Here is a 60,948-nt window from a genome sequence, read left to right as displayed (position 1 = left end):
GCGCGACTATGCGCTAGGAGCAGAGGAGAGAAGCGTAGGGGAGGAGGAGGCCGACCCCCTGGGCCACGCCGCCCGCGCCGCGTCCCATATGCCGTCGCCTTTGCCTCGCCTCGCCATTCCTCCTTCCCTCCCGTGGGAGCCGGGGCCGGAGCGGGGCGTTAGGGTTTGGCGGTGCCAATCGGAGGGGTGGAAGGAGGAGAGAGAGGCGCGGGTGGGGAGGAGGCCGGGTGGCGGCGGGGAAGGAGGAGAGGGAGGCACGGGTGGGGAGGAGGCTGGGCGGCGACGGGTGGGAAGGAGGCCGGGCAGTGGCGGGGAAGGAGGAGAGGGATGCGCAGGTGGGAAGGAGGAGGCGGAGCGAGCGGGAGAAGAGCCGGCCAGGGTTGTCTCCATGGGAGCAACCCTTTTATCCTCCTGTGAGTGAAATGACGAAATTGCCCTCGGCGGGGCACTGGAATCACACACGGTGGCACAAGATTTCGACACTGTTTCGATCTACAGTTTCACGGTTTGATCCGACGTCCCAGATCCCTCCATCTCATGATCACACGGACGAGAATGCATCAAGGACCAGATCCGACGGCCAGGAAGCGCTAAACTATGAGGAGGCTGGGTTCCTCCCGGTATGTATCTTACGCGATTCCCCTCGCTTCCATGCACGCGTTGCGACCGCCTTGTCGTTTCTGGAGTTCTCCCTCGGCGGCAAAATTGTAGGAGGCGTCGCATGGCTCGCCGCTGCTACCTGTGGAGGCCATGCATGTCATGTTTCCACATGGGGTGCAATGGATCGCAGCTACCTGGATGCATGGATCTCTGCGTTCTTATGCATGATACAGTCAGCCAGGTAGAGCAGCGCTGTTCTTAGGCCGGTCTATTGCTGGATGCAATGGCTAGCCAACTAACAAACAACTAGAAAATAGGCTTGTTTGTAGTGCTAACTGCTAGTCAGCTAATTTTTAGTTTTTGTACCAAACAGGTCCTCTGTATCACGAATACTTCAAAATACTCTGTTATTTCAAAACTATGGTATTGCGGAGGCATGTGCCCTGATGCATGCAATTAAGCTGGCTGAAGTGAATGGTATGGGACGTGTTGTTTTCGAGACAGACTGCATTGGGATCCAGCAAGCTGCAACGACGACTTCTCTTGACTGGTCCACCCTGGGCGCCCTGTTCCGTGAGATCAAATACCTCCTCCATCTTGGTTTTATTGAGTGGAATGTTTCCTTCTGTCCTCGCGTATGTAATGTTCCTGCCCATGAACTTGCGGCTATTGGTAGGCGGAACGTCAATGCTGGCTACCAAGTGTGGTTGGTAAACCTTCCTAGAGTTGTATCTGATGCGGTGACCGCTGATTTGGCTGGTCCACGATGATTTTTGGAATGCAAGGTGTTCCAATTAAAAAAAACTAAATTACTGTAGTTTTCAATACTTTGGTTTTTCTAATACTTTGCTATCAAATAGGGCCTTAATGTTTTAACACCATACATTACAATAATCATCTCAATTACAGCAAATGTTTGAATCCGATTAATTAGAACAATACGGATGGTTCATGTATTCGTATCGTTTCCATTAAGGATAAAAAGATGGGATTTATTCATATTAATTGAGTTTGGTTTGTCTACATCATGTTAACTTGCTTAAGTTGTTACTTCATTTTTTATGAACTTAATACTCTAGATGCATGCTGGGTAGAGGTCGATGTGTGGAGTAATAGTAGTAGATGCAGGCAGGAGTCAGTCTTCTAATGACGTTATGCCTATGTAATGATCATTGTCTGGCCGACGTGAGGTTTACTGCTGGTAGGGCCACACATTGTTGCAGGGCGACAACCGATATCAGCTGTCACAAACGCGTTGTCATGGCCGCCGCCACGGCCTCCGGTCGCTGGATGGATCCCCGTCCTTGTTCTCGGGCTGGGTGGTTGGCGGTGCATAGGACGCTCTCGGTACCTGCCAGCCTTTCTGTTGGGGAACGTAGTAATTTCAAAAAATTTCCTACGCACACGCAAGATCATGGTGATGCATAGCAACAAGAGGGGAGAGTATGATCTACGTACCCTTGTATATCAACAACGGAAGCGTTTGGTTGATGTAGTCGTACGTCTCCACGGCCCGACCGATCAAGCACCGAAACTACGACACCTCCGAGTTCTAGCACACGTTCAGCTCGATGACGATCCCCGGACTCCGATCCAGCAAAGTGTCGGGGAAGAGTTCCGTCAGCACGACGGCGTGGTGACGATCTTGATGTACTACCGTCGCAGGGCTTCGCCTAAGCACCCTACAATATTATCGAGGACTATGGTGGAAGGGGGCACCGCACACGGCTAAGAATATGATCACATGGATCAACTTGTGTCTCTATGGGGTGCCCCTGCCTCCGTATATAAAGGTTCAAGAGGGGGAGGCCGGCCGGCCATCATAGGGCGCGCCAGGAGGAGTCCTACTCCCTCCGGGAGTAGGACTCCCCCCTTTTCCTAGTTGGAATAGGATTCGTGAGGTGGGAAAAGAGAGAGAGAGAAGGAGGGGGGCGCCGGCCCCCTCTCTCCTTATCCTATTTGGACTAGGGGTGGAGGGGCGCGCGGCCCAGCCCTGGCTGCCTCTACTCTTCTTCCACTAAGGCCCACTAAGGCCCATATACCTCCCGGGGGGTTCCGGTAACCTCCCGGTACTCCGGTAAAATCCCGATTTCACCCGGAACACTTCCGATATCCAAATATAGGCTTCCAATATATCAATCTTTATGTCTCGACCATTTCGAGACTCCTCGTCATGTCCGTGATCACATCCGGGACTCCGAACAAACTTCGGTACATCAAAATGCATAAACTCATAATATAACTATCATCGTAACCTTAAGCGTGCGGACCCTACGGGTTCGATAACAATGTAGACATGACCGAGACACGTCTCCAGTCAATAACCAATAGCGGAACCTGGATGTTCATATTGGCTCCTACATATTCTACGAAGATCTTTTATCGGTCAGACCGCATAACAACATACGTTGTTCCCTTTGTCATCGGTATGTTACTTGCCCAAGATTCGATCGTCGGTATCCTATACCTAGTTCAATCTCGTTACCGGCAAGTCTCTTTACTTGTTCCGTAATCCATCATCCCGCAACTAACTCATTAGTCACAATGCTTGCAAGGCTTATGTGATGTGCATTACCAAGAGGGCCCAGAGATACCTCTCCGACAATCGGAGTGACAAATCCTAATCTCGAAATACGCCAACCCAACATGTACCTTTGGAGACACCTGTAGAGCTCCTTTATAATCACCCAGTTACGTTGTGACGTTTGGTAGCACACAAAGTGTTCCTCCGGCAAACGGGAGTTGCATAATCTCATAGTCATAGGAACATGTATAAGTCATGAAGAAAGCAATAGCAACATACTAAACGATCGGGTGCTAAGCTAATGGAATGGGTCATGTCAATCAGATCATTCAACTAATGATGTGATCCTATTAATCAAATGACAACTCTTTGTCCATGGTTAGGAAACATAACCATCTTTGATTAACAAGCTAGTCTAGTAGAGGCATACTAGTGACACTCTGTTTGTCTATGTATTCACACATGTATTATGTTTCCGGTTAATACAATTCTAGCATGAATAATAAACTTTTATCATGATATATATATAAGGAAATAAATAATAACTTTATTATTGCCTCTAGGGCATATTTCCTTCAGTCTCCCACTTGCACTAGAGTCAATAATCTAGATTACACAGTAATGATTCTAACACCCATGGAGCCTTGGTGCTGATCATGTTTTGCTCGTGGAAGAGGCTTAGTCAACGGGTCTGCTACATTCAGATCCGTATGTATCTTGCACATCTCTATGTCTCCCACCTGGACTAGATCCCGGATGGAATTGAAGCGTCTCTTGATGTGCTTGGTTCTCTTATGAAATCTGGATTCCTTTGCCAAGGCAATTGCACCAGTATTGTCACAAAAGATTTTCATTGGTCCCGATGCACTAGGTATGACACCTAGATCGGATATGAACTCCTTCATCCAGACTCCTTCATTCGCTGCTTCCGAAGCAGCTATGTATTCCGCTTCACACGTAGATCCCGCCACGACACTCTGTTTAGAACTGCACCAACTGACAGCTCCACCATTTAATGTAAACACGTATCCGGTTTGCGATTTAGAATCGTCCGGATCAGTGTCAAAGCTTGCATCAACGTAACCATTTACGATGAGCCCCTTGTCACCAACACAGACCCAAAAGGGGGCCCAGCACGACCCATCTTCACAAACACAGACCCAAGACCCTCGCGAGGGGCCAAGCCTCGCGGGGCGGACGACGTGGAGCTTCCTCAGGCACGGCCTCATCAGGCTAGCTCGCGAGGAGGCGAAGAGATCAAGGTGGGGTACCTCACAAGGTGCCCGTGACGCAAGCCATGACGACCAAAGGCGCCAGGCGGGTGCCAGCCCGCGCAGCGTCCTCCTTTCCTCTTTGGTGCAAAGGGAGCAAGCGCAGCCGCGGAGTACCGAGGCATCAGGCAAAGGTTGCCATTTCGGTGCAACAAGACCAAGACCAGGAGGACTGCAAGACGGAGGTCATCATGGAGCCCAAGATGGCGTCACCACCAGAGCTTTGTGCAGGCGAAGACTACTTTTGTCAGGATAGCTGGCACTAGCTGTCCCCCCCTCAAATTAGCCCGCCATTGTTGGCTCCCTTCCCGCTCGATATTTGGGAAGAGGATCAGGGCCTCTATAAATAGGACCAGCCACCCACAGAACAAAGAAAGGAGGGGGAAAGGAAGGAGAGAGAGAGAGAGGGGTGACTGAACTCCTTCCGGCAGTTCATCGCCCCAGCCAAGAGCAGACCCTCGCGAGGCTGTTCTTCCTTGTATTGTTCATCATCATCAGCCCAAGAGGCAATCCACACACCACACACTGGAGTAGGGTATTACACCACAACGGTGGCCAGAACCAGTATAAACCCTGCATCATTCGTGTTGCTCTTTCCATAGCTTAGATCTTAGCGAGGCGGAGGAGTGCAAGTAAGGTAGGAGGCGAAATCTCCGCGCGCACCCCAATGTTCGAACCTCAAGGGTTTGCCGGAATCCGAAATCCGACATTTGGCGCGCCAGGTAGGGGTGCGCCGGAATCCACCTTCTACCACTTTGTGCCCCGTCGCGTCGTCATCACCATGTCCGGCGACCAGGCGGGCAACCCAGATCCATGGGCAGCGTGGCCCGCCCGCGCAGAGCTGCTCGCCTTGGGCGACCCCGTGCCCCAGGCAGCTCGCGGTCCGCAGGGCGCTGCGGGCCGCGGGCGACGTGGACAGGCTTCAATAGCTCTCACACTGCGGCAGGCGCGGTCGACAGCAAGGGCCTCCAATCACGCCGCGACCACGGCACCGTACACCCGCCGGGAGCAGGCGAACTCGAGGGCCGCGCTCACGGTGGCCCGAGAGCTGCTGTAGTGCAGGCTGCTGGAGGGCGGCTGCGACGTGCTGCTGGAGCGGGTGGCAAAGCTCCTGGGCTTCGCCGCCTCGAGGGCTCACCCCTTCTGCACCCAGCTCCCATCTCAGGCCCAGGGCGGCCCGCGCGGGGGCTCCGCGCGCGCCCGCGGGCTCCAAGACTACTCCAACGCCAGCGAAGCTATCAGCACTGGACCGGCGGCCGCGCTGTCCCCGCTCCCGGTCCGTGAAGAAGAAGGAGTCGACGTGACCCGCGGCCCCAGTGGACAGCCGCGCTGCCGCCCCACGGTGGGCACGTCAGGCAGGACCGTGTGGCACGCGGAGCACTACGGCGTGGCCTTCGGGATGACAGCGCCAGAGGAATACATGCCCCTCATGATGGACCAAGGACACCCTCACGAGAGCGAACAAGGCTCGCTCCTTAGCCCAAGCTGGGGGGACGAGGCACTAGAAGCTGAGCCTTTCCAGGAGCCCCGGGACGGTCCCACGGGCCACGCTGGAGGCAATGATTATCGGGTACCGCTAATTCTTCAGGAGCAGGCATACGCTAACCATGGATCACAGGAGGTGCAGGTCACCACACCGAGCAGCTGCCCCGCTCCCACAGTCTCCTACCCCTCAGGAGGAGGGCACAGGGGGCTGCAGGAGAGGGGACGAGATCCGACATCACCACCGCGGCGTTCGGAGCAAGGTGTTCTCAGGAGGTAGGCCCTCTGCTGGGGAGGTGCCTTCGGGCCTGCCCCTGGCGGAGGACCCGTGGTCGTCGGGGGAACCGCTGTCGATCGCTCTACCCCATCGGCGGCGTCCTGGTTTCCGGTCATCGTTGATGGCACTAGAGTGTGGCGCAAGGTGGGGCCCTCATCTGGCAATATGAAGCAAGGCCAGTACCTGTGAAGAAGGCCCAGTGCCTGTGAAGCTCGCCGCCCCGTGACACTCATGCAATAATGAGTGGGGCTGTACACGCCCCGGAGTCTCAGGGGTGCCGGCCTCAGGCCCCGGGGCTCCCTCCCACGCCCAGTGGCAGCACTTAGCTCCGCGCTGATGAGAAGACGTCCAAGACTAGATTAGATGCCGGACGCAGCCTTTTGTCTACTTTCGTTGCTTTTCCCTTTGGTTGTCGCTTTCCCCCGCTGGATTCAAGTTGGATTCGAATTTGAGATTTGCGTGTGTTCGGGGAAGGGGTGCTTAGTCTTGTTCGAGCAATTTCTCGCGTTTTGGTTACCACTTCGCCTCAGCTGCCTCCCCTCGTGAACCCCTCGCGAGCCGGGTCAGGCCTAGCTTGCGCGCAGCCCAGACTGCCGCCGCCGCGCCCTCTCAGGAGGGTGTTTTGCTGCAGGTCCTACGGATCCAATCAGGGAACACTCGGGACACCACAACCTCCCACAGGATACCTCAAGGCTAGCACGAGACCAAGGGCAAGGAAGTAGGAACGATGCACAATCAGTCGGATAAATCCCCCAATGCGTCCTCAAGAGCACCACCCGAGCCGCTGCTGGCGCCGCTGAACTCGCCATCGCTGTCCGCGTCGCCGTCAGCGGCGTCAGGGCCGTGCGCCGCACCACCCTCGTCGGCAGCCTCGACCACGCTGTCATTGTCTGAAGCGAAGGCCCTGATAAGAGCATCCACATTGTCTTCCACCCAGTGCGCCAGGTCGCCTCGGACGGCCTGGGGGACTGGGGCGATGGCAGCGTCGAAATTGAAGTGGGGATCCATGTTCTGGAGATGGCTGAAGACGCGAGAAAAGGCACGCCCAAGCAGGGCGCGGCTCCTCTCCTCCACCAATCTGTCAGCCCTGACCGACCGCGCCTCCAGCTGCGTCACGACGTCAGTGAAGAATTGAAGATTGCCGGCGTAGTTGACTGCATGCGGCTCACCAATAGCCGCCTCGCAGATGTTGCCCAAGGCTGTGTTGGCTCTCTCCCGGAGCATGGTGAGCATGGGGCCGTGCTCATGCTCCAGGATCCGCCGCTGACGTATCTCATCCGCATTCTGGCGCGCGACGGCCTCAGCCTCCTCCACCCGCTGGCAAAGAAGGAGCACCTCGGCCTGGGAGGTGGTTAACTCACCTTGCGCCACCTCAAGGGCGGCCCGGAAAGCATCGGCCCGCCGTGTCGCCCCCTCCAGCTTGGCTCTCAAGGCAGCAGTCCTGCCTTCAGCCTCGGCCCGGATCAACCCCAGCTTCTCCTCGAACTCGTGCTCGAGGTTCAAATGCGCCATCGCCACTCGACATCCGACCTCCTCCAGGACACGGGCTTCCTGTTCAGCGACATCATCCTCCACCTGCGTCACCAAGCGCGCCCTCGTCTCCAGATGCTCGTACTCGCGGGTACGTTCGGCGGCTTCCAGCGTCAGCGCCTCCTCACGCTTCTGGAGCTCTGCTGAGTCGCCAGAGGCCACCTTCATCGACGCGAGGGCTACCTCGCCCAGCTCCACCTGCTCCTCCAGTGAGTGGCACCAGGCCAGGAGCTCCCGAGCCCGCTCCTCTGCCGCCGTTCGCCGCCGGTTAGCTTCCCGGGCCTCCTCAGCGGCCCAAGATCGAGCCTCCCGAGATGCCACCAACGACGCCTTGGCCTCTGCATCATTAAGATCGCGCTGACGGCACGCAAAGGCGATGGCGCCCTCCAGCTCGCGCCTCTCTGCAGCCAGGCACAGGCCCTCGGCCTCAAGGCGCGTGTCTTCATCAGCAAGCTCCTCACCAAGCAGGCTTACCGCGTCAGTCGCCCTTCGAAGGAATCCTTGGCGGAGAGCACGACGCTCCCAAGCGCGCTCGAGCACGTCTTCCACGCCATCATCTGCCCCAAGCAAGCGCCGAGGACCACGAATCAGCCCCCCCTCCGGGCTAGGGGCTGGGGGCTGGCACCCTCGCGACGGTCACGCCGCGCCAGAAGCCCGGCCTGGGGCCACCCGTCCCCAGGTGAAGAGCGCAGGGAGCGCCTCAGCCAATCGTAGTCCACGACCAGGCGGGAAGCCCACGGCAGGCTGGCTATGCCACGAGAAGGTCTGCGGAAGAGGATCGCGAGGTGCGCAGGGCCACGATGCGCCTCGGGACGGTCCGCCCCTTCGATCGCCCTCACCACAAGGGCTCTGCTGCTCGGGGCACTTGAGGGCGATGGAGGGGGTGAAGCCAAGGGGGACGACACCTCAGCCATCTCCGCAAGCTCGGCTGGAAGGGGCCTGCGGAGCAAGGGTCAGTAAAAGCAACAGAAGGATCCGGAGCTGGGAAAGGAGAAGGCTTACTCATCAGTGGCGAAGTACTTCCTACGCTTTAGCAGGCGACAAGGGTAATCGTCGCACAGGGCATCCCTTCTCTTCCGGAGGGCCTCAAAGTCCACGCGGAAGCGGCCCAAGAGTTGGGCGCAGGGATCAACCTGTGACGAAGACGGGGCATCAAGGCGATCTGCGTTAGGGGCGCCTGCCTGATGCGCGCTGCCAATCGCCTCGCCAAGGGAAGCAGTCGGAGCCTCAGGGGCCTCAGTCGCAAGCGCTGAGGGTAGCTGCTCTTCACCCTCAGCCTCAGCGACACGGGCCATGAGAGCCGCTCCCTCATGAGCATCGCCCGGCGCCGTCACCCCGCCGGGAGCCCCCTCGGCCTCTAGCGCCTCATGCCTCCCTGCTCCGCCGCTCGAGGAAGAGACGCCTTGGCCGACTGGAAGGGCGGTCACCACCACTGGGTTCTCGCGAGGCCCCTGGAGGCCGGCGGGGCGTGGCCCCCACTCATCAAAGATAGGCATCTGCTTCACAAAATCGCCCCTGCTCTGGCAGAGGTACAGCAAGGCCCCTCCCTGCTAGATGCTGCCAGGGTTGGGGTCCCCAGTCAGGGTAAAGAGCACTGTCCATAGCACCTCAGGAGTCAAGTCCTCTTCCTGGAGCCTCATACGATCATCGCGCCCGCTGAAGGCCCACATCCGGCAGGAGTGGCGTTGGAGAGGAGCAATGCGGCGTAGCAGGAACTCCTTCACCACCTTGGGCGATGTCACGCCGAGTGACCTCAAGAACGTGAAGCGGTGCCAGACGAAGATGAGCCGGGGGCTCTCAAGCGTCTCCTGGCCCCAACCCGAATTGGGGACAGCAGGCGAAGTTGGCTTCGATAGCAGGGGGCTGGGCACCCCTGCGTCCACATACAGCCACCGCTCGCGAAACCCAGCCGCGGGCGGGAGGAGCTTGAAGTCTATCCTCGAGGTCACAGTCTCAGACGCGGCAATGAAGCTCACACACGCCTAGCATTGGGTAAGGTCGACAAGGCGCAGCGAGAAGAAGTGGCGCAGCAAGGCAACCGAAGGAAGGATGCCCATCATAGCCTCGCAAACAAAGGCGAAGACCGAAAGGAGGGTGATGGATTCAGGACCCAGATGCATCATGTGGATCTGATAGTGGGAAAGCACGTCATTGAAGAAATCAGAAAAGGGAGGAACCAGACCCGCCCACAGGGCATCGGCCAAATACGGGACCTCGGTGACTATCCTGTCGATGGAGGAGTGGGATGTGGGACATGCAATCGTCCTCCCGCATTCGTTGAAGATAGTGGCCAGGGCCGAGCTGACCTTGCCTAAGCCCTCGGCGGGGGCCACCAACGGCGCCGGACCAGGCGGAGACACGGGTTTCTTCCCTCTTCCCTTCTTCGTCGGAGCCATGGCGATGGAAAGGGGGGGGGGAGTTCGAGATTGGGTCGAAAACAGAAGCTGGAGTTCAAGCGGAGGAAGGACAAAGGGCGCTCGAGCGACAGAAAGGGGAGCGGCTGTGTACAACTACGAGTCCGCCTAGCATGGCGCAAAATCAGGGGGGGCGTGGGGGAGCAGTACCACCCACGTCCTATCAACCGCCATGTGGCGCCCAAGGCCGCAGGTTGTTAGGGCCCGCGGCGCTTCGCCCTCGCCCTTCCGCCTCCCTGCACGGCCAAGTCTGGGCGCGCCTTGGGCCCGGGGGCTACTGTCGGCATTCTGGGAATGGGGGTCCCCAGACTTGCCTGCCTGCGACCTGCGGCATGGCTCAAAAGGGGGCCCAGCACGACCCATCTTCACCAACACAGACCCAATACCCTCGCGAGGGGCCAAGCCTCGCGGGGCGGACAACGCGGAGCTTCCTCAGGCACGGCCTCATCAGGCTGGCTCGCGAGGAGGCGGAGAGATCAAGGCGGGGTACCTCACGAGGTGCCCGTGACGCAAGCCATGACGACCAAAGGCGTCAGGCGGGTGCCAGCCCGCGCAGCGTCCTCCTTTCCTCTTTGGTGCAAAGGGAGCAAGCGCAGCCGCGGAGTACCGAGGCATCAGGCAAAGGTTGCCATTTCAGTGCAACAAGACCAAGACCAGGAGGACTACAAGACGGAGGTCATCGTGGAGCCCAAGACGGCGCCTCCACTCCATAGTCTGCACGAGATCACCATGAGGTCTTTTGCGAGGTCCCGAGAAGGTGAGGTCAGATGGTAGGTTGGTGTCAACCCGGCCCGCCTCATCCGCGACGAACATGAGGGAGATAAAAGTTAAGCTCTCTCCCGGTGGTAGGCCACAGGAAGCAGAGGAATATCCGATCCATGATCGGTCTCCACCCGGTGCCGACCGTGCTTGGCGAGCCAATTGACGAAGCATATTTCCATCAGGTCCCACGGTAGAGGTCCAAGCGCAGCTGGAAGTCATGGATCGAAGGTCACACAAGGGGTTTATTTAGGTTCGGGCCTCCGGATATCAGTACCCTATGTCATGCTGGTTTCGGTTATTTATAGGATATCTCATGCGAGGGGTTACAATGGTGTACGATGTTGCTACCAAGAGTTCTCCTATCTGAGGATATATGGAACAAGGGGAACCCTAGACCTCCCTTTATATAGACATGAGAGGCCTAGGGTTTACATGCTAGATGCGGTCTGGGGGTGCCGCTGTCCTATGGTCTTGGGCGTCAAGAAGGTCGTCTGGCCTCTTAGGGTTAGCGCCATGTCATGCGCCCATTGGGCCCCCTTGTAGTTGATGAGGCAGGGTTCCTTGGTGTTAGCCACCCCTGGTACATGATCCTGTCATATCCCAATTACTGTCACCTTGGGGTCTACAGTTCAAAACAATAACATGTGCATATATATATATATATATATATATATATATATATATATATATATATATATATATATCTTGCAGATAGGATCAAGAACTCAAATATATTCATGAAAACATAATAGGTCTAGATCTGAAATCAAGGCACTCAGGCCCTAGTGACAAGCATTAAGCATATTAACATCAATCTCAGTACATAGTTGATACTAGGGATCAAGCACTAACAAATTGACTCGATTACATGACGTATCTCATCCATCTCCATCTACCTCCAGTATGCCTATGATGAAATTACTCACTCCCTGTGTGAGCATCATGAGCTTGTTAATGAAGAAGGGTTGATGATGACAGCACTGACGAATTGCCCTCTCCGGAGCCCCGAACGGACTCCAGATTAGGCCCCCATTGAAGAACAGGAGGTGGCAGCGGCACCGTATCGTAAGATGCAATGAAACTTTCTCTCTATTTTTTCTCAGGAAGACGGTACTTATGGAGTTGGAATTAGGTCAGACAGAGGTCGGCGGGCCCCACAAGGCAATTCGGCGCACCCCCTGCCTTGTGGGCAGGTGGTGGCCCCCCTGCAGCAGATATTTGACAAGCATTTTTTGTATATTGAATAAAAAATCTCCGCCAACTTTCAGCCAATTCTGAGAAATTTTATTTCCGCACAAAAAACAACACCAAAGTACTTCTGCTAAGAATGTTAATTCGGGTTAGTTCCATTTGCAAATTAGAGTGTTAATTCAGGTTAGTTCCATTTGCAAATTAGAGTTCAAAACAAGAGCAAAGTGTTTGGAAAAGTAGATACGTTGGAGACGTATCAATCATCTCTACTTTGTACCCCGTCCACATCAATATAAGCAAAGCAAGACGTTGTGTTTTACCTCTTTGAGAGGGCCCAAACCTGGGTGAATACATGTGTCCCCGTGTCTTTGTTACCATCGTGGCAAGGCTACCAGATCGCGACCCCCTACCCGAGACCTGCCGGATTTAACTTCGACAATGTTGCCCTTCTGCTAATTCCATCTCTTTATCCCTTTTGTAGGTGAGGTTTTCTGCGTCTGTTTCATGGTTTGGGGTCTCTCTATTCATCACATCTGAGATCTGATCCCACGGGGTTGAATTAGCGGACTAGGGGGAGGTGGCAATGTATGATACGACCATTGGTACGAGAGGGTGAAGTTACCATGCACTGTCTTTTCTTCTAAATAACCAGAAGTGGCTTGGTTTCTCCCCACTTGATCATCTCCATATGGAAAGGCTTTTATGATGTGCAATTATCGTATTTTACACTAAAATAGATGTTCTCCCACCAATGCTCAAATCTCCTACTTCTTTGGAATCTTGGTGAAATGTGACAAAAAGGGCATGTGAACGCGGCAAAACACAAAAAATCCTATGACTAAGATGCAAAAAGAAATAAGGTAGAAACTAATGCAAAATGTACTCATCATTTTCTTAGCAGGTTTTGAGTAGGACGGTGTGAAGGTTATGCAATCTTTACTTTCCATCTCATGCAATAGAGGAAAGTTGTTCATTGTGTAAACATATTTTGACAAGTTGTTTCCTTCCTTTTTTGATCTCTACTTTGGAGGCCCGCCATGTGGTCTTGGAAGGAAGCAGATGTTCGTTTCTGTTGGTGCAAATGCTTGGCCTATTTTTGGAGAGACCTGCCTAGTAAATGGATTCTCTCTGGATGTCTCTGGATGATGTTGAAACATAAACACAACCGTTATCCTTGGCTTATATCCAGTTCCTTCAACCTCAAGTTCTCCTATTGTGAGATCAATCAGAGGTTCGGTGTTTGTCTTTGATGTACCCTTAGTTGATGACGAAGATGCACACTGGTCACGTGTGCTATCGAGAGGGTAGCATGGCATCCCCACCGAACGAGTTCACCACGTGCCACATTTCTTCAAGAGATTTGCCTCGTCTTTATCAATGGCGGTGTTTCTTTGTATATTTGTTTAGTGTGCTGCCAAGTGGATAGCGTTGCATCCCGAGGGAAATCAGTTCATCACGTGGCGCATCTCTTCGAGATTTTTTTCTTATCTTCATCAAGGGCGATGGTCTTTTGTATTTTCTCTATGTAAGCCTTGTGCAATTTCTGTGGGCGTTGGACTAACGAAAGCATGTTTGCTAAAATAAAGCTATACTTTATAATACAATCACTACCAAGCGACCAGTAATTCACAACAATACACTAATATTTACTAGTTGAAACATACGAAGGGTATATAGAAAGAGAACATGAAGTGTTCATAAGTTTTTTACAATAGTGTTCGTCAGTTTCAATCAACTGTTTTGCTTCTTCTTCTACAAAAATATGATACATAATTTGTGTATTCTCGAAAAAAACATTATGTTAGGGTTTTCTCAATGACTCCAAGATTACTAGCCAACAACTAATCTAGAGTTTGATTAGTTCATCAGATATAAAAAAACTTTGTTAGTTAGTCAACTCCAGAGACAGATAGTGCCAGTGTGCTATTGAGCAGCGTGCACTAGACTACAAAGCTTTTGGGCCCGAGGGCTGAGGGCACTCGCTTCTCACACTTGTTTGCCCAACTAGCAGATCCGCTCTCCGGTCAAAACACACCTCTCCACCATGGGCGACGACGCCGCCTCCCACCCCGCCCGGCGCTACAACGGCGAGGACCGCTTCAGCGCCCTCCCCAACGACCTCCTTGGTGACATCATCAACCGCCTTCCCTTTACGGATGCTGCGCGCACTGCCGCCTTCGCCTCCCAGTGGCGCCAGATCTGGCGCTCCACCCCGCTCGTCCTGCGCGATGCCGACGCCCACCTCTCTGAGGCCACGCGCGTCGCCACCGTCGCACGGGCCCTCGCCGACCACTCGGGGCCCTTCCACAATGTGAGCCTCTTCAGCTGCACGGCCTCCTCCCTGGATCTCGAGCTCCCAGAGTGGCCGCGCCTCCTCGCCACCAAGAGCATCGAGAACCTCTCCTTCCTGAACAAGCAAACCCAGCCCCAGACCACCTTGTCGCCCCTCCCTGCTGACATCCTCTGCTGCGGCTCGCTCCAGTCCCTCTCCCTGGCCCTCTGGAAGATCCCCGATGACCTCCCGCTCGCCGCCAACGCCTTCCCCAATCTCCGGAAGCTCGGCTTGGTACGGAACGACACAAGCAACCAGTACATCCACCGCTTGCTTGCTGCCTACCTTGATCTGGAGTACCTTGGGCTCGTGCTCGATGGTAAGCCCGAGCGTGTCCATGTCTGCAGCCAAAGCCTCCGGTGCTTGCTCCTTGGGCTGTCCAAGGTGGAGGAGTTCACCGTGGTGGATGCCCCGCTCTTGGAGCGCATCATCTTCTTCAAGCCGCCTTATGGTGGAACCGATTGCGTGAGGTTCTGGATTGCCTCGGCACCCAAGCTGCGGGTCATTGGCTACCTGGACCCAAGAATTCACAAGCTGCAAATCGGTGACAACATCATCAAAGTACGTTTGCCTTTCCTTCTCTCTCTGGTTCAATGGAACTATTCTTTTTTTATGAAAAGGGGTCTCGCCCTCGCTCCATTCATAAGAAAGAAACCATACAACTTGAGTACCATTTATTACAAACTCTCTAAGATCATAGGGAGGCCTAAGCACCTCACTCCAAAAATATTGATAGACTTTTGCCTACCCCGTCAAACCAACGGGAGGGAAACTAGAACTAGGAGGACACATTGTAGTAATCTTGGTAAAGGAAAATCAAATAGAATAACAAAACATTCTACTTTCAAACTCTTACATGGGTATAAAACCTAGGTCAGGGACGCATGCCAGTGAAGAAGCTCAGCAGAGCCGTGAGAACACCACATGGATAGTTTCCCATCGCTCCCTTCCATGACATTGTCTCACTTGCTTCTCTGCAAAGTTCTAGTCTGGCTCCAGAGAAAGGGAGCTTTTAGCCTCCCCTAGAGATGATTATGGAAATCCATTAAGTCTCTTCCTTCCAGCTCCGGAAACGGTTTTGTCTAGTCTCTCAAATATCGGGAGACCATGCCTAGCACCTATTTCAGAGGAATCAATGAAACTTTGTTAAATATTATAGAGTTTCTAAAGTTCCACAACCCCCATAGGAGATTGCAGATGTAACTATAGAGGTTTAGAAGAGTACATCCCTTTAGATTCATATTGCCAAATCAACGAATCTTCCTCATCTCTAAAAGGTGTAAGCCTAACAATATTAACTAGTTTGAACCATTGCACCATTAGCTCATTTGAAAAAGTTCCCCTACAGGTACATCTTAGATTACCACCATCCCACAAATCAACAATAGTCTTATTTTTCTCTTGAACTAAAGAATACATATCCCAATATGTTGTAGCTAAAGGAGCATTTCCATGCTAAATATCTTCCCAATTTAATTTGTCTGCCACTCCCAACATACCATTTATACCCAATTTTAACAGCCCAAAGCCCACATAAAGCTTTTCCAGAACTCAGAAGTGTGGCTGTCCTGATAGCAAAGGACGCTGGGATTCCTGGTATTATACTTATTGTCAACTATCTTCTTCCATAAGGAACCTTCACCAGGTATGTATCTCTTAACCTAGGATCCTATTAAACAAATGTTCATATCTTGGAGGTTTAATACCCCATCCCCCATATCCCCTCTTCATACAAATGGAAGGCCAATTGGCTAGATGAATTTTGTTGGCCCCTTCACTATCACTACACAAACAATTTGCCATGTGTGAATTGATCAGGTTCAAGGCCCACTGAGGGATTTAAAGAAAGATAGTAAATACAAGGGGATGCTAGCTAGGCAGGACCTAGTCAGGGTATTTTTTTTCTCAAATAAGAAAGACGTTTGACTCTCCAACCAGCTATTTTGGCTAAAAATTTATCAATCAAAGCTAGCAGATCTTCTCTGCTAAGCTTGTCAAAATGCAAAGGAATTCCTAAATACTTAATAGGGAAATCCCTAATTATGCATTGGAAAATGTCCACAAAGGGAGTGAGATCATTAACTGTCAAGTTAATAGGGATAAGAGCACTCTTATGCTAGTTAATTGGGATCCCCGAAATTTGTTCAAAACAAGTTAGAATCCATTTCAGATTCAGAGCAACAATGGCATCATTTTATAAGAACAAAAGGGTATCATCAGCATACTATACTCTTATAATAACACTCTTTAAATGGAACTGTTATGTGACAAGTTACAGAGTAATATGCATGTTCTTCTGGTGCACTGTGCTGCAGCCTAACACAATGGCGAGTCCAGGAACCGTGGTTCCTAGCGTTGAGATATTGGCCGTGAAGGTGAACTTTGGTGTCTTCTGGGAGGTGAAGATGTTGGCCAGCTTTCTAAGATGCTTCCCCAACGTTGGGACGCTGCACATCGAGGTCCTCATGAATTGATCATCAAGTAATATTACAACAATCATTTATTAGTAGTGTGTTTTGTATCTAACTGAATGATGCACTCATTGGTATGAACAGCAGTCTGTACCGCATGATCCATCAGTGGCCGCTCATGAACCCACCGGAGAGCACCATGCTAGGTTCTGGCAGGTGGCCAGTCCAGTCGAAAGCTTGAGATTACACGTCAGGAGCTTGTTCATCCACAAATTTCAAGGGAATCAAAACGAGTTTGCATTCCTCAAGTACGTGGCCTTGAACGCGCGGGAGCTGCGAGCATTGCTGGTCGTGTCACCTGACAAAAAAATTGCTTTGGCACTGGCAGAAGAGGTGAATGAGATGGCAAAGAAATTGGATTGTCCGCCATTTCAACCATGGACTGCTAGAGGGTTGTTGGAGTCACCTAGAGTGTGCAATGTTTTGATCTCTCCTAAAGTACCCTTTCTCGGTGTCCATGACCCTTTTCGCTGGTGAACCAATGGTTGGCTATGTGTTCTCCTGATCCCAGCTTATTTGGGAATCATTGACTGCTCTACTTCAAGGTCAAGTTGTTTAGTTTGTAAGGTGTGTGATCTCCTAAGATATGGCAGTTTCAACTTACCATGAGTATATTGTGAACAAAGCCTTGGGTTTATATGAGTAAAGGATTTTCAACTATACAGAACAACCTAGAAAATAGGGAAATTATAACTAGATACTCAGAGAGCCAAATGATATCAATCTCTAGCACGAGCCGCCATCCTAGAAGCCTTGTGTAGATCATAAATCACATAGACAAACCATCTTGTGAATGAAACTTTTGCCACAATGAAAGATTGTGCAGAGACTGCGGTTATGACGGAGAAGGAGCACAGACTGCCAGAGAGCAATCTGTCTAGTCAGGAAGGCACCCAAGGAGAGAATAAAGAGGCCATGGTCATGTTGCTGCCGGAAAAATGACCCCGATGGTCGGCCTTCAACCTTTGGTTGGTTGCAACACGAACACCGAAAAGGGAATAAATAAGAGAAGCATTACCTTGACAAATCAACACGAAGATACACAAGGCGCCCACCCCAAATTAGAAGGACCCGAGATAGTATGGACACCGCCCCCATATCATACACTAATAGTCGAGAGAACCAGCATTTCTGATGGGAGATATGGAGGGTACTGTTTCGCTGCCACCATCGCGAGAGTAGAATCCACGCGCAACCAAAGACCTACCTAAGACACCTAGATACTGATAACCCACAAGTACAGGGGATCAATTGTAGCCTCTTTCGATAAGTAAGAGTGTCAAACCCAACGAGGAGCTAAAGGTAGAACAAATATTCCCTCAAGTTTTATCGACCACCGATACAACTCTACGCACGCTTAACGTTCACTTTACCTAGAACAAGTATGAAACTAGAAGTACTTTGTAGGTGTTTTTGGACAGGTTTGCAAGATAATAAAGAGCACATAAATAAAAAGCAGGGGGTTGTTTAGATAAAGACACAACTAAGTTAGTTTTAGTAGAGAGCTTGTTGTCACACAAGAAAGTTATTTGTCCCTAGGCAATCGATAACTAGACCGATAATCATTATTGCAATTTTATTTAAGGGAGAGGCATAAGCTAACATACTTTCTATTCTTGGATCATATGCACTTATGATTGGAACTCTAGCAAGCATCCGCAACTACTAAAGATCATTAAGGTAAAACCCAACCATAGCATTATAAGGCATCAAGTCCTCTTTATTCCCATACGCAAACAACCACTTACTCGGGTCTGTGTTTCTATCACTCATGCCACCCACCATAAGCAAATCATGAACATATTGCAAACCCTACAGCGAGGATCCCTCACGCTTGCGCGACACAGAGAGCACCATAGGACAACACCAATAATAAAACATGCAACTCAAACCAATCACGATCATCAACTAACCCATAGGACAAAACAGATCTACTCAAACATCATAGGATAGCCATACATCATTGGGAAATAATATATAGCGTTGGGCATTATGTTTAAGTAGAGATTACAGCGAGTAAAAGAGGGGTTACACTGCTGCATAGGGGGGGGAAGAGTTGGTGATGATGGCGGTGAAGTTGTTGGTGTAGATCATTGTCGCGATGATGGCCCCAGCGGCGTTCCGGCGCCACCGGGAGAGAGAGAGGGGAAAAGAGCCCCCTTCTTCTTCTTATTCTTCCTTGACCTTCTCCCTAGATGGGAGAAGGGTTTCCCCTCTGGTCCATGGCCTCCATGGTGGCGGAGGGGCGAGAGCCCCTCCGAGATTGGACCCGTCTCTCTGTGTTTCTGCGTTCCAGATTCTGCCCCTTCACCATTTCTCAAATTCCCGGAGATCCGTAACTCCGATTGGCCTGAAATTTGGACATGATTTTTATCCGGATATTAGATTTCTTGCGACGAAAGAAGGTCACCAACCGCCTTACGGGGTGGCCACGAGGGCCCAAGGCACCCCCCATGCCTCGTGGCCCCCTCGAGCATCGTCTCGTGTTGTTTCTTCTTCCCAAAAATCACATATATTCCAAAAAAAATCTCCATTGCTTTTTATCCCATTTGGACTCCGTTTGGTATGGATTTTCTGCGAAACAAAAAACATGCAACAAACAGGAACTGGCACTGGGCACTGGATCAATATGTTAGTCCCAAAATAGTATAAAAAGTTGCCAAATGTATATGAAAGTTGTAGAATATTGGCATGGAACAATAAAAAATTATAGATACGACGGAGATGTATCAACATCCCCAAGCTTAATTCCTGGTCGTCCTCAAGTAGGTAAATGATAAAAAAAAATTGATGTGGAATGCTACCTAACATAATCTTGATCATGTAATCTAATCATGGCATGAATATTAAGACACGAGTGATTCAAAGCAATAGTCTATCATTTGACATTAAGACAATAATACTTCAAGCATACTAATAAAGCAATCATGTCTTTTTAAAATAACATGGCCAAAGAAAGTTATCCCTACAAAATCATATGGTCTGGCAATGCTCCATCTTCACCACACAAAATATTCAAATCATGCACAACCCCGATGACAAGCCAAGAATTTTTTTTCATACTTTTGATGTTCTCAAACATTTTCAACTTTCATGCAATACATGAGCGTGAGCCATGAATATAACACTATAGGTGGAATAGAATATGATGATGGAGGTTGTGTGGAGAAGACAAAAAAGGGAGAAAGTCTCACATCGATGCGGCTAATCAACGGGCTATGGAGATGCCCATCAATTGATGTCAATGCGAGGAGTAGGGATTGCCATGCAACGGATGCACTAAGAGCTATAAGTGTATGAAAGCTCAAACTGGAAAATAAGTGGGTGTGCATCCAACTTGCTTGCTCATGAAGACCTAGGGCATTTGAGGAAGCCCATCGTTGGAATATACAAGCCAAGTTCTATAATGAAAATTCCCACTAGTATATGAAAGTGATAACTCAAGAGACTCTCTATATGAAGAACATGGTGCTACTCGGAAGCACAAGTGTGGTAAAAGGATAGTAACATTGTCCCTTCTCTTTTTTTTGTAGGCTTCTTTGGCCTCTATATTTTGGGGGGGGGTGCTTCTTTGGCCACTTTTATTTTGATCATGGGACAATGTTCTAATAATGATGATCATCACACTTTTATTTACTTACAACTCAATATCACAACTCGATACTAGAATGAAGATATGACTCTACATGAATGCCTCCGGCGGTGTACCGGGATGTGCAATGATCTAGCGTAGCAATGACATAAAAAATGGACAAGCCATGAAAACATCATGTTGGCTATCTTATGATCATGCAAAGCAATATGACAATAAATGCTCAAGTCATGTATATGATGATGATGGAATTTGCATGGCAATATATCTCGGAATGGCTATGGAAATGCCATAATAGGTAGGTATGGTGGCTATTTTGAGGAAGATATAAGGAGGCTTATGTGCGATAAAGCGTATCATATCACGGGGTTTGGATGCACCGGCGAAGTTTGCATCGACTCTCAAGGTGAGAAAGGGCAATGCACGGTACCGAAGAGGCTAGTAATGACGGAAGGGTGAGAGTGTGTATAATCCATGGACTCAACATTAGTCATAAAGAACTCGCATACTTATTGCAAAAATCTATTAGTCATCGAAACAAAGTACTACACGCATGCTCCTAGGGGGATAGATTGGTAGGAAAAGACCATCGCTTGTCCCCGACCGCCACTCATAAGGAATACAATCAGTAAATACCTCATGCTCCAACTTCGTTACATAACGGTTCACCATATATGCATGCTACGGGAATCACAAACTTAAACACAAGTATTTCTACAATCCACAACTACCCACTAGCATGACTCTAATATCACCACCTTTATATCGCAAAACTATTGCAAGGAATCAAACATATCATATTCAGTTATCTACAAGTTTTATGTAGGATTTTATGACTAACCATGTGAATGACCAATTTCTGTCATCTCTCTAAATAGATATAAGTGAAGCAAGAGAGTTTAATTCTTTCTAAAAAAAGATATGCCCATGCTCTAACAAATATAAGTGAAGCAAAAGAGCATTCTACAAATGGCGGTTTTCTATGTGAAGAGAAACATGCAATACAAACTTCAAAAGATATAAGTGAAGCACACGAAGCATTCTATAAAGCCATACTCAAAAGATATAAGTGAAGTGCAATGAGCATTCTATAAATCAACCAAGGACTATCTCATACCAGCATGGTGCATCAAAGAAAAGAGAAAACTAAATGCAAAAGACGCTCCAAGATTTACGCATATCATGTGACGAATAAAAATATAGCTCCAAGTGAAATTACCGATGATCGTTAGAAGAAAGAGGGGATGCCTTCCGGGGCATCCCCAAGCTTGGTTGCTTGGGAGTCCTTGAATATTTCCTTGGGGTGCCTCGGGAATCCCCAAGCTTGGGCTATTTCCACTCCTTATTCCTTCATCCATCGTGATCTCTCCCAAAACTTGAAAACTTCAATCACACAAAACTTAACAGAAAGTTCGGTAAGATCTGTTAGTATAATAAAGCAAATCACTACTCTAAGTACTGTTGCAAACCAATTCATATTTTGTTTTTGCATTGTAGCTACTGTAATATAACTTTTCCATGGCTTAATCCACTGATAGAAATTGATAGTTTCATCAAAACAAGCAAACTATGCATCAAAAACAGAATCTGTCTTAAACAGGACAGTCTATAGTAATATGAACATTCACCATACTTTTGGTACTCCAAAAATTCTGAAATAATTAGGAAAAATAAAAAATTTGTATAGAAAGACAGTGCAAATGTTTCAGAACCGTTTGACGTTCCAGTAAAAAAAATGTAAAATCACGCACTACAACCAAAGTTCCTGTTCTGCACCGCACAAACCAACAAGCAATGTAAACATCCTAAAGGCAAATCTTGGCACATTATTTTCATAATACAATGTAATTGTGCAAGGGGATAATTATTTTTGTTGAAAAGTTTCTGTAATCAAGATTCACAAAGTTTCCGTGAGCATGAACAAAGTTCAAGGAGCTCCCCACTTCAACAATGCTTGTCTCTCTCACTTTCACTTTCCTTTTTGAAAAGTTTTGGGTTCCCCTCTTTATTTTCTTTGTTTTTAAACTATATAAAAGCACTCAACAGAAATAAATGACTCTCTAAAACTTCCGGGTTGTCTCCCTGGCAGCGCTTTCTTTAAAGCCATTAAGCTAGGCATATAGTGCTCAAGTAATGAATCCACCCGGATCCCAAGGTATATCAAAGCCAATTTTAATTAAGAATGATTTGTGATTTAGTAGTGAGCACAAAGTAACATATATAATGCAACAACGAAGTCTAAATCTCTTCCTATGCATCGACATGTCATAAAAGAACAATTCATGCACACATAGTAAAGGCCAATGCATAGTATAAACAGTTTCTTGCAATTTTATCATATTGGAAACATGGAGAGACGGAGATGTACTTCCTCTCTCATAATAATTGCAAGTAGGAGCAGCAAGCACACGCATATTATATCTATCAAAATCATCATGTGTAGTAGTGAAACACAACCCATCAATATAATCCTTAATAAGGGCAAACTTCTCCGATATAGTGTAGTTTGGAGAATTCAAAAAGATAATAGGACTATCATGTGTGGGTGCAATAGCAACAAGTTCATGTTTAACATAAGGAACTATAGCAAGTTCATCTCCATAAGCATAATTCATATTGGCATCTTGGCCATAAGCATAGCAAGCATCATCAAAAAGGAATATTTCAAAAGAATCAACAGGATCATAACAATCATCATAGCATTCATCCTTCGGTAAGCATGAAGGGAAATTAAACAATATATGAGTTGAAGAGTTACTCTCATTAGAAGGTGGGCACGGGTAGCTAATCCGCTCTTCCTCCTTTTGTTCTTCGCTCTCCTCATCATCTTTTTCATCCAATGAGCTCACAGTTTCATCAATTTCTTCTTCCATAAATTCCTACAAAATATTAGTCTCTTCCTGGACAGCGGAGACTCTCTCAATAAATTCATCAATATCGGAATTGAATTCATAATTCTCATAGCATTATTTAAGTATAGAAAATTTTTCAAGTTTGTAAATAGCATCATCAAGATTTTCACACTCTTTAAACAAAGATTCAATTTCATAAGCACCCATAAAAGCAACGAATTCTTCTATTTGCTCCACATCATAGTAATCATATATACCATTAGCATAAGAAGCCAAGGTTTTATCATCATTAAATTTGCATGAAAATGGAAGGTGTGGAGCCTTCATCCTAGAGCAACAAGTATAATCATATCTCAAGCATAGTTTCCTAGCATACCAATACAACATATAAATTTGATCCCATAATAGTTTCCCTTTTTGAGTCAAGCGATAATCCCTAAAGTATTCACATTGATCCAACATGTCTCCCATAACATAATTGAATGGGGTTTTCTCAGGATTATCAAAGTAGTACATAATCTCTTTCACGAAATGAGCATCGAGGGTTTTAGGAGGTTCCCCATCTCCATGAGTAGCAAGTAAACCTAATTTTTTGGCATTTCGTGTTCCATATCCATAACTAAAGATAGAGAACAACTTAGAACATAAAATAAAAATTACTTAGTGATAAAGCAAACAAGCACACACGAGAATATTCACCCCACGCTATAACTCCCCGGCAACGGTGCCAGAAAAAGGTCTTGATAACCCACAAGTATAGGGGATCAATTGTAGCCTCTTTCGATAAGTAAGAGTGTCGAACCCAACGAGGAGCTAAAGGTAGAACAAATATTCCCTCAAGTTCTATCGACCACCGATACAACTCTACGCACACTTAACGTTCGCTTTACCTAGAACAAGTATGAAACTAGAAGTGCTTTGTAGGTGTTTTTGGATAGGTTTGCAAGATAATAAAGAGCGCATAAATAAAAAGTAGGGGTTGTTTAGATAAAGACACAACTAAGTTAGTTTTAGTAGAGAGCTTGTTGTCACACAAGAAAGTTATTTATCCCTAGGGAATCGATAACTAGACCGGTAATCATTATTGCAATTTTATTTAAGGGAGAGGCATAAGCTAACATACTTTCTCTTCTCGGATCATATGAACTTATGATTGGAACTCTAGCAAGTATCTGCAACTACTAAAGATCATTAAGGTAAAACCCAACCATAGCATTATAAGGCATCAAGTCCTCTTTATTCCCATACACAAACAACCTACTTACTCGGGTTTGTGTTTCTATCACTCACGCCACCCACCATAAGCAAATCATGAACATATTGCAAACCCTACAGCAGGGATCCCTCACGCTTGCGTGACGTGGAGAGCACCATAGGACAACACCAATAATAAAACATGCAACTCAAACCAATCACGATCATCAATTAACCCATAGGACAAAGCGGATCTACTCAAACATCATAGGATAGCCATACATCATTGGGAAATAATATATAGCGTTGAGCACCATGTTTAAGTAGAGATTACAGCAGGTAAAAGAGGGGTTATGATATGTCTCCAACGTATCTATAATTTTTGATTGCTCCATGCTATATTATCTACTGTTTTAGACATTATTGGGCTTTATTATCCACTTCTATATTATTTTTGGGACTAACCTATTAACCGAAGGCCCAACCCAGAATTGTTGTTTTTTGCCTGTTTTAGGGTTTCAAAGAAAATGAATATCAAATGGAGTCCAAACGGAATGAAACCTTCGGAAACATGATTTTTTCATCAGATAAGATCCAGGAGACTTGGACCCTCCATCAAGAAAGCCACGAGGTGCTCACGAGGGTGGAGGGCGCTCCCCCTAAGGCGTGCCCCTGCCTCGTGGGCCCCTTGAAGCTCCACCGACGTACTTCTTCCTCCCTTATATATATATCCACGTATCCCCAAACGATCAGAAGGGGAGCCAAAAACCTAATTCCACCGCTGCAACTTTCTGTATCCACGAGATCCCATCTTGGGGCCTATTCCGGAGCTCCGCCGGAGGGGGCATCGATCACGGAGGGCTTCTACATCATCATCCAAGCCCCTCCGATGAAGTGTGAGTAGTTTACTTCAGACCTACGGGTCCATAGCTAGTAGCTAGATGTCTTCTTCTCTCTTTTTGGATCTCAATACAATGTTCTCCCCCTCTCTTGTGGAGATCTATTCGATGTAATCTTCTTTTTGCGGTGTGTTTGTTGAGACTGATGAATTGTGGGTTTATGACCCAGTCTATCTATGAATAATATTTGAATCTTCTCTGAATTCTTTTATGTATGATTGGTTATTTTTGTAAGTCTCTTCGAATTATCAGTTTGGTTTGGCCTACTAGATTGGTTGTTCTTGCCATGGGAGAAGTGCTTAGCTTTGGGTGCGATCTTGCGGTGTCCTTTCCCAGTGATAGAAGGGGCAACAAGGCACGTATTGTATTATTGCCATCGAGGATAACAAGATCGGTTTTTTTATCATATTGCATGAAACTATCCCTCTACATCATGTCATCTTGCTTAAGGCGTTACTCTGTTTTTAACTTAATACTCTAGATGCATGCTAGATAGCGGTCGATGAGTGGAGTAATAGTAGTAGATGCAGAATCGTTTCGGTCTACTTGTCTCAGATGTGATGCCTATATACATGATCATACCTAGATATTCTCATAAGTATTCTCAATTCTGTCAATTGCTCACCAGTAATTTGTTCACCCACCGTAGAATACTTATGCTCTTGAGAGAAGCCACTAGTGAAACCTATGGCCCCCGGGTCTCTTTCTCATCATATCAATCTCCATTACTTTATTATTGCTTTGCTTTTACTTTGCTTTTACTTTTTTACTTTGCATCTCTATATCAAAAATACCAAAAATATTATTTATCTTCTCTATCAGATCTCACTTTCGTAAGTGACCGTGAAGGGATTGACAACCCCTAAGCACGTTGGTTACGTTGAGCCATTGTTTTTGTGTAGGTACGAGGGACTCGAGCGTAGCCTCCTACTGGATTGATACCTTGGTTCTCAAAAACTGAGGGAAATACTTACGCTACTTTGCTGCATCATCCCTTCCTTTTCGGGGAAATCCAACGCAGTGCTCAAGAGGTAGCAGGTTACACCGCTGCATAGAGGGGGGAAGTGTTGGTGATGATGGCGGTGAAGTTGTTGGTGTAGATCGTTGTCGCGATGATGGCCCAGGGGCGTTCCGGCGCCACTGGGAGAGAGAGGGGAAAGAGCCCCCCTTCTTCTTCTTCTTCTTCTTCCTTGACCTTCTCCCTAGATGGGAGAAGGGTTTCCCCTCTGGTCCATGGCCTCCATGGCGGCGGAGGGGCGAGAGCCCCTCCGAGATTGGATCTGTCTCTCTCTGTTTCTGCATTCCAGATTCTGCCCCTTCACCGTTTCTTAAATTCCCGGAGATCTGCAACTCCGATTGGGCTGAATTTTGGACATGATTTTTATCCGGATATTAGCTTTCTTGCAGCGAAAGAAGGGAACCAACCGCCTTACGCGGTGGCCACAAGGACCCAGGGCGCGCCTGACCCCCTGGGGCGCGCCCCCCTACCTCGTGGCCCCCTCGGGCATCGTGTCACGTTGATTCTTCTTCCCAAAAATCACATATATTCCAAAAAAAATCTCCGTCAGTTTTTATCCTGTTTGGACTCCGTTTGATATGGATTTTCTGTGAAACAAAAAACATGCAACAAACAGGAACTGGCACTGGGTACTGGATCAATATGTTAGTCCCAAAAATAGTATAAAAAGTTGCCAAATGTATATGAAAGTTGTGGAATATTGGCATGGAACAATCAAAAATTATAGATACGACGAAGACATATCAGATACTAAGCACACACACACACAAACATGCCACGAGGTTCCCTTTCCTCTCACCACCACCTAGAAAACGACAGAGGTGAGGGAAACCTCATGACAGCGGAATCCGAGGCACCTGCTCCATGCTCTTCTTGGGTCTCTTCTCACGGCTATGATTTCACAGGGCATTTCTTCTCATATCTTTATCTTTTGGATGATTAATTACAGTTGCTAGAATTTGTGCAAATCATGGTCACACAAAATTTCCCAGTACTAAAGCATAAACTTGCAAGTTGAAAAATGTATATGTTTAGTTAGTGGAGTATTACTGGACTTTTTTAGTTTATACAAGCTAGTGTGTGTGTGTGTGTATAATGATTTAGTGATGATATTTTCAGAGGTAGAGAATGTTCAGATGCTTTTTTTGTTTCAGACATTAATTTAGGCAGCTGAATTAACATCTAAACATTCTCTTCTTAAAATAAAATAATTGTGGAGCAAACTAGAACATCTACAACAAATCTCAAGGAAACTCCCACTACGAGTGGTTATACCGAAAAAGGCTTTCGCCCCGCTTTATAAATAAAGAAAACCACCACAGGAAAACGGTACAACAAGTTGAAGGAAATATGCCCTAGAGGCAATAATAAAGTTATTATTTATTTCCTTATTTCATGATAAATGTTTATTATTCATGCTAGAATTGTATTAACCGGAAACATAATACATGTGTGAATACATAGACAAACAGAGTGTCACTAGTATGCCTCTACTTGACTAGCTCGTCAATCAAAGATGGTTATGTTTCCTAACCATAGACAAAGAGTTGTTATTTGATTAACGGGATCACATCATTAGGAGAATGATGTGATTGACTTGACCCATTTCGTTAGCTTAGCACTCGATCGCTTAGTATGTTGCTATTGCTTTCTTCATGACTTATACATGTTCCTATGACTATGAGATTATGCAACTCCCGTTTGCCGGAGGAACACTTTGTGTGCTACCAAACGTCACAACGTAACTGGGTGATTATAAAGGAGCTCTACAGGTGTCTCCAAAGGTACATGTTGGGTTGGCGTATTTCGAGATTAGGATTTGTCACTCCGATTGTCGGAGAGGTATCTCTGGGCCCTCTCGGTAATGCACACCACATAAGCCTTGCAAGCATTGCAACTAATGAGTTAGTTGCGAGATGATGTATTACGAAACGAGTAAAGAGACTTGCAGGTAATGAGATTAAACTAGGTATTGAGATACCGACGATCGAATCTCGGGCAAGTAACATAGCGATGACAAAGGGAACAACGTATGTTGTTATGCGGTCTGACCGATAAAGATCTTCGTAGAATATGTGGGAGCCAATATGAGCATCCAGGTTCCGCTATTGGTTATTGACCGGAGACGTGTCTCAGTCATGTCTACATTGTTCTCGAACCCGTAGGGTCCGCATGCTTAACGTTACGATGGCAGTTTCATTATGAGTTTATATATTTTGATGTACCGAAGTTAGTTTGGAGTCCCGGATGTGATCACGGACATGACGAGGAGTCTCGAAATGATCGAGACATAAAGATTGATATATTGGAAGACTATGTTTGGACATCGGAAGTGTTCCGGGTGAAATCGGCATTTTATCGGAGTACCGGGAGGTTACCGGAACCCCCCGGTAACCTAATGGGCCTTAATGGGCCTAGTGGAGAAAGAGGAGAGGAGGCCTAGGGGCTGCCATGCGCCCCTCCCCCCCAAGTCCGAATTGGACAAGGAGGGGGGGCGGCGCCCCCCTTTATTTTCTTCCCTCTCCTCCTTCCCCCCAAGTCCTAATCCAACTAGGGAAAGGGTGGGAGTCCTACTCCCGGTAGGAGTAGGACTCCTCCGGCGCGCCTCCTCCTAGGACCGGCCGCACCCCCCTTGGCTCCTTTATATACGGGGGCAGGGGGCACCCCTAGACACACAAGTTGATCTTCAAGATCGTTCTCTTAGCCGTGTGCGGTGCCCCCTTCCACCATAGTCCTCGATAATATTGTAGTGGTGCTTAGGCGAAGCCCTGCGACAGTTGAACATCAAGATCGTCACCACGCCGTCGTGCTGACGGAACTCTTCCCCGACACTTTGCTGGATCGAAGTCTGGGGATCGTCATCGAGCTGAACGTGTGCTAGAACTCGGAGGTGCCATAGTTTCGGTGCTTGATCGATAGGGCCATGAAGACGTACGACTACATCAACCGCGTTGTTATAACGCTTCCGCTGTCGGTCTACTTGGGTATGTAGATCACACTCTCCCCTATCGTTGCTATGCATCACCATGATCTTGCATGTGCGTAGGAATTTTTTTGAAATTACTACGTTCCCCAACAATGGTATCAGAGCCAGGTTTTATGCGTTGATGTTATATGCACGAGTAGAACACAAGTGAGTTGTGGGCGATATAAGTCATACTGCTTACCAGCATGTCATACTTTGGTTCGGCGGTATTGTTGGACGAAGCGGCCCAGACTGACATTACGCGTACACTTACGCGAGACTGGTTCTACCGACGTGCTTTGCACACAGGTGGCTGGCGGGTGTTAGTTTCTCCAACTTTAGTTGAACCGAGTGTGGCTACGCCCGGTCCTTGCGAAGGTTAAAACAGCACCAACTTGACAAACTATCGTTGTGGTTTTTGATCCGTAGGTAAGATTGGTTCTTGCTTAAGCCCGTAGCAGCCACGTAAAACTTGCAACAACAAAGTAGAGGACGTCTAACTTGTTTTTGCAGGGCATGTTGTGATGTGATATGGTCAAGACATGATGAGATATAAGTTGTTGTATGAGATGATCATGTTTTTTTAAGTTATCGGCAACTGGCAAAATCCTTATGGTTGTCTCTCTATTGCATAAGATGCAAGCGCCAAATAATTGCTTTACTTTATCGCTATGCGATAGCAATAGTTGCAAGAGCAATTATTGGCGAGACGACCATGTAACGACACATTGATATAGATCAAGATGATGGAGATCATGGTGTCATGCCGGTGACGATAGAGATCATGACAGCACTTTGGAGATGGAGATCAAAGGCGCAAGATGATCATGGCCATATCATGTCACATATTTTGATTGCATATGATGTTTATCTTTTATACATCTTATTTTGCTTAGTTCGACAGTAGCTTTATAAGATGATCTCTCACTAAATTTCAAGGTATAAGTGTTCTCCCTGAGTATGCACCGTTGTGAAAGTTCTTCGTGCTGCGACACCACGTGATGATCGGGTGTGATAGGCTCTACGTTCAAATACAACGGGTGCAAAACAGTTGCACACGCGGAATACTCAGGTTAAACTTGATGAGCCTAGCATATACAGATATGGCCTCGGAACACTGGAGACCGAAAGGTCGAGCGTGAATCATATAGTAGATATGATCAACATAGTGATGTTCACCATTGAAAACTACTCCATCTCACGTGATGATCGGACATGGTTTAGTTGATTTGGATCACGTGATCAGTTAGAGGATTAGAGGGATGTCTATCTAAGTGTGAGTTCTTAAGTAATATGATTAATTGAACTGTAATTTATCATGAACTTAGTCCTGGTAGTATTAGCATATCTATGTTGTAGATCAATAGCTCGCGTTGTTGCTTTCATATGTTTATTTTGATATGTTCCTAGAGAAAATTGTGTTGAAAGATGTTAGTAGCAATGATGCGGATTGGATCAGTGATCTGAGGTTTATCCTCATTGCTGCACAGAAGAATTATGTCCTTGATGCACCGCTAGGTGATGGACCTATTGCAGGAGCAGATGCAGACGTTATGAATGTTTGGCTAGCTCAATATGATGACTACTTGATAGTTTAGTGCACCATGCTTAATGGCTTAGAATCGGGACTTCAAAGACGTTTTGAACGTCATGGACCATATGAGATGTTCCAGTAGTTGAAGTTAATATTTCAAGCAAATACCCAAGTTGAGAGATATGAAGTCTCCAACAAGTTCTATAGCTAAAAGATGGAGGAGAATCGCTCAACTAGTGAGCATGTGCTCAGATTGTCTGGGTACTACAATCGCTTGAATCAAGTGGGAGTTAATCTTCTAGATAAAATAGTGTTTGACAGAATTCTCTAGTCACCAGCACCAAGTTAGTAGAACTTCGTGATGAACTATGATATGCAAGGGATAACGGAAACGATTCCCAAGCTCTTCGTAATGCTGAAATTGATGAAGGTAGAAATCGAGAAAAACATCAAGTGTTGATGATAGACAAGACCACTAGTTTCAAGAAAAGGGCAAAGGAAAAAAAGGGAACTTCAAGAAGAACAGCAAGTAAAGTTGTTGCTCAAGTGAAGAAGCCCAAGTCTGGTCCTAAGCCTGAGACTAAGTGCTTCTACTGCAAAGGGACTGGTCACTGGAAGCGGAACTACCCCAAGTGATTGGCGGATAAGAAGGATGGCAAAGTGAACATAAGTATATTTGATATACATGTTATTGATGTGTACTTTACTAGTGTTTATAGCAACCCCTCAGTATTTGATACTAGTTCAGTTGCTAAGATTAGTAACTCGAAACGGGAGTTGCAGAATAAACAGAGACTAGTTAAGGGTGAAGTGACGATGTGTGTTGGAAGTGGTTCCAAGATTGATATGATCATCATCGCACACTCCCTATACTTTTGGGATTAATGTTGAACCTAAATAAGTGTTATTTGGTGTTTGCGTTGAGCATGAATATGATTTGATCATGTTTATTGTAATACGGTTATTCATTTAAGTAAGAGAATAAATTGTTGTTCTGTTTACATGAATAAAACCTTATATGGTTACACACCCAACGAAAATAGTTCATTGGATCTCGATCATAGTGATACACATAATCATAATATTGAAACCAAAAGATGCAAAGTTAATAATGATAGTGCAACTTATTTGCGGCACTGCCATTTAGGTCATATTGGTGTAAAGCGCATGAAGAAATTCTATGCTGATGGGCTTTTGGAATCACTTGATTATGAATCAGTTGATGCTTGCGAACCATGCCTCATGGGCAAGATAACTAAGACTCCGTTCTTCGAAACAATGGAGCGAGCAACAGATTTGTTGGAAATCATACATACTGATGTATGTGGTCCGATGAATATTGAGGCTCGCGGCAGGTATCATTATTTTCTGATCTTCACAGATGATTTGAGCAGATATGAGTATATCTACTTGATGAAACACGTCTGAAACATTTGAAAAGTTCAAAGAATTTCAGAGTAAAGTGGAGAATCATCGTAACAAAAATAAAAGTTTCTACGATATGATCGCAGAAGTAAAATATTTGAGTTACGAGTTTGGCCTTCAGTTAAAAACAATGTGAAATAATTTCACTACTCACGCCACCTGGAACACCACAGTGTAATGGTGTGTCCGAACGTCATAACCGTACTTTATTAGATATGGTACGATCTATGATGTCTCTTACCGATCTACCACTATCGCTTTGGGGTTATGCATTAGAGACAGCTACATTCACGTTAAATAGGGCACCATCTAAATCCGTTGAGACGACACCGTATGAACTATGGTTTGGCAAGAAACCTAAGCTGTCGTTTCTTAAAGTTTGAGGTTGCAATGCTTATGTGAAAAAGTTTCAACTTGATAAGCTCAAACCTAAATCGAAGAAGTGCGTCTTCATAGGATACCCAAAAGAAAATGTTGGGTACACCTTCTATCACAGATCCGAAGGCAAGTTATTCATTGCTGAGAATGGATCCTTTCTAGAGAAGGAGTTTCTCTCGAAAGAAGTGAGTGGGAGGAAAGTAGAACTTGATGAGGTAACTGTACCTGTTCCCTTATTGGAAAGTAGTTCATCACAGAAATCTGTTCCTGTGACTACTACACCAATTAGTGAGGAAGCTAATGATGATGATCATGTAACTTCAGATCAAGTTATTACCGAACCTCGTAGGTAAACCAGAGTGAGATCTGCACCAGAGTGGTACGGTAATCCTGTTCTGGAGGTCATGTTACTTGACCATGATGAACCTACGAACTATGAGGAGGCGATGATGAGCCTAGATTCCGCGAAATGGTTTGAGGCCATGAAATCTGAGATATGATCCATGTATGAGAACAAAGTATGGACTTTGATGGATTTGCCCGATGATCGGCAAGCCATAGAAAATAAATGGATCTTCAAGAGGAAGACAGACGTTGATAGTAGTGTTACTATCTACAAAGCTAGAATTGTCGCAAAAAGTTTTTCGACAAGTTCAAGGTGTTGACTACGATGAGAGTTTCTCACTCGTATATATGCTCAAGTCTGTCCGAATCATGTTAGCAATTGCCGCATTTTATGAAATCTGGCAAATGGATAAACAAAACTGCATTCCTTAATGGATTTATTAAAGAAGAGTTGTATACGATGCAACTAGAAGGTTTTGTCAATCCTAAAGGTGTTAACTAAATATGCAAGCTCCAGCGATCCATCTATGGACTGGTGCAAGCATCTTGGAGTTGTAATATACGCTTTGATAAGTTGATCAAAGCATATAGTTTTATACAGACTTGCGGTGAAGCCTGTATTTACAAGAAAGTGAGTGGGAGCACTACAACATTCCTGATAAGCATATGTGAATTACATATTGTTGATCGAAAATAATGTAGAATTATTCTGCAAAGCATAAAGGAGTGTTTGAAAGGATTTTTTCAAAGAAAACCTCGGTGAAGCTGCTTACATATTGAGCATCAAGATCTATAGAGATAGATCAAGCCGCTTGATAAGTTTTTTCAGTGGGTACATACCTTGACAAGATTTTGAAATAGTTCAAAATGGAACAGTCAAAGAAAGAGTTCTTGCCTGTGTTACAAGGTGTGAAATTGAGTAAGACTCAAAACCCGACCACGGCAGAAGATATAAAGAGAATGAAAGTCATTCCCTATGCCTCAGCCATAGGTTCTATAAAGTATGCCATGCTGTGTACCAGATCTATTGTATACCCTACACTGATGTTGGCAAGGAAGTACAATAGTGATCTAGGAGTAGATCACTGGACAACAGTCAAAATTATCCTTAGTGGATTAAGGATATGTTTCTCGATTATGGAGGTGACAAAAGGTTCGTCGTAAATGGTTACATCGATGCAAACTTTGACACTGATCCAGATGATTCTAAGTCTCAATCTGGATGCATATTGAAAGTGGGAGCAATTAGCTAGAGTAGCTCCGTGCAGAGCATTGTTGACATAGAAATTTGCAAAATACATACGGATCTGAATATGGCAGACCCGTTGACTAAACTTCTCTCACAGGCAAAACATGATCACACCTTAGTACTCTTTGGGTGTTAATCACATAGCGATGTGAACTAGATTATTGACTCTAGTAAACCCTTTGAGTGTTGGTCACATAATGATGTGAACTATTGGTGTTAAATCACATGGCAATGTGAACTAGATTATTGACTCTAGTGCAAGTGGGAGACTGAAGGAAATATGCCCTAGAGGCAATAATAAAGTTATTATTTATTTCCTCATTTCATGATAAATGTTTATTATTCATGCTAGAATTGTATTAACCGGAAACATAATACATGTGTGAATACATAGACAAACAGAGTGTCACTAGTATGCCTCTACTTGACTAGCTCGTTAATCAAAGATGGTTATGTTTCCTAACCATAGACAAAGAGTTGTTATTTGATTAATGGGATCACATCATTAGGAGAATGATGTGATTGACTTGACCCATTTTGTTAGCTTAGCACTCGATCGTTTAGTATGTTGCTATTGCTTTCTTCATGACTTATACATGTTCCTATGACTATGAGATTATGCAACTCCCGTTTGCCGGAGGAACACTTTGTGTGCTACCAAACATCACAACGTAACTGGGTGATTATAAAGGAGCTCTACAGGTGTCTCCAAAGGTACATGTTGGGTTGGCATATTTCGAGATTAGGATTTGTCACTCCGATTGTCGGAGAGGTATCTCTGGGCCCTCTCGGTAATGCACATCACATAAGCCTTGAAAGCATTGCAACTAATGAGTTAGTTGCGAGATGATGTATTATGAAACGAGTAAAGAGACTTGATGATAACGAGATTAAACTAGGTATTGAGATACCGACGATCGAATCTCGGGCAAGTAACATACCGATGACAAAGGGAACAACATATGTTGTTATGCGGTCTGACCGGTAAAGATCTTCGTAGAATATGTGGGAGCCAATATGAGCATCCAGGTTCCGCTATTGGTTATTGACCAGAGACGTGTCTCGGTCATGTCTACATTGTTCTCGAACCCGTAGGGTCCGCACGCTTAACGTTACGATGACAGTTTCATTATGAGTTTATATATTTTGATGTACCGAAGTTAGTTCGGAGTCCCGGATGTGATCACGGACATGACGAGGAGTCTCGAAATGGTCGAGACATAAAGATTGATATATTGGAAGCCTATGTTTGGACATCGGAAGTGTTCCGGGTGAAATCGGCATTTTACCGGAGTACAGGGAGGTTACCGAACCCCCCCGGTAACCTAATGGGCCTTAATGGGCCTAGTGGAGAAAGAGGAGAGGAGGCCTAGGGGCTGCCGCGCGCCCCTCCCCACCAAGTCCGAATTGGACAAGGAGGGGGGGCGGCGCCCCCTTTCCTTTCTTCCCTCTCCTCCTCCCCCCCCAAGTCCTAATCCAACTAGGGAAAGGGTGGGAGTCCTACTCCCGGTAGGAGTAGGACTCCTCCGGCGCGCCTCCTCCTAGGACCGGCCGCACCCCCCCTTGGCTCCTTTATATACGGGGGCAGGGGGCACCCCTAGACACACAAGTTGATCTTCAAGATCGTTCTCTTAGCCGTGTGCGGTGCCCCCTTCCACCATAGTCCTCGATAATATCGTAGTGGTGCTTAGGCGAAGCCCTGCAATAGTTGAACATCAAGATCGTCACCACGCCATCGTGCTGACGGAACTCTTCCCCGACACTTTGCTGGATCGGAGTCCGGGGATCGTCATCGAGCTGAACGTGTGCTAGAACTCGGAGGTGCCGTAGTTTCGGTGCTTGATCGATCGGGTCGTGAAGACGTACGACTACATCAACCGCGTTGTCATAACGCTTCCGCTGTCGGTCTACGAGGGTACGTAGATCACACTCTCCCCTCTCGTTGCTATGCATCACCATGATCTTGCGTGTGCGTAGGAATTTTTTTGAAATTACTATGTTCCCCAACACAAGGTTCACCCACACACACACACAAAGTCGCACAACATAGAGTACAAATGGGTTCTGCTGAGAGCACAGCTCAACAAGCCCTAAAAAAGAAAAAGGGAAGGCGGGTCAACCGCAGCAGCAACATCTAAGGAGCTAATCCGGCTCGGGTGGTGGCGGAGGGAGCGGTGGCGCCAAGCGAAGAGCCACCGAGCGAAGGTCGGCGATGATGGCGGTGATGGCGTCTCGGTCCTGGTGACGGCTAAGCGTCCGCCAGAGCTACAAGTATCCACACATTTTGAACACAGCATCAGTAGCACGTCGAAGAGGAACCCGTTGAATGACAAGCTTATTTCGTACGGTCCAGAGCGTCCACGCTAGCACCCCAATGAGCAGCCACCTAATGTGGCAGCCTGTCATGGGGGAGGCCTGAATCTCGGAGAGGAGATCAGGGAAGTTGGTGTTACACCAGTTGCCACCGACAGCCTCTCAGAGGCAGCCCCATAGAAACTGGGCAGACACGCACGAGAAGATGATGTGATTCGAGGTTTCTTCTGTCCCATATAGGGGGCAGATACCATCACCCGGACCCTGGCGTTTCACCACCTCCACACCAGAGGGGAGCCGACCTCGGATCCATTGCTACATGAAGATTCTAATCTTGAGGGGCATGCGGATGGCCCATATAGACTCAAGGACAACTGGTATAAGAGAGGAGGCAATGGCTTGGTACATGGACTTCATGGAAAAGTGCCCAGAGGACTCGAGGCGCCAGGACAAATGGTCGTGGGGCTGCGCCAGGTCTAGCTCATGGAGAGCCACAACATCAAGGAGCTCGTGCCACGCGGCAACCTCCGGGGGCCCAAATGGCTGCCGGAACGCGAGACACCCTAAGTCAATAAGGGCCGTCTCGACGGAGATCCTAGTTTCTACCGCAATGGAGAAGAGGTCAGGGAACCTGACAGCGAAGGGAAGATCCCCAGCCCAGCGATCAAACCAAAACATAGTGGATGTTCCAGTTCTGACCGTGATGGAGGTCCCAATGCAGAGGACCGGGAGAAGCTGAATGACAGACTGCCAGAACTGGGAGCTGCCTGTCCTAACACAAAAGGCGAGGGGTTGACCGTGCAAGTATTTGCGTCGGATGATCTGCAACCACAAGCCACCATCGCCATTTGCAATGCACCAGAGCCATCAGCCAGGTTCATGCACTTGGAGGACATGATTCCGAGACCACCTTGGTCCCTGGGTTTGCAGATGTCGGTCCAGCGGACCATGTGGTACTTCTGCTTATCGCCCTCGCCAGCCTAGTAGAACCGAGCCTGGACCGAGCCAATCTCATGATGAAGCATTTCGGGGAGGCCGTAGAAGCTCATAATGAATAGGAGGAGACTGGATAGGGACGAGTTGATGAGGATCATGCGGGCCGCCTTAGACAACCACCAGCCCTGCCACAACTCGATGCGGTGTTGTAGCTTGTGCACTGAGGGTCCCAGGTCGGCGACCGACAGGCGGGAGTCACTAATGGGGATCCCCAGATAAGTAGTTGGGAATGACCCCGGCCGATAGTTAAGTTGGTTAGCAATACTCTGGCTATCAGAGGGAGAATATCCCAGAACAGTCACCTCGCTTTTATTGAAGTTTATTTTGAGGCCCGACAGGTGTTGGAAACAGAGCAGGAGGAATTTCAGGTTCGAGATCTCAGCCGCCGAGCCTTGCACCATGATGATGGTGTCATCGACGTATTGGAGGAGGGAGACACCTCCCCCCTTGCTACCTCTTGAGCACTGCGTTGGTTTTCCCTTGAAGAGGAAAGGGTGATGCAGCAAAGTAGCGTAAGTATTTCCCTTAGTTTCTGAGAACCAAGGTATCAATCCAGTAGGAGGCTACGTGCGAGTCCATCACACCTACACAAAACAAATAAATCCTCGTAACCAACGCGATAAGGGGTTGTCAATCCCTACATGGTCACTTATGAGAGTGAGATCTGATAGATATGATAAGATAATATTTTTGGTATTTTTATGATAAAGATGCAAAGTAAAAAGCAAAGGAAATAACTAAGTGTTGGAAGATTAATATGATGAAGATAGACCCGGGGGGCCATAGGTTTCACTACTGGCTTCTCTCAAGAGCATAAGTATTTTACGGTGGGTAAACAAATTACTGTTGAGCAATTGATAGAATTGAGCATAGTTATGAGAATATCTAGGTATGATCATGTATATAGGCATCACGTCCGAGACAAGTAGACCGACTCCTGCCTGCATCTACTACTATTACTCCACACATCGACCGCTATCCAACATGCATCTAGAGTATTAAGTTCATAAGAACAGAGTAACGCCTTAAGCAAGATGACATGATGTAGAGGGATAAATTCATGCAATATGATAAACAAAACCATCTTGTTATCCTCGATAGCAACAATACAATACGTGCCTTGCTGCCCCTACTGTCACTGGGAAAGGACACCGCAAGATTGAACCCAAAGCTAAGCACTTCTCCCATTGCAAGAAAGATCAATCTAGTAGGCCAAACTAAACTGATAATTCGAAGAGACTAGCAATGATAACCAATCGTACATAAAAGAATTCAAAGAAGATTCTAATATTGTTCATAGATAAACTTGACCATAAACCCACAATTCATCGGTCTCAACAAACACACCGCAAAAGAAGATTACATCGAATAGATCTCCACAAGAGAGGGGGAGAACATTGTATTGAGATCCAAAAAGAGAGAAGAAGCCATCTAGCTAATAACTATGGACCCGAAGGTCTGAGGTAAACTACTCACACTTCATTGGAGAGGCTATGGTGTTGATGTAGAAGCCCTCCATGATCGATGCCCCCTCCGGCGGAGCTCCGGAACAGGCCCCAAGATGGGATCTCGTGGATACAGAAAGTTACGACGGTGGAATTAGGGTTTTGGCTCCGTATCTGATCGTTTGGGGGTACGTAGGTATATATAGGAGGAAGGAGTACGTCGGTGGAGCAACAGGGGGACCACGAGGGTGGAGGGCACGCATGGGGGGGGGGGGGGTAGGCGCGCCCCCCTACCTCGTGGCTTCCCTGTTGGTTTCTTGACGTAGGGTCCAAGTCTCCTGGATCTTGTTCGTTCCAAAAATCACGTTCCCGAAGGTTTCATTCCGTTTGGACTCAGTTTGATATTCTTTTTCTGCGAAACTCTGAAATAGGCAAAAAACAACAATTTTGGGCTGGGCCTCCGGTTAATAGGTTAGTCCCAAAAATAATATAAAAGTGAATAATAAAGCCCAATAATGTTCAAAACAGAAGATAATATAGCATGGAGCAATCAAAAATTATAGATACATTGGAGACGTATCACCCCTCCACCAAATGTGGGACGATGCCAAGGATGTGGCCGGTGGCCTTGGCCTTATCCAGGATAGCGGCCAGGGCATCGACCACCATGTTGAACGGGAAAGGGGAGAAGGGGTCCCCTTGTCTAACCCCACATAAAGTGGGTGAAATGATTGATATAGTTGACTAGATGGGGGGTGAATAGGCAACTAACAATTTTTAGCTTTTCTTTAACAATTTAAACTTTGCATCAAAGTAGGTTGTCTAGATATGCAACTAGGTGAGCAACCTATATGATGCAACAACAACAAGCACACAAGCAAGCAAGGGATGCAACACAATATAAGCTTGCACAAGTAAAGGTATGAGATAACCAAGAGTGGAGCCGGTGAAGACGAGGATGTGTTACCGAAGTTCCTTCCCTTTGAGAGGAAGTACGTCTCCGTTGGAGCGGTGTGGAGGCACAATGCTCCCCAAGAATCCACTAGGGCCACCGTATTCTCCTCACGCCCTCACACAATTCGAGATGTCATGGTTCCACTATTGGTGCCCTTGGAGGCGGCAACCGAACCTTTACAAACAAGGTTGGGGCAATCTCCACAACTTAATTGGAGGCTCCCAACAACACCATGAAGCTTCACCACAATGGAATATGGCTCAACGGTGACCTCAACTGTCTAGGGTGCTCAAACACTCAAGAGTAACAAGATCCGCAAGGGATTAGTGGGGGAATCAAATTTCTCTTGTGGAAGTGTAGATTGGGGCCTTCTCAACCAATCCCTAGAAAATCAGCAAGTTTGATTGGCTAGGGAGAGAGATCGGGCGAAAATGGAGCTTAGAGCATCAATGGAGCTTAGGGATGGAAGAAGTAGTCAACTCAGAGAAGAAGACTCCTCTTATATAGTGAAAGGAGAAATCCAACCGTTATCCACATACTCAGCCCGCGACATGTGGTACTACCGCACCAGACATGCGGTACTACCGCAAGGGCCTGCAGTACTACCGTATGCGCGGCATGAGCTAGACCAGCCTTGATGCGTTGAAGCAAAGAGCGATAGAACCGCCGGAGCGGTACTACCGCTCCCCCTTGCGGTACTACCGCAAGGCGGGGTTTGTCTAGGCTGGGAAGGCATGGATGAATAAAAATACATTCGTGGCTACTTTTGCTGAGAATCGATCTGTGCCAAAATCCGACATGGTACTACCGCAAGCCCGGAGCGGTCCTACCGTGTAGGGCACGGATGTAAAAATTACATCCGCCCCTACTTTCGCGAGTGTTGCTGTGCCCGGCCTGAGGCCACGGTACTACCGCACCCGTGGAGTAGTACTACTGCAAGGGCCTGCAGTACTACCACGTCCCTGGCCGGTACTATCGTGGGCCTCTGCGGTACTACTACTCCCATGAGCAGTACTACCGCATGCCACAACACAAATAACACTAGGAGTCCTTCATTTTGCAGAGACACGGATAAACGATGGTTGCTCCAAAGAGCCAAAGGAATGGTGGTGCAAAAGGAATAGACGTGTACGTGATGATTCCACCCAAACCTTTCCAACACGGACCCCCTCTTAATAGTACGACTTCCCTACGACTCAAATCCACCGAAAAGAAACGCGGAAAACTCCGTCTTCACTAGACTCCGAGGGGCAACGAATCGTCTTGTGCCTAAACATGAGATATATGAAATGCTCAAAGCGCACGATTAGTCCGCAAAAGCATTGTCAATAATCACCAAAACCACTTAAGGATAAATGTGCCCTTACAATCTCCCCCTTTTTGGTGGACTGATGACAATACGGGATTTGCACATAGGAAAATAAAATGAAACAAAGGCAAACCCAACATCTATAAAATATAGACTGGCTCCCCCTAGATGTGTGCTTGATGTCTACTACACAACCTTCTTCTTGTATACGTTGTTGGGCCTCCAAGTGCAGAGGTTTGTAGGACAGTAGCAAATTTCCCTCAAGTGCATGACCTAAGGTTTATCAATCCGTAGGAGGCGTAGAAAGAAGATGGTCTCTCTCACGCAACCTTGCAACCAAATAACAAAGAGTCTCTTGTTTCCCCAACACACCCAATACAATGGTAAATTGTATAGGTGCACTAGTTCGGCGAAGAGATGGTGATACAAGCGGTATATGGATGGTAGATAAAGGTATTTGTAATCTGAAATTACAAAAACAGCAAGGTAACAAGTGATAAAAGTGAGCGTAAACGGTATTGCAATGTGTGGAAATAAGGCCTAGGGTTCATACTTTCACTAGTGTAAGTTCCCTCAACAATACTAACATAATTGGATCATAAAACTATCCCTCAACATGCAACAAAGAGTCACTCCAAAGTCACTAATAGCGGAGAATGAACAGAGAGATTATGGTAGGGTATGAAACCACCTCAAAGTTATTCTTTCCAATCAATCCGTTGGGCTATTCCTATAAGTGTCACAAACAACCCTAGAGTTCATACTAGAATAACACCTTAAGACACAGATCAACCAAAACCCTAATGTCACCTAGATACTCCAATGTCACCTCAACTATCCGTGGGTATGATTATACGATATGCATCACACAATCTCAGATTCATCTATTCAACCAACACAAAGGACCTCAAAGAGTGCCCCAAAGTTTCTACCGGAGAATCATGACGAAAACGTGTGCCAACCCCTATGCATAGGTTCATGGGAGGAACCCGCAAGTTGATCACCAAAACATACATCAAGTGTATCACGTGATATCCCATTGTCACCACAGATATCCACGGCAAGACATACATCAAGTGTTCTCAAGTATTTAAAGACTCAATCCGATTAGGTTACTTCAAGGGGAAAACTCAATTCATTACAAGAGATAAGAGGGGGAGGAGAAACATAAGATCCAACTATAATAGCAAAGCTCGCGATACATCAAGATCGTGCCAAATCAAGAACACGAGAGAGAGAGAGATCAAACACATAACTACTGGTACATACCCTCAGCCCCGAGGGAGAACTACTCCCTCCTCGTCATGGAGAGCACCGGGATGATGAAGATGGCCACCGAAGAAGGATTGCCCCCTCTGGCAGGGTACCGGAACGGGTCTAGATTGGTTTTCGGTGGCTACGGAGGCTTCTGGCGGGGGAACTCCCGATCTATTGTTTGTTCTGGAAGTTTTAGGATACGTGGGTATATATGGGTGAAAGGAGTACGTCAGTGGACCGAAGGGGGGGCCACGAGGCAGGGGGGCGCCCCAGGGGGGTGGGCGCGCCCCCTACCCTCGTGAGCACCTCCTTCATCTTCTGACGTAGGGTCCAAGTCTATCCGGTAGGTTTCCTTCCAAAAATAACTTCTCCAGTTGATTTCGTTCCGTTTCGACTCCGTTTGATATTCCTTTTCTTGGAAACACTGAAATAGGCATAAAATAACAAATTTGGGTTGGGCCTCTGGTTAATAGGTTAGTCCCAAAAATAATATAAAAGTGTATAATAAAGCCCAATATTGCCCAAAACAGTAGATAATATAGCATGGAGCAATAAAAAATCATAGATACGTTGGAGACGTATCAGACATCCCCAAGCTTAATTCCTGCTCGTCCTTGAGTAGATAAATGATAAAAAAAGAATTTTTGATGCGAGTGCTACTTGGCATAATTTCAATGTAATTCTTCTTAATTGTGGTATGAATATTCAGATCCGAAAGATTCAAGACAAAAGTTCATATTGACATAAAAAAATAATACTTCAAGTATACTAACAAAGCAATTATGTCTTCTCAAAATAACATGGCCAAAGAAAGTTATCCCTACAAAATCATATAGTCTGGCTATGCTCTATCTTCACCACACAAAGTATTTAAATCATGCACAACCCCGATGACAAGCCAAGCAATTGTTTCATACTTTTGACATTCTCAAAACTTTTTCAATCTTCACGCAATACATGAGCATGAGCCATGGATATAGCACTATATGTGGAATAGAATGGTGGTTGTGGAGAAGACAAAAAGGGAGAACATAGTCTCACATCAACTAGGCGTATCAATGGGCTATGGAGATGCCCATCAACAGATATCAATGTGAGTGAGTAGGGATTGCCATGCAACAGATGCACTAGAGCTATAAGTATATGAAAGCTCAACAAAAGAAACTAGTGGGTGTGCATCCAACTCGCTTGCTCATGAAGACCTAGGGAATTTTGAGGAAGTCCACCATTGGAATATACAAGCCAAGTTCTATAATGAAAGATTCCCACTAGTATATGAAAGTGACAACATAGGAGACTCTCTATCATGAAGATCATGGTGCTACTTTGAAGCACAAGTGTGGTAAAAGGATAGTAGCATTGTCCCTTCTCTCTTTTTCTCTAATTTTTTTGGGCCTTTTCTCTTTTTTTATGGACTTTCTCTTTTTTGGGGGGCCTTCTCTTTTTTATGGCCTCTTTTCTCTTTTTTTATTTGGGCTTCTTTGGCCTCTTTTATTTATTTATTTATTTTTGTCCGGAGTCTCATCCCGACTTATGGGGGTATCATAGTCTCCATCATCCTTTCCTCACTGGGACAATGCTCTAATCATCAAACTTTTATTTACTTACAACTCAAGAATTACAACTCAATACTTAGAACAAGATATGACTCTATATGAATGCCTCCGGCGGTGTACCGGGATGTGCAATGATTCATGAGTGACATGTATGAAAGAATTATGAACTGTGGCTTTGCCACAAATACGATGTCAACTACATGATCATGCTAAGCAATATGACAATGATGGAGTGTGTCATAAACGGAATGGTGGAAAGTTGCATGGCAATATATCTCGGAATGGCTATGGAAATGCCATAATAGGTAGGTATGGTGGCTGTTTTGAGGAAGGTATATGGTGGGTTTATGGTACCGTCGATAGTTGCGCGGTACTAGAGAGGCTAGCAATGGTGGAAGGGTGAGAGTGCGTATAATCCATGGACTCAACATTAGTCATAAAGAACTCACATACTTATTGCAAAAATCTATTAGTTATCGAAACAAAGTACTACGCACATGCTCCTATGGGGATAGATTGGTAGGAAAAGACCATCGCTCGTCCCCGACCGCCACTCATAAGGAAGGCAATCAATAAATAAATCATGCTCCGACTTCATCACATAACGGTTCACCATACGTGCATGCTACGGGAATCACAAACTTCAACACAAGTATCTCTCAAATTCACAACTACTCAACTATCATGACTCTAATATTACCATCCTTATATCTCAAAACAATCATCAAGTATCAAACTTCTCTTAGTATTGAACACACTCATAAGAGAATTTTATTATTCTTGAATACCTAGCATATTAGGATTTTAAGCAAATTACCATGCTATTTAAGACTCTCAAAATAATCTAAGTGAAGCATGAGAGTTCATCTATTTCTTCAAAATAAAACTACCACCATGCTCTAAAAGATATAAGTGAAGCACTAGAGCAAATGACAAACTACTCCGAAAAATATAAGTGAAGATCAATGAGTAGTCGAATAATTATGCAACTATGTGAAGACTCTCTAACATTTAATAATTTCAGATCTTGGTATTCTATTCAAACAGCAAGCAAAGCAAACTAAAATGACATTCTAAGAATGGCAAACATCATGTGAAGAAGCGAAAACTTAGGATCAACCGATACTAACCGATAGTTGTTGAAGAAGAAAGGTGGGATGCCAACCGGGGCATCCCCAAGCTTAGACGCTTGAGACTTATTGAAACATTATCTTGGGATGCCTTGGGAATCCCCAAGCTTGAGCTTTTGTGTCTCCTTAATTCCTCTCATATCAAGGTCTCCCTAAATCTCAAAAGCTTCATCCACACAAAACTCAACAAGGACTCGTGAGATAAGTTAGTATAAACCATTGCCAAAACCTTATTATACTCTACTGTAGAAAATCACTAAAATTATTATTTAACATTGCATACTAAATGCCTCTGCATATTTAATAGTCCTATCTTCAAATAGAATCATTAAAGAAGCAAACATATGCAAACAATGCAAACATAACAGCAATCTGCCTAAACAGGACAGTCTGTAAAGAATGCTGCAACATCCATACTTCCCTAGCTCCAAAAATTATGAAATAAAATTACCACTGTAGTAAATTTATCAGATCTTAATATGCAAAAGGTTTTAACATTTTATCACATTCTTACTTTTCTAGGGAATTATTGCAACAGCGGTAAACTTTCTGTTTTCAAACAGCGACATGTATACTTGTAACATAGGCATAGTAAAGGCTATCAATGCCACTTTTATTGAAATAAAATATGCAAAACATTGTTCTAAATAACATCAAGCAAATCCTAACAAAATAAATTGACGCTCCAAGCAAAACACATATCATGTGGTGAATAAAAATATAGCTCCAAGTAAAGTTACCGATGAACGAAGACGAAAGAGGGGATACCTTCCGGGGCATCCCCAAGCTTAGGCTCTTGGTTGTCCTTGAATATTTCCTTGGGGTGCCTTGGACATACCCAATCTTAGGATCTTGCCACTCCTTATTCCATAGTCCATCGAATCCTTACCCAAATCTTGAAAACTTCACAACACAAAACTTAACAGAAAACTTGTAAGCTCCGTTAGTATAAGAAAATAAATCACCACTTCAAGGTACTGTAATGAACTCATTATTTATTTATATTGGTGTTAAACCTACTGTATTCCAACTTTTCTATGGTTTATAAACTATTTTACTAGCCATAGATTCATCAAAATAAGTAAACAACACATGAAAAACAGAATCTGTCAAAAACAGAACAGTCTGTAGTAATCTGGATCAAACGTATACTTATGGAACACATAAAATTCTCAAATAAGTTGCTGGACCTGAGGAATTTATCTATTAATCATCTGCAAAAAGAATTAACTAAATATCACTCTCCAAATAAAAATGGCAGCAGTTCTCGTGAGCGCTAAAGTTTCTGTTTTTGACAGCATGATCAACAAGACTTTCCCCAAGTCTTCCCAAAGGTTCTACTTGGCACAAACACTAATTAAACACATAAAACCACATCTAAACAGAGGCTAGATGAATTATTTATTACTAAACAGGAACAAAAAGCAAGGAACAAAAATAAAATTGGGTTGCCTCCCAACAAGCGCTATCGTTTAACGCCCCTAGCTAGGCATGATGATTTCAATGATGCTCACATAAAAGATAAGAATTGAAACATAAAGAGAGCATCATGAAGAATATGACTAGCACCTTTAAGTCTAACCCACTTCCTATGCATAGGGATTTTTTGAGCAAACAACTTGTGGGAACAATAATCAACTAGCATAGGAGGGCAAAGCAAGCATAACTTCAAAACTTTAAGCACATAGAGAGGAAACTTGATATTATTGCAATTCCTACAAGCATATATTCCTCCCTCATAATAATTTTCAGTAGAATAATGAATGAATTCAACAATATAACCAGCACCTAAAGCATTCTTTTCATGATCTATAAGCATAGAAAATTTACTAGTCTCCACATAAGCAAAATTCTTCTCATGAATAATGGTGGGAGCTAACTCAACAAAATAACTATCATGTGATTGAAAATTAAGATCAAGATGACAAGTTTCATGGTTATCATTATTCTTTAAAGCATATGTGTCATCACAATAATCATCATAGATAGGAGGCATGCTTTCATCATAATAAATTTTCTCATCAAAGCTTGGGGGACAAAAAATATCATCTTCATCAAACATAGCTTCCCCAAGCTTGTGGCTTTGCATATCATTAGCATCATAGATATTCAAGGAATTCATACTAACAACATTGAAATCATGCTCATCATTCAAATATCTAGTGCCAAACATTTTATAGATTTCTTCTTCTAGCACTTGAGCACAATTATCCTTTCCATCATACTCACGAAAGATATTAAAAAGGTGAAGTGTATGAGACAAACTCAATTCCATTTTTTATAGTTTTCTTTAATAAACTAAACTAGTGATAAAACAAGAAACTAAAAGACTACCTTCAAGCGCTAACCTCCCCGGCAACGGCGCCAGAAAAGAGCTTGATGTCTACTACACAACCTTCTTCTTGTAGACATTGTTGGGCCTCCAAGTGCAGAGGTTTGTAGGACAGTAGCAAATTTCCCTCAAGTGGATGACCTAAGGTTTATCAATCCGTAGGAGGCGTAGGATGAAGATGGTCTCTCTCAAGCAACCATGCAACCAAATAACAAAGAGTCTCTTGTGTCCCCAACACACCCAATACAATGGTAAATTGTATAGGTGCACTAGTTCGGCGAAGAGATGGTGATACAAGCGGTATATGGATGGTAGATAAAGGTATTTGTAATCTGAAATTATAAAAATAGCAAGGTAACAAGTGATAAAAGTGAGCGTAAACGTGAAAGTGCGTTATATCGACTAGAGGGGGGTGAATAGGCGATTTTTATGAAAGTCTTCAAAACATGGAAGTTATGAAGACAAACAGTAAAAATAAACCTATTACCCTGCAGCGGAAGGTAGACTACACTAGGCAAGCCATAGTCAAGTATTCAATAGAGTGAAAGCACAATGACAAATAGGTGCAATGTAGTAAGGATCAGGTAGGAAGATATTATGAAGCCAAACAGAACAATCAGTCACTCAGTGAAGATAAAAGATAGTGCAATCATACAATGACTTCACAAGGAGTAACAATACGTAAAGAGAAGGGAAGGATGAAACCAGTGACTCGTTGAAGACAATGATGTGTTGGACCAGTTCCAGTTGCTGTGACAACTGTACGTCTGGTTAGGGCGCCTAGGTATTTAAACCTGAGGACACACAGTCCCGGACACCCAGTCCTGAACCCGCAGCTCAGGACACCCAGTCCTCACCGTATTCCCCTTGAGCTAAGGTCACACAAACCTTGCCCAATCACTCTGGTAAGTCTTCAAGGTAGACTCCCAAACCTTCACAGACTTCATTCACCGGCGATCCACAATGTCTCTTGGATGCTCAGAACGCGACGCCTAACCGGCTGGAGGATGCACAGTCCTCAAGTGTAATAAGTCTTTAGATCACATAGACAAGAAGACTTAAGTGATGCCTAATTCTCTTTGGCTCTGGGTGGTTAGGGCTTTATCCTCGCAAGGAATTCTCTCTCAAAGGCTTCGAGGTGGGTTGCTCTCAAACGACAAAAGTCGTACTCTGAATCTGAGCAGCCAACCGTTTATGGTTGAAGGGGGTGGGCTATTTATAGCCACTAGGAAACCCGACCTGATTTGTCCAAAATGACCCTGGGTCACTAAGGAACTGACACGTGTTCCAACGGTCAGATTTAAAACTCACACGGCAACTTTACTTGGGCTGCAAGCAAAGCTGACTTGTCCGACTCTGGACAAGATTCGCTCTCATAGTCTTCACTCGAAGACATAGGTTTTGATTAAGCATCACTTCAGTCATTCTGACTGGTTCTCTTGGACCCCACTTAACAGTACGGTGGTTCCTATGACTCAACACAGAAGAAAAAGAACTACGAAAGATCTAAGTCTTCGAGCTCCATAGGCTTCATGCGGTGTCTTCTCTTGTCATAGTCTTCAATGTGAATATCTTCATATACCACCTTTGACATCAATGTCTTCATACATTTTTAGGGGTCATCCCTGGTAGGAAAACCGAATCAATGAGGGACTTCTACTTGTGTTATCCTGCAATTCTCACAAACACATTAGTCCCTCAACTAGGTTTGTCATCAATACTCCAAAACCAACTAGGGGTGGCACTAGATGCACTTACAAAACGGTATTGCAATGTGTGGAAATAAGGCCTAGGGTTCATACTTTCACTAGTGTAAGTTCCCTCAACAATACTAACATAATTGGATCATAAAACTATCCCTCAACATGCAACAAAGAGTCACTCCAAAGTCATTAATAGCGGAGAACGAATGAAGAGATTATGGTAGGGTATGAAACCACCTCAAAGTTATTCTTTCCAATCAATCCGTTGGGCTATTCCTATAAGTGTCACAAACAGCCCTAGAGTTCGTACTAGAATAACACCTTAAGACACAAATCAACCAAAACCCTAATGTCACCTAGATACTCCAATGCCACCTCAACTATCCGTGGGTATGATTATACGATATGCATCACACAATCTCAGATTCATCTATTCAACCAACACAAAGGACCTCAAAGAGTGCCCCAAAGTTTCTACCGGAGAATCACGACGAAAACGTGTGCCAACCCCTATGCATAGGTTCATGGGCGGAACCCGCAAGTTGATCACCAAAACATGCATCAAGTGTATCACGTGATATCCCATTGTCACCACAGATATCCACGGCAAGACATACATCAAGTGTTCTCAAGTCTTTAAAGACTCAATCCGATAAGATTACTTCAAGGGGAAAACTCAATTCATTACAAGAGAGAAGAGGGGGAGGAGAAACATAAGATCCAACTATAATAGCAAAGCTCGCGATACATCAAGATCGTGCCAAATCAAGAACACGAGAGAGAGAGATCAAACACATAACTACTGGTACATACCCTCAGCCCCGAGGGAGAACTACTCCCTCCTCGTCATGGAGAGCACCAGGATGATGAAGATGGCCACCGGAGAAGGATTGCCCCTCCGGCAGGGTGCCAAAACGGGTCTAGATTGGTTTTCGGTGGCTACGGAGGCTTCTGGCGGCGGAACTCCCGATCTATTGTTCGTTCTGGAAGTTTTAGGATACATGGGTATATATGGGTGAAAGGAGTACGTCGGTGGACCAAAGGGGGGAACGAGGCAGGGGGCGCCCCCCAGGGGGTGGGCGCACCCCTACCCTCGTGAGCACCTCCTTCATCTTCTGACGTAGGGTCCAAGTCTATCCGGTAGGTTTCCTTCCAAAAATAACTTCTCCAGTTGATTTCGTTCCGTTTTGACTCCGTTTGATATTCCTTTTCTTCGAAACACTGAAATAGGCATAAAACAGCAAATCTGGGCTGGGCCTCCAGTTAATAGGTTAGTCCCCAAAATAATATAAAAGTGGATAATAAAGCCCAATATTGCCCAAAACAGTAGATAATATAGCATGGAGCAATAAAAAATTATAGATACGTTGGAGACGTATCAGTGCTTTCTAGAGAAATGCTTTGGACTGCACGACACACATACTAGGATCAACACTCCCCCTATATTTTATAGATGAGGCATATCTTGCAACAATATAACTAAGACTAAGCAAGGAGGCAAGGTAATAAATATGAGCATAAATTAAAGGGCACAAGATAGCATAGGATCACGGGCTACTAAGCATGAAATACAATAAAATACACTAGAGTGCATATGTCTTACACCATATGATAGAGAACCTGGTCTCACGAGCACAAACCAAACCAAAGCAAACGAGGTTCAACAGAACGAAAGCAAAGCGACAAAGCAAAACAAGACACGACACGACACAAGACTCGCAAATCCTACACTCTCTCCCCCTTTGGGATCGAGACACCAAAAAGGCAGGGAGGACACCTATGACACAGGTGGTAGCTCAGCTGCAGTGATCACTCATCACGCTCCTCGTCGGTCTCAGCAGCGGGAATGGTCTCCTCCTCTGACTCAGTCCACTGGTAACCCTGCTTGGCCATCTAGGCAGCCTCAGGAGTGATGACCCTCTCGGACCCGCTCAACACGTGCTCGCCGAACATCCTCAGGATCCTCTTGTCGCGCCGGCGACTCTCGTTCTGAGCAACATGGGACTTGTATTGTCCCTTGGCCTGCATGCAGAATAGAGCCTTCATCTTGTTCTTTAGCTTCTTAGCCCAAGTGGGCTCAGATGATGGAGGAGAGTATCCATCAGAACTGTCCTCATCCACCTCCTCCTCGAGCTCATCCTCATCCACATCCATCCTAGCAGCCTCTGCCTCTGCCCGAGTAGTGGTGTTAGCCCACTTGCTCTTGATGCGCAGCTTGATAGGCTCATGACGAATCCAGTTGGGGGCATCCAACTCTTCATTGGGATAGAGCTGCTCCCAAGTCTTTAAGATCAAGAGAGGCAGGTAAGGCCCATAGATGGGCACCTTACGGTTGAGCATGACAAACTATAGCTCACACCACCTAATATGTGAGACATCAAGTGGTTCCATCTGATGTAGACGCGCCTTCTCACAGATGAGCATCATGTCCGCAAGATAAGCATGCACCTTATCCTTGTCCCCAATGCGTGGAAAAAGAGAGTTGCAGAAGATCCGGTGCATGATGTCAAGGAATGGATTTAGCATCCAGGTCTTCTTGTCAGAGCCAAGCTTCTTCTCAACAAGGTACGGTTGAAGCTTGTCCTTGCTAGCCGACTCGGGGTTGGCATGAGGGCAGACAACAACGGGCGTATTGAGACCCTCATCACGAACATGCGGCAGCGCCATGAACTCCTTCCACTTAGCAGTCATCCTCTACCCATTGGTCATCCACGTCATGGTTCGTTCCTCATTAGGATGAAAGTGGACCGACGCAAAGAACTGAGCCACAATCTCTGGGTCATAGTCCAAGTGAAACGTGAGCAAGTCCTCAATGCCAAATTGCTCCATCAGGTCCAAAGCCTCACCAAAATATTCCTGGTGATTATCCTTCCTCATATGAACCATGTCAATCCAGTGCACGTCGACGTAGATGTTCTTCTTGGCCTTGATCACATCCAGGAAGATAAGATTATGTTGCTTGGTCCAAAACAACTCATTCCCTCTAAAATTCTCACGGGGCTTCACATAGGGGTTGATCCTCCTGCGAGTGATGAACTGGCTAGAGGAATTTCATCCATGCCCATTGATGGCTCCTTGGTCTTGGTGGCGGTTGACTTGGTCCTGCGTTGGGGGGGGGCACTGGAGCCCTCTAGAGCCTTCTCTGGGTTGCGCAAGCGCTTCGAGCCCGTGTCATGGCTGGGATTCGAATGACAGACATTGAAGCCACCACCTATGACACACAACACAAGAACACACAAGAGAAACAAGAAGGATCAATGCAAAGACCACAACAAAAACAAACGAAACACATAGAAATAAGATTGGGTAGTTGTCACAAGGAATTTTCAAAGTCAATGGTAGTACCGCACCACTAAGCGAAAGTAAAATTTTACTGCTGCTCTAGTCACGGTAGTACCGTGCCGGGATGGGATGGTAGTACTGCGCCTAGAGCAGAAGTAAAAATTTACTTCCGCACCCCGAGCGGTAGTACCGCTCTAGAGGAGCGGTAGTATCGCACGAGGCGGATGCAGCTAGAGCGGTAGTACTATACGGGAGGTGCAGTGGTATCGCTCGGAATCAGATCCGACACGAACAGATCTAGGCACATCCGCAACATTGGGGCGGTACTACGATTGATCAAAAATACCATGTGGCAACATACCAAATAGCATCTCTACTGCACTACAACTCTCCTACATCATACTCTTGCAATGATTTGGCCTAAAATCTCAAGAACAACATGCATCTCCCAAAACCTAAAGACAAAACAACGAGGCAAAGAGAGAGGGATTTGGGGAGAAACCTTGTTCCATGGCAAGAGGGCGGGGTGGGGAACGATCCCACCGGTCGGAATGAGAGGAGAGCGGCCAGAGACGGAGATCCGTGAGGTCCTCATGCGCCGTTCTTGGGAAGGAGAGAGAGAGAGACGAAGTGGGGAAACAGAATTGAATGGGTATGGGGGAGTTGGAACTCCCCCTGCCCGCTCTTGATCCCCACCCGCTCGCAACGGTGCGGTAGTACCGCAGGTCATCGCCATAGTACCGCCCGGGCGGAAGTACCGCACGCAGGGCGGTAGTACCACTCCTCCAGCTGCAGTAAAAATTACTGCCGTGCTGGTTGCGGTAGTACCGTGCTCATCTCCTGCGGTAGTATCGTGGCTATCCACGGTAGTACCGTAGACCCAAGAAAGTGCATGTTTTGACAAAGAGGAAAAACACAACCTTTGCACAACAGCCTTCAAGTGACCGGACACGCAGACGCACACACACAGGGCAACTCAAACACAAACACGGCTCAACAAGAAGGAAAAAGGCAAAAAAGGAACAAACACTAACCAAAACCTCTCTAGGGAAGAGGGCGGTGGCCGAAGCCACCTATGTTTGAGTCAATTGGTATGGCACCACGAAGAATTATCCTTGGGCCCATGACCAAAACTCGTCTTTGAAGCACAAGTACCATAAAAATGGCTAATGTGAAAGAGTTGATCAATTTATGCATAATAGGGGGAGGGAGAGTTCATTGAGAGAACAACACTCCCCCTATGTCCATGCCTACACCTAAACAAGATATCAAGATGAGTATGGTGTGGTGTGCAAGGGTTCAAGCCACATTGCTCGAATCAATGATATTTAGCTCATGCCTTAACTCGCGAAATCTTGCTTCATCCAAGGGCTTCGTGAAGATATCTGCAAGGTTATCATGAGTGTTGACATAGTTGAGCTTGATCTCCCCTCGCCTAATATGATCCCGAACGAAGTGATACCGAGTCTCAATATGCTTCGTCTTGAAATGTTGCACTGGGTTGAGAGAAATCTTGATGGCACTTTCATTGTCACACCAAAGAGGCACTTTGTCACAAATGACACCGTAATCCTTTAAAGTTTGCCTCATCCATAGAAGTTGTGCAGAACAACTACCGGCGGCCACATACTTCGCTTCGGTGGACGAGAGACACACATAACTTTGCTTCTTAGAAGACCAACTCACCAAAGAGCAACCAAGGAATTTGCACCATCCGGAAGTTGACTTCCTATCCACTTTGTCTCCCGCCCAATCAGAGTCTAAATAGCCTACAAGGTTGAAGTTTGATCCTCTTGGGTACCATAAGCCAAAGTTTGGGGTATGAGCCAAATATCGAAAGACTCACTTGACCACCAGAAAGTGGCTTTCCTTAGGTGCGGCTTGAAGCCGTGCACAAATTCCCACACTCAACATGATATCCAGTCTAGATGCACAAGGGTAAAGCAAGGAGCCAATCATGGAGCGATATACCTTTTGATCCACTGCTTTACCAATTGGATCTATGTCAAGTTGGCATTTGACGGGCATTGGTGTGGAAGCCGGCTTGACATCACTTAGCTTGAATCTCTTGAGTGTATTTGGCTTGGTTGATGAAGGTTCCTTCTCTTCTTTGCTTGACTTCGAACCCGAGAAAGAAATTCAACTCTCCCATCATGGACATCTTAAACTTAGAGGTCATGAGAGCAGAAAACTCCTCATTGAAAGCTTTGTTAGGGGAGCCAAAGACAATATCATCAACATATAGTTGGCACACAAACAACTCCCCTTTGACATTCTTAGAAAAAAGAGTGGGGTCGATTTTCCCAATTTCAAACCGACGATCTTGCAACAACTCGGTAAGGTGGTCATACCACGCACGTGCGGCTTGTTTAAGGCCATAGAGTGCCTTATCGAGTTGGTACACATGATCGGGGAAATAGGGATCCTCGAACCCCGGGGGTTGTTTGACATACACCAACTCATTAATAGGACCATTAAGAAAAGCACTCTTCACATCCATTTGTTGCAACTTAAAGTTATGATGAGAAGCATAAGCAATCAACAAACGAATGGATTCAAGGCGAGCAACGGGAGCAAAGGTTTCACCGTAGTCGATACCCTCGACTTGGGAGTAGCCTTGTTGCGAACGATAATCCCATGAGCGTCTTGCTTGTTCTTGAATATCCACTTGGTTCCAATGACATTATGATTCTCCATTGGCCTTGGCACCAATCTCCACACCTTGTTGTGCTCGAAGTTGTTGAGTTCTTCATGCATGGCATTAAGCCAATCCGGATCCTCGAGCACCTCATAGACCTTTTGGGGTTCAACACAAGAAACAAACGCATGATGTTCACAATAGTTTGCTAATTGTCTATGAGTGCTTACCCCCTTTCGAATGCTTCCAAGCACATTCGTCATGAGATGACCCTTGGTAGTGAGCTTGGATGCAATCTTGGTGGCACAACGCTCCAATTCCTCCTCAGGAGTGAGTTGAGGAGCGGTAACTTGATCATCTTGAGCGTTGTCCTGAGCTTGTTCTTGATCTTGAGCTTGCTCTTGATCTTGAACTTGCTCGGAGGCAAGAACTTGACATCGGGGCATCACTTGGTGGTTCAACACCATCTTGAGGTTGATCTTGCCCTTGATCTTGTTCATGAGGTTGAGGGCCTTCACTTCGTTCTTCGGAAGCGTGTGGGTCTTGGGTTGGTGATGGTTCCACTTGAGTGGAACGTTGTCCTTCTCCTTCGGCCACCAGGGGTTCCTCAATGGGTAGGATAAAACCAACACCCATTCTTCTTATGGCTTGGGGAGGAATTTCATCACCTACATCACAAGTACCACTTTGCTCCACATGGGAGCCGTTATTCTCATCAAACTCCATGTTACACGTCTCCTCAATAAGTCTCGTGGACTTATTGAGGACACGGTAAGCATGAGAGTTTGTATCATAACCAACAAATATGCCCTCATGAGCTCTAGCCTCAAATTTACACAAACGAACACCGTTCTTGAGAATGAAACACTTACACCCGAACACCCGAAAGTACTGAGGTTGGGCTTGTTACCAGTGAGTATCTCATATGGGGTTTTGTTCAAGCCTTTGCAGAGATAGAGCCGATTGGATGCATGACACGCGGTGTTGATGGCTTCGGCCCAAAAGTTGTATGGAGACTTGAACTCCGCCATCATGGTCCTTGACGCATCCATCAAAGTCTGGTTCTTCCTCTCCTCTACACCATTTTGTTGAGGGGTGTAAGGTGCCGAATATTGATGCTTGATCCCCTCATCACTAAGAAACTCATCCAAGGTGTGGTTCTTGAACTTGGTGCCATTGTCACTTCTTATCGTTAAGATCTTTGCATTATGTTGGTGTTGAGCTTCATTTGCAAAGTCGATGATGGTTTGTTGGGTCTCACTCTTCCTTTTGAAGAAATATACCCAAGTGCATCTTGAATAATCATCCACAATCACCAAGCAATACTTTCTACCCCCAATACTATCAAAGGATGGAGGTCCAAAGAGATCCAAGTGAAGGAGCTCCAAGGGCCTCTTCGAGTAGATGATAGTCGTGGGAGGGTGAGCCTTCTCATGTAGCTTTCCTTCAACACAAGCACTGCAAGCAGATCTTTGGCAAAATTAACATTTGTTAGTCCACGGACGTGGTCCCCCTTGAGAAGACTTTGCAAAGATCTCATATTGACACGGGCTAAACGGCGATGCCAAAGCCATCCCACGTCAACTTTAGCCATTAGGCATGTCGCGGTCTTAGTGGGTGGCTCCGAAAAGTTAATCACATAGAGACCGTTCTCGACATGCCCAACAAAGGCTACTTTAAGAGTCTTTCTCCACAAGAGGGCCACAGTATCAATATGAAATAAAGTGGCAAATCCCATGAGTGCAAGTTGACGGACGGAAAGAAAATTGTATGCAAGGGACTCAACAAGCATGACTTTCTCGACCGTGAGATCATGAGAAATGACGACCTTGCCAGGTCCCAATACCTTAGAAGACGAGGCATCACTCCACTCGACATTGGTGGGCATAGATGGAATCTTGTGCATGTCCACCACCAAGTCCTTGCTTCCGGTCATATGATTAGTGGCTCCACTATCGAGCAACCATGATCCCCCACCGGAAGGAAACACCTACAAGAGATCAATGCTTGGTTTTAGGTACCCATTTTGTAATGGGTCCTTTGATATTAGTAACAAGGGTCTTAGGAACCCAAATAGACCATTCAATGTACTCATAAGGAGAACCAACAAATTTAGCATAAATATGCCCATCACTAGCACGACACAACACATAAGAAGGGTTAAAGTCACTGGATTTGGTGGAAGGGGTGGCATTGCCCTTCTTGACACCGCCACCCTTCGCATTGTTATTCTTCTCCTTGGAATCACCCTCTCACTCCTTCAAAAAAGTTTGCTTGAGAGGAGGAGGTCATTTGGCCTTGTCATTCTTCTTCTTGTTCTTAGACTTGGGTGTCAACCCAATTCCCTCCTTGGCCACAACTTCCTTTTGATTGCTCAAAAGGTTGTTGAGGTTCTTCTCACCTTGTATGCAAGACACAAGGCCTTTCTCAAGTTGCTCCTTCAACTTTGCATTCTCCTCCACAAGATGCACATGCTCACAACAAGGGTTAGTAGCATTTGCATTATCAATTAAGACCATATGAGGAAAGGTGGCTTTTTCCTTGGTTAGCTTCACTTGGAGTTGATCATGAGACTCCTTAAGGCTTGCATGAGTACTATTCAAGGCCTTGTGAGCCTTTTCAAGTATATCAAACTCCTCCTTGAGTCTAACAAGGTCAACCCCAAGTTTGGCCTTCTCGAAATTTAGCACACGAGATGCAACAAGGGCATGATCAAGATCTTTCTTCAATTTAGCATGGTTATCGTTGTGTGACTCCTCAAGAGCCAAACGATGACCGCGCTCTTCCTCAAGTGCATTAGAGAGATCCGATATCTCATCGGCATAGTCCCGACTATGCCCCTCCATCTTAGAGATGGTTTCTTCGTGAGCCTTGATCATGTCATTGGCTTCACCAAGTTGTTCCAAGAGAGCAACAAAGTGCTTCTTGGATTTACCCTGAGCTTACACATAAAAGACTCAAATTCATTTTCCTCCTCATTAGACCCCTCACTTTCATCAATGCAATCCATCAAAGAAGGATTAGTAATGATGGTAGTTTTGATGTTGGGGGTTACCTTGTTGGTGGCTTTAGCCATGAGGCACTTGACGGTGATGTTCTCATTGGGTGAGTCGAAGAGGGACACCCGTGGAGTCGTCGCAATGGCAACGGAGGCCATAGCAACTGACTCACTTTCTTCTTCATCATCATCATCCTCATTGTACTCTTCTTGTGCCACCAACCCCTTGGGAGGAGTCTTCTTGGCGAAGTTGCTCTTGTTGGGGAAGGACTTGGCCTTGTCTTTTCGGATGAGCTTGCCACCATTGTCTTCCCTCTTCTCATATGGGCACTCCACAACAAAGTGGCTCACATTGCCACAATTATAGCAAGTCCTCACACGTTGCTTGCCCTTTGCGCCACTTGAGTTGTTCTTGTTGAAGTTGGGCCTTGTGTTCTTCTTGCTCCAAAATTGCCTTGAAGCAAGAGTCATGTGCTCATGATAAGCATATTTTGTATCTTTGGGGTTGCTCTCCTCTTCTTCCTCTTCATTATCTTGTTCCACACTAGCCTTGGCCTTCAAGGCAAGGTTGGGCTTCTTTGCTCTTTGAGAATGCAACACCGCATTGTCGGTGGTCTTGTCCAAGATCCTCATTGCCACAAACTCATCCAACACTTCACTTGAGGACAAGGTGAGGAAGTCCGGCCTTTGATGGATGACGGAGGACATGGCCTTGTGTTAAGGCATCATGGCCTTGAGGAACTTCACTTGATCCAATTGTCATCCGTATCCTTGCTCCCATGATCTCGGAGTGAGACCACGAGAGTGGTTAATCTCCGGTAAAGCTCACGAGGTTCTTCATCTTCATTCATTGCAAACTCATCGGCTTCATCTTGCACCACTTCATAGTTGGAGCTTTGAATGCTTGCGCTTCCCTTGTAAAGGGAAACAACATGGTGCCATGCTTCCTTGCCATTGTGAAAGGTCGGAGATGTGCAATATCTTTGGATGGAATTGCATCTTGGATGATGAAGAGAGCATTCTCGTTGAATTGATTATCCGTGGCTTCTCTAGGGGTGAAGTTGCTTGGATCATGCAGATAGAAACCTTGCTAAATGATTCTCCAAAGATTAGTATTGACATGATTTGAATGACGTTTAAAGCGATAGACCCAAGAGTCAAAATCCTCATTTTTCACAATCTTAGGAGGAGAACCCGCATGATTTAAATGAGTGGAGGGAACCGGTCCTCCATAAGTAAGAGGGGGTTCAACATGGGCAAAGATGGAACTACCATTTCTACCAATAGATGAAGGAACTTTGTCACTAGAAGCTTCCCCCTTGTCGGAGTTAGCATCCGTCACCTTGTTAGCGGGATCACCCACTTTCATTGGTGCGGTGGAAAGTTTAAGGACTTCCAAGAATTTGTTATACATGCTTTCAACCTCGGTCGTCATGGAGGTTTTCAATGTGTCCAAGGCCACATTGAACTCCTCACGAGAGACCGCGGTTCCCCCATCGGCCGTAGACGAGAACGGATTCACACCGGAGTGCTCCTCCCCACCATCTACGGTGTCAACCATACTTTTCGGACAAAAAAGTCCTTAAAAGAGATGACGCTCTGATACCAATTGAAAGGATCGATATAGTTGACTAGAGGGGGGTGAATAGGCAACTAACAATTTTTAGCTTTTCTTTAACAATTTAAACTTTGCATCAAAGTAGGTTGTCTAGATATGCAACTAGGTGAGCAACCTATATGATGCAACAATAACAAGCACACACGCAAGCAAGGGATGCAACACAATATAAGCTTGCGCAAGTAAAGGTACGAGATAACCAAGAGTGGAGTCGGTGAAGACGAGGATGTGTTACCAAATTTCCTTCCCTTTGAGAGGAAGTACGTCTCCGTTGGAGCGGTGTGGAGGCACAATGCTCCCCAAGAAGCCACTAGGGCCACCTTATTCTCCTCACGCCCTCACACAACGCGAGATGTCGTGATTCCACTATTGGTGCCCTTGGAGGCGGCAACCGGACCTTTACAACCAAGGTTAGGGCAATCTCCACAACTTAATTGGAGGCTCCCAATGACACCACGAATCTTCACCATAATGGAATATGGCTCTGCGGTGACCTCAACCATCTAGGGTGCTCAAACACCCAAGAGTAACAAGATCCGCAAGGGATTAGTGGGGGAATCAAATTTTCTTGGTGGAAGTGTAGATCGGGGCCACTTCAACCAATCCCTAGAAAATCAACAAGTTTGATTGGCCAGCAAGAGAGATCAGGTGAAAATGGAGCTCAGAGCATCAATGGAGCTTAGGGATGGAAGAGGTAGTCAAATCGGAGAAGAAGACTCCCCTTATATAGTGAAAGGACAAATCCAACCGTTATCCACTTACTCAGCCCGCTGTTGGGGAACATAGTAATTTCAAAAAAATTCTTACGCACACACAGGATCATGGTGATGCATAGCAATGAGAGGGAAGAGTGTGTCTACGTACCCTCGTATACCGAATGAGGAAGCATTAGCACAATGCGGTTGATGTAGTTGTACGTCTTCACGATCCGACCGATTGAAGTACCGAACACACGACACCTCCGAGTTCTGCACACATTCAACTTGATGACGTCCCGCGTGCTCCGATCCGGCAAAGCTTCACAGGAGAGTTTTGTCAGCACGACAACATGGTGACGGTGATGATGATGCTACCGACGCAGGGCTTCGCCTAAGCACCGCTACGATATGAT

The 60,948-nt window shown here is 46.0% G+C and overlaps 1 protein-coding gene across 1 annotated transcript; it reads left to right on the top strand.

The window, feature by feature from the left end:
• Positions 1 to 14,095: 14,095 nt before the first annotated feature.
• On the top strand, positions 14,096 to 17,496 carry LOC123153480 (putative F-box/FBD/LRR-repeat protein At2g05300). The gene is made up of 3 exons (XM_044572586.1): positions 14,096 to 14,944; positions 16,699 to 16,842; positions 16,939 to 17,496. Exons 1-3 carry the CDS (start codon positions 14,096 to 14,098, stop codon positions 17,329 to 17,331), a joined length of 1,386 nt encoding a protein of 461 aa, XP_044428521.1. The 3' UTR covers positions 17,332 to 17,496.
• Positions 17,497 to 60,948: the final 43,452 nt, after the last annotated feature.

This window comes from Triticum aestivum, chromosome 7A, assembly GCF_018294505.1.
Source record: "Triticum aestivum cultivar Chinese Spring chromosome 7A, IWGSC CS RefSeq v2.1, whole genome shotgun sequence".
Taxonomy (NCBI): domain Eukaryota; kingdom Viridiplantae; phylum Streptophyta; class Magnoliopsida; order Poales; family Poaceae; genus Triticum; species Triticum aestivum.
This window is presented reverse-complemented; position numbering and strand designations above follow the sequence as displayed.

Bases quoted from the DNA above. Each gene is read 5' to 3' on its own strand.
- LOC123153480 (XM_044572586.1), top strand. From the start codon at position 14,096: ATGGGCGACGACGCCGCCTCCCACCCCGCCCGGCGCTACAACGGCGAG. The intron at 14,945-16,698 runs GTACGTTTGCCT...ACTGTGCTGCAG, and splicing joins TCGGTGACAACATCATCAAA to CCTAACACAATGGCGAGTCC. The intron at 16,843-16,938 runs GTCCTCATGAAT...TGGTATGAACAG, and splicing joins TTGGGACGCTGCACATCGAG to CAGTCTGTACCGCATGATCC.